Genomic DNA, 72,089 nt, shown 5'->3' on the forward strand with positions numbered 1-72,089 from the left:
TGGCTCTCCTGGGCAAAGCCATATATATATATATATATATATATATATATATATATATATATATATATATATATATATATATATACACAGGATTGCATCCAGGAGAGCCATTCTGCCACAGTATATCTGCGTGAGCTGGACGGGAACCGGATATTCATGCTGCTCATCTGAATAATTTCCACCTACAGTATAATCCAGAACTTTCCTAAATTGCTTGGATACAGGGAAGCTGCAGACAGCATGAGCAGCATCACAGCATTCTGAGCAGGCAGAACAAAACGATCATGGCTTCTGTTAAGTAGACAGCCCAAATAAATGTACCTAGCTGCTCCTCTGTTAAGAAGAGGAGGAAAAAACTATTCTAACCACTCTAGCACCTACCTAGGAGGGTGTTACATTAAGTTGGATTAAACAAGTAAAAAAAAGAAGTACAGAGTGCAGAGAACCACTAGAAGATAAGTATAGGACAGACCTGCCAGCAGTTCTCTAGCAGCAATAGAGGGATGTCTAGTTACTGTGTGGGGACAGATCGTTTTAGGGAACTCTTCAGGGATCGATTGGGCAGATTTACCGAAGAGCTGAGAATCTTAATACGATAAACTGTGTGGCTATTCACTTTAATTATTCAATCATATGCAAATGAAATATATAAACAATAATGTGTTTTTCACATGGTTGGATAATTAACATGAACATTCACACTATTTATTGTGTGAAGATTTTCAACTTCTTTAGTAAATCAGCCTAATTGTGTTAGAAAGAAACATTCATATTATTGAAGACATCTGTGATCAATATTGAGATTGATACTACATACTGTACTAATGTTCATCTGTGAAAATTCACTTTTATCAAGGAACTGAGTTATTATTACTGTATTGTACAGGATTAATAAAATGCCAACAGTTTGCACAGTGCTTTACAATATAAGGGAGACAGTACAGTTATAATACAATTCAATTTAAGAGAGTTAGGGTGACCCTGCTCATAAGAGCTTACAATCTAATAGGGTGGGGTAAGTGGTACAAAAGGTAATACCTGTGGGGGATGAGCTGAAAACATTCAAGGTTTAGTAATTCAGTAGCATATACTTTATGTACATATACTGATATTAGCTGACTACATACATGAACTGTGTAATATAATATGTATTATATCTCAGCTATGATCTATACAAAAAGTATAATCTGAAAATCCCAATTATTGAAAAATTTTGTGTAGCACTCTCTAATGTGCTAGATGTATATATGTTTGTTAGTGTAGGAAAATTTGGCTTGGCTATAAGCCAAGCCTGGGCTATATATGGGTCATGGCTGAGTGACTCAGGGAGGCTGAATGACTCAGCAAACAGTTTCTATGGTGCTTCCCCCTGTCTCTGGAACTTTGGTGAAGCATTCTAGATTTAGTGGGTGGAGACTAGGAGGATCTGCTTTGGATATGTATGAAGTCCTCGACCAATCCCCAGCAAAAGGGGTCTGGAAGGGGGTAGGAACCTCATAAATAGACATGATGCCAGCAGGGGTAGTCGGGTGGAAGATGGAGATGGAGTGCTGAAGAGGCTGTCAGTGGCCTTTGAGGGGGTCCCCTAGTCTGGGCAGGGGTGATCTCAGGCCTGAGACTCAGGTGTCAGAAGGATCCTCTACAACACACATATCAAGGAGAGGACATCAGGAGCAGGTCAGCACTACCGGGAGATCTCCTGGGAAGTCAGCCGGGTGGGCTGGTGAGTGTTCAATCTGGGAGGACTGTGGACAAAGTGTGTTAGTGTTTTGGACTGTGGAGATGTTAGCCAGGAGGGCTAGTGAAAAAGGCAGCTGCAGTCAGGTGGACCGGCAGTGCCTAAAGAGGTGGTGCTGGGCTCGGGGACCACAGGAGGAAGTGCTGGAAATGTGTTAGCTGTGTAACTCCAACATTCCATAAGTATAAGGGCCATGAGTGCTTTCCTGTAATGGACCATTGCTACAAATCCTTTTTCTTTAGCGTGACTCAGCTGGGAACCAAGAAAGTGTTTGCTGGAGGAAGCAATTGGAGCTGTGTATATACTGTATATAAGAGAAGTGTCCCTGAAGTTTGCTTGAAGTCATATTGGCCTCCCATAATTTCCCCAATCCCCATCCAAGCTATTCTCTCTCAATAGAACAAAAAACCCAAAGTACTGGACTGTTCTCTGAGGCCCCGTACACACGTCCGAGGAACTCGACGGGCAAAACTCATCGTTTTGCTCGTCGAGTTCTGTGTGAAGCCGCCGAGGATCTCGGCGAGCTAACTTTCCTCATTGAACAACGAGGAAATAGAGAACATGTTCTCTATTTGGCTCGACGAGGAACTGGTCGGCTTCCTCGGCCAAAAGTGTACACACGCCGGGTTTCTCGGCAGAATTCAGCTCCGATCGAGTTTCTGGCTGAATTCTGCCGAGAAACGGTCGTGTGTACGGGGCCTCTCTCTGAAGTGACTGTGGAGATTTGGTGTGCCTTGCTATGCAGGGTGAGGGATCCAGTTTGCTTGCGGTTGGGTGCGCTATAGTTATTTAATTTAGCAAGGATCAAGAAAATTGATGTTCTTTTATAGAAAAATATGTTTTTATAACATCTTTAGGACGCCATTTTCCTACGCTGATTTTAATCTATATATAGAATGCTGTTTTGCAAATATAGTGAAAAAAGCATACACGGGTATAAAAGTCAAGCTAATATATTTTTTTTTACGGACTGTAGATATTATATGATTATATTTAAATTCCTGTGATTTGACAGGTTCAGATGATGACTTATTCCGGGTCAGTGACTTACTAAGCTGTGAAAAATAGATAAACATGACAGTCCTGGAGCGTTCACTGTTAAAAAGAAGTCAACAGTGGCAGCTCCTATATTTTTTATTTTGTCAGGTACCTTTTTATTCCAACTGAGCAGCAGAAATTAGATTTTGGTCAGCTTTTTACTGTGACTCTCTGACAATAGACATTTATTTCTGTTTTATTACCAATGCTATTGCTGCACATTATTTCATAGATGGATCAGAATAAATGGACTGCTTTGTTTTTGCAACAAAGAGCTTTATTTAAGATTTTGATGTGCAGCCAACCAAAGCAATTTTTTGTCAGTTTAATAGCACTTACAAAACAGGTATATGTAAATATTAAAGTAGATGTGAATTCTAAATGGATGATATTCAGTTTGGCTAAACTCTGTGCATAATAAAACATTACCGTTACTTTTTTTGTTACATAAAATACAGTTGTTCACCACTTTTCATGTTTTTTTTAGTTTTGTTGATTCTCCAACCTCTTTTAGCCACTTCTGGTCGATATCCACTCACTGCCCCAACCAGCTGCACTGGACTTCCTTCCTGACAAGGACAATGGTGGACCATGCCAGAGGGATGCCACAAGGGTATGGGATGCCATACAAGAGCACAGGAAGTGTTTAAAGTGAAGGTTCTGCGGCAAATCAATTTATTTTTTCAGTTAAATTCAATGGCTTTCATTATTACAAATTAATACTCACAACTTTGGTGACTGCAAACAACCCCTGTCCGTTTTCGTTCAAAAGATTAAGTTATAAAAAAAGATATCAGCATTTTCCATTTTGCTTGTGGGCACTGTGAAGCCCACAAGCACTGACTTCCTGGAAGCGTTGACTGCTCATCTCCCGGCATTCACCGCTCTATCTTGCGCTAGGGTGACCACATTTCCAAACTACCCATCAGGGACACCCCCTTCCCAAAAATCAGCTTGTGTTGTAATGAATCACAGCACAGTGATTGGACACAAGAGGCGGGATTTATTATTTCTCCAATCACAAGCAGGGGGCAGGGATTGTGCTCCTCCAGGCATTCCCGGCCAGGACAAGTACTGTCAGTGAGTAAAGTGGTGATGTGGCAGCCTTTTTTGGGGGCATTAGTTTGGCTTGGGGGTGGCTGTGTCAGTTTTTTTCTGGGGACACTGTATTGTCCTGGAATGAAGGTACCCGGGACAGACCTGCAAAATGCGGTACTGTCCCGGGCAATCTGGGACACGTGGTCACACTATCTCGCGCATGAGCAGTGTTCCTGGTTGCCATCACAATGGCAGCGTCATTGAAAGTACACGCCCCGTTGTGATGGCATTCAACAATAATTGAAAAAATTCTCACAGCTCAGATCGGTGAAGATATTCACCTGCATGATCTTTTCTAAAATAGTGATATCAGCTACGCCCCCATCATGTGACCTGCGTCACGCGTCGCTTCTTAGTAGAAAATCTTGCATGATTACAAAGGACGGCGTTTGTGTTGTATCTTGGGAAGCACGACACTATGCTCCCAGTACACACTGCGGCGAGCTCCCATACATCACTGCAGCACCGGGGAGACTCCTACTCCCGCGGGAGGGAAACCCAGGAAGTCTTAATTATTAAGGTATTTACATATCAAAATAAAAAATCTTTGGGCAATTGTCTATCCTAGTCGTGCAATGATGTGGAGAAGATAGTCTTGTGGTTTAGGTGAATCTCTGCTTTAAACAAGGACCTTAGTGGCAGGATCACTAGGTACTCTTTTAATAAAAACTGCAGATTTTAAAGACTAACAACATATTTTAAAATGACATTACACATTAACCAGATTTTAGTGATTAGGTTTTGATTCTGTTTTAATCTTCAGTCTACAAAGACTGCTGAGTAAAAACATATTTCCTGGAATAGTCCTAATTGGTTGTTAGCAACCAAACATATTCTGCCTTTCATGAGTTGAGTGCTGTATAAGAGCATGAAATCTAGAATATGATTGGTTGCAGTCTTTCTGATTTTTTCTGTTTAAACATTATTCCATATACAATATTCCTTCATGTAATATCTTTAGTTAGTCTAGCAAAAAATGTATCCCAAAAGGAAATCATTTGTCATCATTGCCTACAACATTTTGCAGCAAAGGCTCATTAAAATGTTCTTTAAAAATTATTTACATGCCTTAAAATCAACAACTACGTTTGTCTTTATTCATTTGTTTTTGCAAAAATATGATACCTTTCACAAAGGGGATTCATTAATGATTCTCTGTGGCCATTAGTTTTATATGCATGTAAATAATTAAATGTATTGTTACATTTTTATTACAGGCAATAAATACTATTTAATTTGTTTAATCTTAATGGCAAAGACGGACTTTCTATTTCTATGTATGTATTTCACTTGCCGTGTTTTAATGTGCAATTGTTCTTGGAAATTGTTCTGTCACTGGTGTAGTTACTTTTTAATTAAGCAAATGCCTTCATTTAAAAGGAATTTTAAATAGGGATCAGCGAGCTTATCCTTTTTTAATTTAAGATTTATTAAAATCTAAAATTGAACCATCAGTAATAATAAAAAGAAATTAGAATTCATTTTAATATATTTGCCTTTCGGATCTTTCCTTTTAAGGTGGCTTTGGGCCTGATGTGACAGTGTAATATATGTAACAGGATGCTTCTAGCTCAAAATTTAAATACATTTTTTGAAAAATAACTTACAAATAAATCTTGATTTGTTCACAGATTTTTTTTTTATTATTATTTATAATAAGGTAGTGAATAGTGCTTTTTCTTCTAAATAGACCCTATCACCAACATAAAAATTGCAGGTAAAAAGACTAAAACAATCATGTAATTTAAATGCTTACCTGCAGCACTTTTTTTTACCTAAATCATTTTTTCCCTGCAACGTATCTCTCAATTTGCAAGCAAATTTGACTAGCCAATTCTCTTTCACAGCCCCTCCCTCCATACACATGTTAACTCTCTACTCTTCAATATTTTTTTATCTGAATTTTGTTATTTTTTTTACTTTGCAGAAAGAAGTCCTAACTGCATCCAGCTCCTACTGCGCATGTGTACCACTCAGGCCATTAACTCTTAATGTGTCTCCATACTCTTTTGAAAGTTGGGGACATCATAAATAAGGAGCAACCATAGGAATGAATGGACCAAGCAATGCCTGGTCAGTAAGAGCTAAATGTGGCCAGTAATGCAAAGATTATACTGGGTTGCTAAAGGTAAGCATTTAGATGGGCGGCCTTCAGAAAAATTGAAATTGTCCTTTAGCCCTGGTTCACACTGGGAACGATTTGGAATGATTTGAGATGCGATTTGACATGTCAAATCGCATCTCAAATCGGCGGCAATTGTCGGCAATGGCACTGTCCTAATCAGTGCGACGCTGCATCTGCGATTTCAAAAAGTAGTTCCTGTACTACTTTTTGCGATTTGCAAAATCGCGGCAAAATCGCAGCCGCGAAATTGCGGTAAAATCGCACATTTTACCGCGATTTTGAATTCGCAGCAGTGTGAACCTAGGCTTAAAGAAATTTGTAATGAGGGAAATACATAGTTTGCCATTGCTGATCCCGTATCTTTGTAATGATTTCTGAGTCATTGACCTGACACATGTATTTAGATCATGAGTTTTGACTTTACTTGTTGCATGATTATTCTGGGTTAATGACTCAGAAGGGAGATCAGCAGAGACAACTGCTGCATTAATCTCCCTACTGGTGTTTTTAAAATTGTAAATTCTTCTCTTTCCTAAGAAAGCTTGATAGGAGAATCCACTAATGATATCTTTAATTTTGACCCAGTAATGTCTTCTATTAGCCCTGAAACTAGCCTTGTCACCAGAGTTTTGTTCCATTTACTAAGTGATATATCTAATTCTTCCCCCAGTTAGTTAAAGGTCAATAAGAGTAATAATAACAAACAGTCATTTATACAGTTGGGAGCGACAGTTGTATGAACTGACATTCTTGCTAACAGAATGCCTTGTGGGGCAACATTTTGCTTATAGAAACAGCTGAGCGAAGGAACAAAAAAAGACGAAGGGGTCAATTCACTAGGAGTTAAAGTGGAGTTCCACCCATAAATATAACATTACATCAGTAGTTTTAAAAAAAATGTCATTAGTCCTTTAAGAAACATTTTTTTTTTAGATGCCTTCAAAGTGTTGTTGCTAGGCAGAATAGTTAATCTTCCCTCTTCCTGCACCTAGGTGCTTAAGCTTCCTAACCTACACTGCACAGACTCCTGGGAATGTAGTGGGTGTAACTTTCCAGGAGTCTGTGCACTCCCTAGTCTCGAAGAATCATGTGACTTGGACAGTACAGGTGCTGAAACCTGATCTGAAACCTATTACACTGCTAGTGCAGCACTGAGCATGTGCGAGATCCTCAAGGCTGAAATCCAGGAAGTCATACAGTCTGGCTTCATGATGCCCACACTTAAGATGGCCCCAGTCAATTTCTATTTTATAAAGTGTCTAAATGCTGTAACAACCTAACAAAAAGGACCTTAGTTTACATACTAACTTTACTAGAATACATTAGGCTTGTGTATTACAGGGGTATTTATATTTAAAAAGTGAAATTGTGGCCGGAACTCCGCTTTAAGTAACGGCAAATAAAATGCGGTATCATAGCTCTTAGGTTAAATCAGTTTTAATAGTGCAATACACTAAGAATTGGGTGGTAAATAACTACTGCGGTAAAGTTTCGATAATGCAGTAATTACCGTATATTTTAATGCAGGAATTTATCGTATTAAGCTGGTTGCTAGGAATTGGGCCGAGAAGCGGCCGATTTCTCAACAGATTACTCATTAGCTGCCAGCAGGGAACCTGCTGACAGCTGAATGTAAAGGAAATGGCAATTTAAAATATGAAAAAAAAAGCACATGGTCCTCCCCAATGCATACCAGGCCCTTCGGGTAGATTTTAAAAAGAATGGCAAAAAAAAAATGTGTAAATCCATACCAGACCCTTATATGCACATGCAACTCAACATGTCATGATAGGGAGGGGAAGAGCAAGAGCCCCCCCCCCACTCCTGAACCATATCAGCAGGGCCAGATTCCAGACAAGGCCAACAAGGCCAGGCCTCGGGGCGTCAGTGGGTGCAGGGGCGGCACTGCAGCTGAGAGGAGAGGACACTTTAATTTCCCCCTTGTCATGTCACGGATGGTGGGATGAGAGAAAACAGAGGGAAGAGGAGGTGAGATGGTTTTCAATGTAATTTTTGGCAGCAGCACCCCCCCAATGATCAATGTCATTTTTGGCAGCAACATCCCCCCCCCCCCCCCCCAGTTCTCAATGTAATTTCCGGCAGCAGCAGCATCCCCCCTGCTTCCCAGTGTCCTGCCGAAAAAGTCCCCCGGCAGATAATGTCCCCCCTGTACTGCGCAGGCGGGGCCGGCATTAAAGGACCCGGCCTTGGGGCGGCAAAGGGAGTAAATCCAGGCCTGCATATCAGTTAAGTTTTCCTCCTCTTTGTTTGTATTTTTATTTTTTTTGCCTAAATATAGAACTATGTTTGTCATTTTAGAATTCACCTGCTGTTTATTGTCTCACTATGTCTCCTGGAAGTCTGTTCCAAGCATCTCCTGCCATGAGAAATTTGTAAAAGGGGTGGGATGTGAGAGGATGGGGACTTGTCTATGCTCTGGTTTCAGCATATTGACAAGATTCCACTAAAAATGTTTTATGTTCTGAGATCTACAACAACATTTGGCTTGACAGGGAGTGAGGAAAATGTCTCCAAAACTGACTCTATTAATAACAAATGTGTTACTAGTGTAAATCCTGAAGTTGCTTGATATCAGATACCTGTAATCTGTAATCCAACTAAGAGAAGGGTAGACAGGTCCACTGCATATCCTTGTGTTTACATTGAATGTGTTGATAAGAGATCATAGAGAGCAAAACATTACCTCAACAGTGTGCTGCAGAGATGTATTATAGAAGACCAGGGCCCTAGACAAGGTGGTTTTGCCCCCCCCATCTCCTTATTATACACAAAAGATGCTCCATTTGCACAGTCTGTACTGATGTAGCCTGTTACATCAGACACCAGCCACTTTCTCACTTGTGAAGTGACAAGCAGGTGCACAGCTTTGGCAAATTGACCCCCCTCCCCGCACACATCTTCGGAGAAATAACCTTTGCCTAGTGTTTGCTGTATGCTGAGCGGCTTTCTGTTCATTCATAAATGGAAGCATAGTTAACACAGTTGACTATGCTTCATGATGAATGGACACAGTGAGTGAACGGTACTGATCACTCACTGTATTCATTCAGGAAAATAAGGGGCCGGTAAATCATATATTGATGCTCTTTGGGAGGGGAGAGAATTTGTGCTAGAAGGTGGGGTGGAGGAGTGGGCAGATTTGTGCTGGGAGATGGTTTGAAAGTAGAGTGAGCTTGTGCTAGAAGATGAAGTAGGGGGACAGCTATTTCCTGGGGCACTTTGAGACGAGAGAGGACTTGTGCCAGAAGGTGGATTGAGGGGAATTTCAAGTCCTCTGCCCTCCCAAAGTGCCCCCAGAACATATTATCTTACCCCTGTCCCCCCCTCCCCAAATCACTCCACCAAGTGTACACTCTTACCTGGGCTTCACCCCTCTTCCTGGTCACTATGTCTTCTTCTAATGCAAGTCCCCATGAATTATAAACTCACTGCACACCTCAGATCAGTGCGGCTTATGCAGAGCAGTGTCTCTCCTTCATGGCTCTGCAACATGTTCAACATACAGCCAGCGGGGAGAGATGCCGGCTGCCATAGATATGTACAGTTCCCAGACAACCCACAAGAGACGGGGGGCAGGTGTGCCAGATGCTCATGCTAATGCGCCCCTGTCAAACTAATTACTGGAGCTCAGTGCTAGAACTCGTTCCAACACTGGGTTTCAGGATTCAGCACAGATTCATGCCAGGATTTAAATCAAATCTCAGGACGGTCCCAGCGAAAACCCAGACAGGTGCTAACCCTAGTGGCAGCTCCCCTCTCAATGTGGCGCCTGGGGCACAGTCTCCCTCTGCCCCCCCCCACACTAGTTGTGGCCCTGTAGGAACCTTTTCTCCACTGCTACTGGGTTCTCCCTACAGTGCTGATCTGCTAGGGGGTGGTGGTAAATCTCAGCCACTGAAAGTGTGAAGTAGTTGTGCCACTCGCCTGTATCTCCTTCATTCAAAGTGAATTGTAGTATTCTTTTGCACAATGTAAAGTGTTCTGTGAATAGAGGATAGGAAGATTCTGAATGACAGGACCTGCCTCCTCCAATCACACAAACTTTTTGTCAGGATCAGCGTCTAAAGGTTACCAGAAACGTAGGCTACACAAGAGAACTGAGACCAAACAAAAGGTATATATATATATTAAAGTGATATTTATTTACAGTGAAACACAGCAAACAACGAACACAGCAAACACAGCACATAGTTAGGCTCCATGCACACTGGACGCTGAAAAAATTTATAAAAACACCAGTAGCTTTGCTGGGAGTCTTTTCAACTTGTTTTATACGTTTTTTGAAACGTTTTTTGAGTATTTTAGCCTTTTTTTTCATCTTTTTTAATGGATCAAGCTTTTGCGTTTTTTTAACGCATAAAAACAGCACTTCGAACGTGATTTTCGTGCTTTCAGAAAAAAGCCCATAAACTCCACTGCTCATTAAAGCTGAAAAATGTATGGACACATAGGCTAACATAGAGTGGAGTTTATGGGCTTTTAAAAAAAAACGCCCAAACTCCAATAAACTGCAGGTTATCAGCTCCAGTGTGCATGGAGCCTAAACGTGAACATAAACAAACCCCAAAAGACAAATAACAAAAGAACCTAACTACTAACTAAATAAAAAACTACCTAAAGGACAAGGGTACAGGGAATACAAGAAAGAGGGATCTCAACAGGGTACTCCAATAGAAGCAAAGCAGGGGGAGGCATGAACAAGGCAGGGAGGTACAAACTGGATCAGGAACAGGCAGCAAGGAAGGGACCAGAATCGTGACGCCCCGGGGGGAAGGGAGGAGCAGCCTTAAATATCCACCTGGCAGCTGGAGCCAGCTGTGGCTGATCAAAACCTGCTGGCTTCTGGGAGACACCTGCTGGTGGACACTGGAACTGCAGCCATCTGCAGTGCCACCAGCAGGTGAACTCAACCCTGAGGCCCCGTACACACGACCAGTTTCCTCGGCAGAATTCAGCTTCCGACCGAGTTTCTGGCTGAATTCTGCCGAGGAAACTGGTCGTGTGTACACTTTCGATCGAGGAAGCCGACGAGGAGCTCGACGAGGAAATAGAGAACATGTTCTCTATTTCCTCGTTGTTCTATGGGAGCTCTCGTCCCGCCGAGCTCCTCGGCGGCTTCAGTGCTGAACTGGCCGAGGAACTCGATGTGTTTGGCACGTCGAGTTCCTCGGCCGTGTGTACGAGGCCTGACACTTTGTTTTCTGGGAAAGAATTCTATGATTTCTATGACTGAAAGGGCAGGCAGAAGGAGTAGTTGAGTGAAGCAACTCTTTCCAACATGCAGTAGATGATGTTAACCCTAAGAGCACTAGAAGATCAGCACTGTGGGAAGGACCCAGTGGCAGTGGGGAGAATTTTGCAATGCGGAAGCCAACAGGAAATGGGACATACTTCATTAAAAGAAAGTTAAACCTTTGGTGGTGCATAGTACAAATAAATGAAATAAACTTCAGCTTTAAAGCTGAACTCTAGACAAATATAAAAAATAAAAAAGCAGCACTGTAATCATTATTACATCATTAAATGTCTTTTAACTGTATGTGGTTCTTGAAGTTTACCTGAAATACGCTTATTGTAATATTTGTATAGCAAAGCTAAAGTGTGGGAGTATGTTTCTTCTGCTTTAAAACTGAGGCCTCGTACACAGGACCGAGGAACTTGTCGTAATTGAAACATTGTTTTCCTCGACGAGTTCCTTGTCAGGCTTGTGGAGAAACTTGACAAGCTTTCTTTGCGTACACACTGTCAAGACCAAATCTCCTCGTTCTCAAACGCGGTGACGTACAACACATACAACAGCAGGGGAATTTCGATTCCACTGGCACAACCCTTGGAGCTGCTTTGGCTAATCTCATGTTACTGCGTGTTAAGTAAAAGTTTGGTAAGAGACAATTTGCACTTTTCAGACTGTTACAGCGTGACAAATGTGCTATCTCCATTACAAATGCTACTTTTACCGAAGGTGCGCTCCCGTCTCATACTTTATTCTGAGCATGCGCGGGTTTCTTAGCATACACACGAACGTGTTTCTCGTCGAAAACCAGCCCGACGAGAAAATTTAGACTCCCGTCGAGGAAAAAGAGAACTTTTTCTCGTCGAGTTCCTCGACAGTTTTCTCATAAGGAAAACATACACACGACCGTTTTCCTCTGCAAAAAAGCTCTGCCACCAAGTTTCTTGATGGATTCTGTTAGGAAAACGGTCGTGTGTATGAGGCCTGAGGATATCCAGCAACAGAGAAAAACTACTGCATGGGGAAGTTTGAGGATTAAAGGAGGATATTGTAGCAGAAGCTAATTTAGCTATTTAACATTTTGTTAGGCTGTTTATTTTTATTTTCTATTTTTGTCTGAAGTGCTGCTTTAATTCACTTGATTCCAAAACTGTTAATGATTCTGCTTTCTGGAAACAATTACAAGTTAAAATGTTTATCTTATGTGAAATACATAATTGATGCAAGTTAGGTTGGCACTTTAAATATGTAACACAAAGTTGAGTTTATAAAACCAGTAATTTCTTGTCAGATTATAGGAACATTGTGTTTTGTTTAAAGTTATGTATCATAAACTCATAATTTGCAATAATATAATCCATATAACATTAAATGGTCATTTTGAGTTATTCATTTTGCTGGCCATAAACACAGCATTTACTTGTAATGATTACAGATTGCTTTAGAGAACAGAGAATGTAGGAGGAAAACTTCATTTGCATTGTGAATTACATTGCTTTTGATTTCCAGCATTTCCAGTGAGAGGTATACTGTCTATGCTACAGTAAATGAAAACATTTTAGACAATTGTGCAGAATGTCTCCCCCTCTCCTCATCTCCACAACCTAAAGTGGAGGTATTCTGTAGTTGAACAGGACTGATAGACTGGGCAAGACTGATTTCAGTGCAACCCTGCAAGTTATATACCGTATTTATCGGCGTATAACACACACAGTTGTATAACACGCACCCTGGGGCAGATTCACAGAGCAAGTACGCCGGCGTATCTACTGATACGCCGGCGTACTTTCAAATTTCCCGCGTCGTATCTTTAGTTTGAATCCTCAAACCAAGATACGACGGCATCTGGGTAAGATCCGACAGGCGTACGGCTTTGTATGCCTTCGGATCGCAGATGCAATACTTCGGCTTCCGCTGGGTGGAGTTTGCGTCGTTTTCCGCGTCGGGTATGCAAATGAGCTTTTTCCGACGATCCACAAACGTACGCGCGGTCGTCGTATTCTCTTACGTCGTCTGTAGTCGGCTTTTTCCGGCTTATAGTTAAAGCTGCTATTTTGTGGCGTCGTATGGCCGTCGTTCCCGCGTCGAAATTTGAATTTTTTTTTTGCGTAAGTCGTCCGTGAATAGGGATGGACGTAAGTCATGTCTAAGTTAAAAAAATGACGTTGTTGCGACGTCATTTAGCGCAATGCGCATGCTCATTTCATTTGGCGCGGGGACGCGCTTCATTTAAATGAAACCAGCCCCCAACCCACCCAATTTCAAATACGCCGCCACAAATACACTACCCCGCCGTAACTTACCGCACAAATTCTTCCTGGATTCGAATTTAAGCCAGGTAAGATACGGCGGCGTAGCCAATCTCTGATACGCTGCGCCTGTCCAATTGTATGTGAATCTGCCCCCTTAACTTTAAGAGGGAAGTTTCAGGAAAAAACTTTCCACAGCCCCCTGCGTATAACACGCAGGCACAGTTTACCCTCTATTTAAAGGGTAAAAGTGAGTGTTACGCGCCAATAAATACAGTATATTTTTTCGTTATAAGGATACAGGTGATCTTTATACCTAAAAGACCTATGGTCTGGAAGGCTTCTCTGCATTTGTGTAAGTAAGGGTTGTTTGTTGGTTATTCTTTGTAGTGGATCCCAGAGATGCTTTTGGGTTGAACTCCGCTTTAATGCCCACATCCTGGAATTGCAAAATAAAAACTACACTTGCAGTGTCCCCTCTCCTCCTAACCACTGTAAGGGTTAGATACTGGTTAACTCTAGAGCAGGGGCCTCCAAACTGTAGCTCAAAGGCTGTTGCTAGTTTATCTGGTTCTTGGGGCACTTTTCCTCCCAATGATATGAGGCACTATTTGTTCCACTGATACCAATGATTTCTTCCACTAATATCAATAATGGGGCACTACTACTCCACCTGCTGACCACCAACCCTGCTGCCATGTTTATTCTCACTGATGCTGGGCGTGGGCAATTTGTACCCCCACTGGCCACGATCCAGCCCTCCATTAGGGCTCGCTCACACCATAGGTGCATGACAACTGATGGAAACTGATGGGAAAACCAACCTCAGTTTCCATCAGTTTTAATATGCATCAGTTATGTGGCCTATTCACACCAATGTTGATGTCATGTCAGTTTTTTTCTGTTCCCAAAAAAATTAGCACATGATACCAGTGTTGTGGTATGAACAGGACACATAGAGAACAAATTTTTTTGTGCCCTTGCAGAATGTGTGCAGAAAAACATAATGTCTCTGCAGTATGGCGTGAACGAGCCCTTAAAGTCTGAAGACAGCAAATTGGCCCTTTGTTTGAAAAATTTGGAGATCCCTCCAATAGAGGATGAGGAATAATGCCTATATTATTCTGTACTATGGCCTGGAGCACCTTAGAGAAAAAGCTTTGGGGGACCAGCCACTTGGGTGAAGGAAGCCTGCTAGAGCAAAGAGTAAAGGTAAATATAACATGTTAATCCTCATTAGCCTTTATAGTAGTGGGATAGGGGAGGGGCTACAAAGGTTTTTTTTTATTCCCCGAGTTGGACTTTCATTTAGTGTTTTTGCATTTGTATCTGTTTTTAATCTACATTTTTTTTCTACTTTTTTCTCTCTATAAAAAAAAATAGCCCATCAAGTATTAAGGCCAGAGGGTCTGCTTTTGAAATAAGGGGTCCAGGATAGTTAAAGGGGTTGTAAAGGATTTTTTTTTTTCCTAAATAGCTTCCTTTACCTCAGTGCAGTCCTCCTTCACTTACCTCATCCTTCAATTTTGCTTTTAAATGTCCTTATTTCTTCTGAGAAATCCTCACTTCCTGTTCTTCTGTCTGTAACTAAACACAGTAATGCAATGCTTTCTCCCTGGTGTGGAGAAAGCCTCTTGAGGGGGAGGGGGCGAGCAGGAGGGTCACCAGCAAAATCTCCAGGTTTTTGCTCAAATTTCTGGGAAATTAAAACTGAATTTTGCTTACTCCTTTATTAGGGATTGGTCTTATGCAAAACATAAAAGGCAGCAGTGCAATATAAACATTTTTTTTCCTTGTCAATTTCTATTTCAATTTCATGAGGTAGTGGTCACATATACGGCACTCGTTTTTTGTTTAATTGTTCTACATTTGCTTAACAGTAGTGCCGCGTACACACGATTGGAAATTACAACAAGAAAACCGTGTATTTTTTTGCGACAGAATTTTGGCTCAAACTTGTGTTGCATACACACAGTCACACAAAATTCCAACCGTCTAGAATACAGTGACGTACAACACTACAACGAGCCGAGAAAAATTAAGTTCAATGATTCTGAGCATGCGTCAAATTGATTCCGAGCATGCGTGTTTTTTTGGCATGTCGGAATTGCATTCAGACGATCAGAATTTCCCGTCTGAAAATTTGAGAACCAGCTCTCAAATTTTTGCTGTCGGAAATTCCGTCAGAAAAAGTCTGATGGGGTTTACACACAGTCGGAATTTCCGATCGTGTGTACGCGGCATTAGAGGTTTTGGGGCCCCGAAATTGTTTCAAATGATGCCTACTGTTTTAAAATACATTTTATGGCCAATTTTGTTGCAAATTATGCTTGACAACGTTCTTTTTTATGTTTTTATTTTTATTACTCTCGACTTTTCTTAGTCTGAGGTTCCCCTGAATACAAAGGAAGCCGAATAGCACACAGAAGCTGTTTGCACACTATGAATGCAAGCTTTCCAATATGTTATTTTCTATTTTCATGATGAAGAGTGGTTATTTTCAGCTGCTACAATTGCAGCGGCTAAGTTATTTTTCAGTTCCTGATTTCCATACATGGCCAATATTTTGCTGTTATGCCCAAACTTTCTTGTCAGTATTATGCAGTAAAATTAAGGTACTTGCTAGGCACTTTAGCACATTATCCTTTTTTAAACTACTTTACTGTACAGCTGAAAAATAAACCTTAAAAATAATCTTTCGCTACCCAGAGTTAAGGAAAAAGTCAACAATGAAGAATTAACCCTCTGTGAGCAGCCAATGGAGTTATTGAAGAGAGATGAACATTTCCGTATGAGTGATGAAGGGTAGGTAATTAAATAGGCAAACGTATCTATCTATCTTTGGTAATGACTCTCTGGAGCCCCTAAGAAGATCGTTACTGTGAAAGTGGCAGTCTGATTGGATGACTATCAAAATCTTCTCTTCCATGGCCCATGCATGTACTCTCCATTCAAACTTTTGGGGGAGTTTGCGCATGTGGACACAGAAAACTCTAGTACACTTAGGCCCGGATTCACAAAGCACTTACGCCGACGTATCTCGAGATATGCAGCGTAAGTGTAAATATACGCCGTCGTATCTGTGCACCATGCCCACGCCAGAAAATAGGCTTCATCCGACCAACGTAACTTTCCTACACCGGCGTATCGTGGGCGCATATTTACGCTGGCCGCAAGTGGCGCTCCTATTGATTTCCTATTCAAATATGGAAATGAGGGAGATACGTCGATTCACGAACGTACTTGCGCCCGGCGCGTTATATACGCGGTTTGCGTAAGTCGTACGTCCGGTGTAAAGTTATTCCCCATATATGAGGCGCAACGCATGCTAAGGTATGGACCAGGGAGAACAGCCGTCGCATTTTATGTTGTTTACATAGTACGTGAATAGGGCTGGGCGTAGGTTACGTTCACGTCGTTGGCAGTGATCCGACATATCTTAGGGAGACGCACTGGGATACGTCCACAGGACGGCGCATGCGCCGTTCATTTTAAGTACTTGTATGGCACTCGGCCTATCATTTGCATGGGGTCACGCCTCATTAGCATGGCTCACGCCCACTTCCACCTACGACGACTTACGTCGAGGGAACCCAGCGCAGTTTGGGAGGCAAGTGCTTTGTGAATTCGGTGCTTGTCTCTATGTGCGACGTTGGCGTAGCGTATATTAGATACGCTACGCCGGCATAAATATGCGCCAATGTATGTGAATCCGGGCCTATATTACCAAAAGTATTGGGACACCTGCGTTTACATGCACATAAACTTTAATGGCATCCCAGTCTTAGTTCTTAGGGTTCAATATTGAGTTGGCCCACCCATTGCAGCTATAACAGCTTCAACTCTTCTGGGAAGGCTGTCCACAAGGTTTAGGAGTGTGACTATGGGAATGTTTGACCGTTCTTCCAGAAGCGCATTTGTGAAGTCAGGCACTGATGTAGATAAGAAGGCCTGGCTCACAGCCTCCGCTCTAATTCATCCCAAAGGTGCTCTATCTGGTTGAGGCCAGGACTCCGTGCAGGCCAGTCAAGTTCCTCCACCCCAAACTCGCTCATTCATGTCTTTATGGACCTTGCATTGTACACTGGTCCAAATAATTTGGTGGAGATCGGACTATGGTGCGGGGTTGTTTTCCCTTGGTTGGGCTTGTTTCCTTAGTTCCAGTAAAGGGAACTCTTAAGACGTCAGCATACCAATACATTTTGGACAATTTCATGCTTCCAACTTTGTGGGAACAGTTTAGGGGTGGCCCCTTCCTGCTTCAACATGACTGCGCAGCAGTGCACAAACAAGGTCTATAAAGTCATGGATGAGCGAGTTTTAGGTGGAGGAACTTGACTGGCCTGCACAGAGTCCTGGTCTCAACCCAATAGAACACCTTTGGTATAAATTCGAGTGGAGACCGCGAGCCAGGCCCTGTCATCCACATCAGTGCTTGACCTCATTAATGGGCTTCTGGAAAAATGGTCAAACATACCCAAAGACACATTCCGAAACATTTTGGACAGCCTTCCCAGAAGAGTTGAAACTGTCATAGCTGCAAAGGGTTCAATACTTAACCTTACGGACAAAGACTGGGATGTCATTAAAGTTCATGTGCATGTAAAGGCAAGTACCAATACTTTTGGCAATATAATGTATTTTAAATGCTTACTTGCAACTTGTTTTCATTTCATACATTTTTTTTTTTAAATTTTCGTCTGAACTTCCTTACAAATTTGACCACATTAGAAAGAGTCAATTCCCTAGCATAACCACCTAGCCCCTACTGCTTCTCTGCTGGCCCAGCTCCTCCGTCCCTGTCCATCCAAGTCTGTTGACTTCACATTTAAGATGGCGTGGCTAAACAGTAGTCTCTGAGTTTTTGACTGTCTACAAATGAGAGTCTTTACAGGTAAATATCATGCATAAAACACTTTAAATGTACAACAAATCATATGTAAAGATTTATGTTAAAATTCATGATCTGGCAATAGACGAATTTAGTCCTTGAGCTGGTCAAATGGGATGACAGCCGACTTCCAGTTTCTAGCTGTGGTGATTTTAGTGGAGATTAAAAAAAAAGTGAGGAGTCGTCTCTGGTTTTTCAAGGCTTCATCCACCTTGCAACCCAAGAGGGCATATTTTGGAGATTTGGTTAGATTGATTTGAGTGAGGGTTAAAATTAAATTATATACTCTAATCCAAAATTGCCTCACTTTGCGGCATTGCCACCATATGTGGTATGCCATTCCCTCCGGACCACAGCCTCAAAAACACTCAGGAGAAGCTCCCGGGACATAAGTCGCCAATCTGGCCGGCACCATGTACCATCTCAAGAGTACCTTATATTTTGCTTCTATAATGGAGGTCTTGATGAGTGATTTTAAAGCTAAATGTGCAATCGAGTGCCACTCCTCAAGTTCAAGGCTTTCCTGGATGTCTTGCTCCCATTTCACAATGTCATCCTTATTGGCTGAGGTATATGTGAGATTAGTATACAGTTCAGATATATGACTCCTGACCTTATCAAATTTATGACATAGATATTCCATGAGTGACATAGTTACAAGGTCACATTTGTGAGATAGAGTATGTAAATAGTGCTTTAACTGAGTATATCGGAAGGATTCTGTATATGGTGGCTGGTACTTATCTATTAGGGTCTGCTTGCTCAACAAAGGCCTGCTATGCATATGAGACCTTTACTAGTCCACCATTCAAATGTGTGTGGGGGGGGGGTGAGGGATGGGTCTTTTTATGTTTTGACCCTATGTGTATATGGCTGGCACTGGACTGTTATCCCCTTTTCTTCTCCCTCCTAACCCCCTTTTTCCTAATTTTTTTTCTCCTTCCTGGTTCCCAGTTGGCGAGCTGAGCCCCCCCCCTCAAACCACACTTCCCTGGGAGACCCTATTTCTAACCCCCCCCCCCCATCCCCTTTCTCTATTACTCTGTGAAATTTTCCCCAGATCTGTTTTCCTTTTTCCAAATCGAAACATTTGGGTGACATGGCCTTGTCTGCCTCTTTGATAAAAAATCTTTTGCTATATATATACAAATTGCCTTACGATATCATTGGTTGGTATTTGTCATGCCTTTCAGACTTATTTATTAACATGAAAAAGAAGAAACAATTGGGATTTTAAGTGAGGTCATGGCCAATAAGGAGCATGTACCTCCGTCCCGGTCTGGTGAAAAAATAAAAATATAAGGGAACAGGGGAATAGAATACTATAAACAAGTTGGGACTTTATATGGAGTGCGCAGTTTAGGGAAAAACAGCCATCAATATAATTGTAAATATAAATATTTTAATTAGGTATAGGTAAACAGTAATTACATTAAATTAATAATGATTGGTAATATAATAGACCATAAATATATAAAAAGACAATATTTGATGATGTTTATAAAATTCCCATAGATTAAATTCATCAACACATACATATAGGGTATTGAAGTACAGATATCACATAGACACAACTACACATTTGGAAAACGCCTCCAACCTCCCTGAGCGGCAAGGTAGAGTTTGAAAGAGATCCTAGGGTGATAGCACCTCAGTCTAAGTGCCACAGGGTAAAATTAGATGTCACATATGGAAATATCAAGGACAATGGATGCTGCCGCGGCTTAAAATTAGCTCTACGCGTTTTGTGGTTTTGGTGTTACCACTCGTCAGGAGCAAGCGCGTGATGCATATCTAAAATAAAATACAAAAATGTAAGAAAAAAAAGGGTCCATAATAAATTAACATATGGCAGAGGAATTGCTATATATATCAATTAAGATGAAAACCGAAAACTCTGCACTTAGACTGAGGTGCTATCACTCTAGGATCTCTTTCAAACTCTACCTTGCTGCTCAGGGAGGTTGGAGGCGTTTTCCAAATGTGTAGTCGTGTCTATGTGATATCTGTACTTCAATACTCTATATGTATGTGTTGATGAATTTAATCTATGGGAATTTTATAAACATCATCAAATATTGTCTTTTTATATATTTATGGGCTATTATATTACCAATCATTATTAATTTTATGTAATTACTGTTTACCTATACCTAATTAAAATATTTATATTTACAATTATATTGATGGCTGTTTTTCCCAAAACTGCGCACTCCATATAAAGTCCCAACTTGTTTATAGTATTCCATTCCCCTGTTCCCTTATATTTTTATTTACTAACATGTTAATGCAGTTATTATTCTGTTCTTTCCTTTCTTAAAGCGGAGGTTCACCCAAATTGAAAGTCTATTTTCACCGCTTTCTTGTACACCTGTGATGGACAAATGACCCCTTTTTTATTAATATGACGTGTAATTACCTTAATAATTAGCACTTCCTGGGTTTCCCTCCCGCGGGAGTAGGCGGCCCCGCAGTGTGTTATGGGAGCTCACCACACTTTGTACTGGGAGCACACTGTGCCATAGCTGATGTTTCACTAGCTGTGAATGCCATCACAACGGGGCGTGTACTTTCAATGACACCTCCCGTTGTGATGGCAACCAGGATGTTTACGGCGCAGGTCGCCGTAAACAGTTTGCATGCCCGTGATAGAGCGGTGAATGCCGGGAGTAGAGCAGTCACCTCTTCCAGGAAGTAATTGCTTGTGGGCTTCACAATGCCCACAAGTAAAATAGCAAATGCCTAGATCGCAAGATATACGTTTCTCTTTACTAAGAAAACGTACAGGTGATGTTTGAAGACACCTAACAAGTAAGTAATCAATTCAGATATATAACACCACTGATTACAGACACAAAAAAAAATCGATTGTTTGCAGAACCTCCGCTTTAAATAAAGAATGATAAAAAACACATTTATGTGTGGAATTTATTGTCATTTTTACATAATGTTCTGTAGATCTCTGTAAATTTAAGAAGTGTTTAAATTGTTTGAGCAAGGAATATTGGAAAAATCAGTTCTTCCATTAGAATGAATAATACAAAAGCTAAAGGAAAGAAAGAGAAGAAGGAAGCCACAGGTGTTTAATTGAGCGCATCCATGGTATTGTCACAGCTGCACAACTGATGATTCTATTTTGTTCCCTGAGTTTATTTAGGGCACTTAATGGGATTAAGAAAAAGAGAATATCTGACAATACATCAGATCCTCACAATCTTTGCCATATTAACAGAGGCTCTCATTTCTAGATGTTATCTCTTCAATTAAGAATACTGGACTTTGGCCTGAAGTGTGTGAACTTCTCATTAGGGAGGGCAATCCTCTCACAGCTCTCCATTACTTTACTGTGAGTCTCTGGTGATTGGCGCCAGAGTATGACTTATTAATAATTATTAAGCTTTATAGTGTAGATAAGTGCTTTGTACAAGTTAGATGAAATCATGAGTTTTTAGCAAAATAATAAAAGATAATTGACTGAAAATAGATAAATGGGAAGCCGTTTTGCTTTCTATTTGCTATGCAAAATAAGACAATTCCGAAGAGAGTACGGTTTTGGCCTTTGACAGAAAACATTTATTTTATTAACGGAATAAAACTGGGTTTGCAGCTGCCTCAATGCTTTGGGCTTTTGGATTGTAAAACAGGCCTCATTTTTTACCTTGCATACACAGCTTAGGCTATTACACTGTATATGGGTGATTGATCTCTTTAATAAAACAAAGTTCTTTAGCAAGGAAGCGGTGATAAAGGGAAACAAATGGACTTGTTTGTCCGGCGCCTCTGTGCTTACGGTAACACAATGGTATCGAGGCTGCTGCTTTAACTGATAAGTCAGATAAAACCCATTAATCCAGAATCCCTTCTGGACAGGCTTAGGAAACATTTGCTTAAGGAATTTCTGGATATGCATTTCATTTATTATGTTGATAAGTTGAATATTGCATCCGTTATTTTTTTTTAGGAACTTGGATTTAAATGTGGCTTGATACATTCTGTGCTTTACTTTAACATTTGCCACCTCATATTTAATACAAGAATATACATCTGGCTCGGTATGCACTAGCTCCCAAAAGGAGTCACAAAATTCTAATAGCGTTTCTTATGGCTGACATACACTGCTAATGCTTCCTAGGAAAAGAACAGCAACTTTTTGTCAGCTCCGTGACACCTTGTTTTTTTTGCCACCTAGACTGAGTATTTTTCGTGATGGAATTATTAAAAGGGTATAGATAATACAATCTCATAACAGATTTTACATACTTGTATGCAAGCACTTCACCTATAATAACTTTGATATTATTAATATTTAAAGAGGGTCTGTGTAGCCGAATGTACATGGGCTAAACCATTAGCAATGTTTCTATCACTTTCTGGTAGACACTAAGGCCCCTTTCACATGGGTTGGATCAGTAATGATCTGCCTCCGTGTGTCGGTAAACTCAGCAGGGATCGCTCAGTTGATCCCCGCTGAGCCGGCGGATGAAAGGGCGGTCTCCGCACACTGTGCAGGGACCGCCCTGTCTTTTCTCTGCTCTCCCCTATGGGGGGAAAAAATAGGATCTTCTTCCATCTGCAAAATTGGATGTTTGCGGAGTTCATCCGCTGACACCCGCAATCACATAGGGACCAATGTATATCCCTTTTTCATCTGCAAACGGATGGATGAAAAAGCATGCGTGAAAGGGGCCTAAGGTGACTATCTGCTTACTCTCATCCAGATGAGGCTGCCATAATAATGACTCACCTTAGGACTCACCATGGGGTGCACACGCTAGGGGCGACACAGCGGCATGATCCGTCACCTTCTGTGTCCTCAAAGTGGAAGACAGATCGTTGTACCAGAATGGCCCTGGTGACCATGTGATTGCTGTGACCAATCACAGCGGTAACATGTCAATATTATACAGCCATTTTCATCTAGACATTCATTTTTATTCATTCATTTTCATCTAGCCATTCATCTAGCCATGTTGGATTCAAAACGAGAAAAGAGAGGGGATATTTTGCTGTGCACGGGGTAGGGCGGTAATGATGAGAAAGAACATGTTTTTTAAGAAAATACAAAATATTTTTATTAAATATAGATGAATAAAAACAGAATTCAATCAATTTTATAATTAGTGGTGGTCATTGAAACACATGATTCTGATTTACAACACATGGAGATTGCATATTCCCAACATGTTTCGTGATTTTCGCTTCTTCAGGGGAAAGCAAAATCCATGCAAAAATGTTTGTAACGATAGTTAGTTACAAAATTTTTGCACGGATTTTGCTTTCCCCTGAAGAAGAAAAAATCGCGAAACATGTTGGGAATATGCGATCTCCATGTGTTGTTAATCAGAATCGTGTGTTTCAATGACCACTACTAATTATAAAATTGATTGAATTCTGTTTTTATTCATCTATATTTAATAAAAATATTTTGTATTTTCTTAAAAATTATGTTCTTTCTCATCATTAACGCCCTACCCCGTGCACCACAAAATATCCCCTCTCTTTTCTCGTTTTGAATCCAACATTTCTTTATGGTATTAGGTGTCTTATTATATGAGTGATTCTATTAGTGCTTGGACAAATTATACATTAATTCATCTAGCAATATTTCATCTAGCCATTGTATACTATTGTGATCTTTGTAATTAGTCATAATGATTGGGGGCAATCACAACGGACCTGTACAAGCTGTGACCAATCACAGTTATCACAATAGTACACAATGGGCGTTATTTACAAAAGGAAAATCCCCTTTGCACTACAAGTGCAAACTACAAGTGCAAAGTGCACTTGAAATTGCACTGAAAGAGTGCACTTGGAAATGCAGTCGCTGTAGATCCAAGGGGGACATGCAAGGAAAATAAAAAACAGCATTTTAGCATGCACATGATTGGTTGATAGAATCAGGAGAGCTTCCCCTCATTTCAGATCTACCCCTCAGATTTACAGTGACTGCACTTCCAAGTGCACTTTCAGTGTAATTTCAAGTGCACCTTCAAGTGAATTTGTCTTTCGTAATTAACCCCCAATGGTACATGAATGAATGCCATTATTAACCACTTCCATACAGGGCATTTTCACCCCCTTCCTACCCAGACCAATTTTTAGATAGATTTATGGCATTTTTTTTTCACTAGTAATGGCGGCGCTCTGCGATTTTTAATGTGACCGTGACATTGCGGCGGACATATCGGACACTTTTGACATGGTTTTGGGACCATTCACATTTATACAGCGATTAGTGCTATAAAACTGCACTGATTACTGTGTAAATGTGACTGGCAGGGAAGGGGTTAACACTAGGGGGCGCTGAAAGGGTTAATATGTTCCCTAAAGTGTGTTCTAACTGTAGGGGGAGGGGGACTCACAAGGGGAGGAGACCGATCTGTGTTCCCCTGTACTGGGAACACACATCGGTCTCCTCACCTCTGACAGGAGGTGGATCTGTGTGTTTACACACATAGATCCACACTCCTGGCGTGATTGCCGGCAATTGCGGGTGCCCTGCGGACATCGTGGCCACCGGGCACGCGCACCGGGTTGCACGCGATGCCGCAGGCGCGCGAGTGGCGTCAGCAGTGCGCGCACCCCCTAGCGGCCGCGTTACAAAGGATGTCATATGACGTCCACTCTAAGGGAGAGACAGTTCCTGCCAACATCATATTACTATGGCTCGGTAGGGACTGGTTAAAAATTATTTCTTTCAACAAAAAATGTTTTATGCAATATCTTAATTTTACAAAACATTGTGAGAAAAAATTACAACTTTACAAAACTCACCAATATCTTGGACTATTACCAAAGGGGTAATTTGGGGGTAATTTGTAATGTCCTGGCATTTTAGTGCCTCATGAAATGAGACAGGCAGTCAGTAAATCAGGAGTGATCAATTTTCAAATATATATGCCATCGTTTGTAGACTCTATGACACACACAGGGTTGATTTATTAAAGCCTGAGAGTGCAAAATCTGCTGCAGCTCTGCATACAGTAGAAGCCAATGAGCTTCCAGGTTTTTCTGCCAAAGCTTAACTGAACAAGCTGAAGTTAGCAGCTAATTGGCCACCATGCACAGCTGCACCAGATTTTACACTCTTCAGTTTTAGACCCCTTTCACACTGGGGCATTTTTCGAGCATTATTTGAGCGTTATTCGATCGTTATTCGAGCGTTTTTCGAGCGTTATTCGAGCGTTTTTCAAATGTTATTCGAGCGTTATTCGAGCGAAGCCTCATCTGCAATTCCAATGTGCTGGTAAAGCACCGCTAAGACCATAACGTTTTTGGGGGCGTTTTTGCAGTGCCTCAGTGTGAAAGGGTAAGGCATTTTTACAGCGTTTTCAATTCATTTCAATGGAGAGGAGCATTTTTGGAGTGTTTTTTTCAGCGCTCAAAAGCTGCTCCAAAGATGCTGCTTGCAGGACTTTTCTCAACGCCCCGCCAGTGCAACGCCTCAGTGTGAAAGGGTAAGGTGTTTTTACAGCGCTTTTAATTCATTTCAATGGAGAGGGGTTTTTGGAGCATTTTTTTCAGTGCCCAAAAGCTGCTCCAAAGATGCTGCTTGCAGGACTCGATGTGAAAGGGTCCATTGAGATGCATGGAGAGCGTTTTATGAGCATTTTAATAGCGCTATTTTTAACGCTAAAACGCTGTAAAAACGCTTCAGTGTGAAAGAGGTCTTAGTAAAATCATTTTTTTACCATTGAAATGTAGCAGAATACATTTAAATTTATGAAGAAAGATTATTTATTTGCAAAATGTTGTAACAGAAATGAAAGAGACAAGTAAATAATGCGCATAATTACACAAAAAAACTTCTAGTGTCAGATACAGCATAAATATCAAATATTTAAAAGAGCGGGCAAAAGTCAGGGGATGACAGTTTAGCATAAACTGATCAAAAGTCTGTGTTTGAGATAAAATGGGTAAAACACTTCCAGGGCTGCCATCAGGGGGGAACAGAGACCATGTTCCGGTTTCTAGAAAAAAAGGCAAGGAGAGAGGCGCCTCTGGGTGTAGTAGCTTTAAGCAATTTAATAGTTAAAATCATACACATGTGGTTATTACACTCACATTTGAGCAGTATGGAGCAGGCATGTAATGGTTTCTTTAAATGGGGTGAGCTGTCATCCGAGGAGAGGAGTTCCTTTTCCAGTCAGGAGGAGCGCTGTGCGGGGAGGTCACTGCTTCATCAGAAGGAGGGCATCCATAGGGATGTAGAGGGTTCTCAACCCGAGGTCTGGAGCGCACGTGAAGGGCTGGCGAGGGCGGATGACGTCACTAGTATGCGACGCGTTTCAGAGTCTCAAAGCAGTTGATTGATTGACTGCTTACACTCCTTTCTCAAGCATAACAGAGGAGGGGGACGGGGCTAGTATTTATTGGTGTGGAGGGGGCGGAGCAATGCGCGGAGGGGGCGGGACGGAACACGGCGTATAGTGTAGAGATTACTGGTGGGCGTGAATTCAGGAGTGTCAGTATGGAAAAGAGAAATGATGTGATGGACACGGTGATGGGCGTGTGGGACGGGGGCGGGCAAGAGGAGAGTGGCTGGAAGTTAAACGAACGGAGGAAGAGGGGGTGGGGCCGTGAGTGAAACTCGATGGGATGTGATGGGAGGTGTCAGGCGGGGACGGGCAGGGACATGTAAGAGGATGGTATAAAGATGAAGTGCAGTGTATACGCAATGGGTGATAATAATACAATAATACATAAAGCAGTAGTGGATATATGAGTTACAAATATATGGGAATGGGCACTAATAAAAATATGTTAATGTCGCAAGAAGTGCGGCATACAAGGCAGGGGGATAAAGAAATGTGTATAGAATAAAAACAGAACAACATATGCTATTAAATATATATGTTAGTATAAATTAATACTAACTATAATTTAAGTTTAGTGAGTGTGTAATCGCTAGATAAATGAAGTGGGAGTAATGGTACTAATATGTGCCAATATACCCAGGGGTGGCTGAGGGTGGCTGAATTATGAAGGGGGGGGGGGGGAAAAGAAGAAGGGGGAAGAGGGGGGGGGAAGGAAAGAGTGGCAGGAGGAAAAAAAGAGAGAGAGAGGGGGGGGGGGGGGGGGGGGAGGAAAGGAGAGGAAGAAGGAGGAGGGGGGGGGGGGGGGGGGGGAGAGAAGGACAGGGGATTGGGATGTGATCCATGAGGTGTGTACAGTATACATACAGCATATGGATAAAAGGTCTTATTAGATTCATCCTTAAAATGAGATAAAAAATGGATATATACACACACTAAATGTTCAGAGGTTGAACAGCAGAAGACATATGTATACAGTAGTATGGACATACATGAATAAATAAATACATATACATTTATATACGAACTACATCATAATACGGAATGTATGGTGAAAAGGTATGAAATACAAGATTTAAAAGTCGAGAAAAATAGTTAATTAAAATTAAAAACTATATATGGAGGGAATTGGACGTATATGAATGCATACAATGGCTAAAAAGTATGTACCCATCCATATAAATCTGTATGTGCAAGGATGGATGTTCACCAATAGAGGTACCCTGTGAGCTCTTTTAGCATTATCAATAAAGGCAGATACGTCCATATGTGGAGACATATATGTATATGTATCAGATGATACAGGGGGAGCGTATATATGCCCGTAGGCCTATATTAAAGGGAACGGATGTATGGAAGTTTATTAATAGGAGACAGGTTATAGAATGGTGGCAATCTCTATGCTTTCGTTGATGCCACCCGGGGAGAGGGCATCTAGGGTGTATATCCAATACGTTTCCCTGGCGCATAGTTTTTTGAATCTTTCTGCTGGGGTAATGGTGTTGCTAATTTGTTCTATAACCCATACTTTGAGTCCTATGGTTGTTTTCTGGTGTGCAGTCAAGAAATGTTTTGGCACACTATGGGGATCGGTGCCGCCCTCTATATTTCTTCGATGTTCCCCGAACCGTTGTCTCAGGGGTCGAATAGTGCGGCCTACATACAGCAGGCCGCAAGGACAGGTGATATTGGCACATATTAGTACCATTACTCCCACTTCATTTATCTAGCGATTACACACTCACTAAACTTAAATTATAGTTAGTATTAATTTATACTAACATATATATTTAATAGCATATGTTGTTCTGTTTTTATTCTATACACATTTCTTTATCCCCCTGCCTTGTATGCCGCACTTCTTGCGACATTAACATATTTTTATTAGTGCCCATTCCCATATATTTGTAACTCATATATCCACTACTGCTTTATGTATTATTGTATTATTATCACCCATTGCGTATACACTGCACTTCATCTTTATACCATCCTCTTACATGTCCCTGCCCGTCCCCGCCTGACACCTCCCATCACATCCCATCGAGTTTCACTCACGGCCCCACCCCCTCTTCCTCCGTTCGTTTAACTTCCAGCCACTCTCCTCTTGCCCGCCCCCGTCCCACACGCCCATCACCGTGTCCATCACATCATTTCTCTTTTCCATACTGACACTCCTGAATTCACGCCCACCAGTAATCTCTACACTATACGCCGTGTTCCGTCCCGCCCCCTCCGCGCATTGCTCCGCCCCCTCCACACCAATAAATACTAGCCCCGTCCCCCTCCTCTGTTATGCTTGAGAAAGGAGTGTAAGCAGTCAATCAATCAACTGCTTTGAGACTCTGAAACGCGTCGCATACTAGTGACGTCATCCGCCCTCGCCAGCCCTTCACGTGCGCTCCAGACCTCGGGTTGAGAACCCTCTACATCCCTATGGATGCCCTCCTTCTGATGAAGCAGTGACCTCCCCGCACAGCGCTCCTCCTGACTGGAAAAGGAACTCCTCTCCTCGGATGACAGCTCACCCCATTTAAAGAAACCATTACATGCCTGCTCCATACTGCTCAAATGTGAGTGTAATAACCACATGTGTATGATTTTAACTATTAAATTGCTTAAAGCTACTACACCCAGAGGCGCCTCTCTCCTTGCCTTTTTTTAACAGAAATGAAAGCCTCTTACACACGATATGATTGTTGAAAGGGGATTGTCTGTTGACAGACCGTTGTCCTAAAATCTTACCGTTAGTACACTGCTTTTGACAATTGTTGTCCAACTTTTCGGCCAACATATGTTGGATGACAGGCTAGTAAATTTGCTATGATTAAGCACTAAATAATGGTTTCATGTCTGCTGTGACATGTATTTTGTGATCCTGTTTTATTAACCACTTCAGCCCCGGACCATTTTGCTGGTCAATGACTGGGACACTTTTTGCGATTCGGCACTGCGTCACTTTAACTGACAATTGCACGCGTCCTTTTTTCTCCCACAAATAGAGCTTTCTTTTGGTGGTATTTGATCACCTCTGCGGTTTTTATTTTTTGCGCTATAAACAAAAATAGAGCGACAATTTTGAAAAATAATGAATATTTTTTACCTTTTGCTGTAATAAATATCCCCCAAAGATATATAAAAAAAAAAAATTTCCTCAGTTTAGGCCGATACGTATTGTTCTACATATTTCTTGTAAAAAAAATGCAATAAGCGTTTATTGATTGGTTTGCGCAAAAGTTTTTAGTCTACAAAATAGGTGATAGATTTATGGCATTTTTATAGTTTTGTTTTTTTACTAGTAATGGCGGCGAGAAAGGGGTTAATTATGTTCCCTCATTGTGTTCTTACTGAGGGAGGGGGAGGTGGGACTGACTAGGGGAATTGACAGATCGCTGTTCATATGCGATCAGTCATTTCTCCCCTTATAAAGACCAGGAGCTGTGTGTTTACCGGGAGCTGCGTGCCCCGCCGGGCATCAGCACCAGGGGTGAGCAGGGCTCGCGCGCCCCTAGTGGCTGCAATGCAAAATCACGTTATATTACGTGATTTAGCGCAGCCGAGTCGACCTGCCGGCAAGCGGTTAATAAAGGCAACATTTTTGGACAGCGGCTGTCCAGATATTCCTTCTCATTTGCTAGAAATTTTTCTGTGGACAATGGCTGCATGTCTGATTTTTGGATGGTCAGTACACAAATCCGTCACACAAAAGTCAAAAGTACAAACACGCATGCTCGGCATCAATACTCACCAAACACGAAATTAGCAGAAGGGGCCCAAAGGGTAGCGCTCAAGAGCTGAAATTCACCGTGGTACGTCACTTCGTTCATGTTTGTGGCACAACAGTTGTGTACTGTTAGTATGCAAGACAAAATCCTGGCACTCGCCCTTTTGACAAAAATCAGACACTCGGTTGGCCAACTGTGTTTGAGGCTTAATAAAAAATTTTTTTTTTCAAAATGTTGGTATTTTTCCATTTCTACAGCAAAAAAAGAAATGAACAAAACCCAGTGATGTTTAAATACCACCAAGAGAAAGCTCTATCTGTTTAAAAAAAAGATAAAAATGTAATTTAGGTACAGTGTTGCATGGCTGAGTGTGACAGCGCTGAAAGCTGAAAATTGGCCTGAGCAGTGGTCAAGGTAGGTTCAGTCAGAAAAAGTGATATCATTAGTAAAAAAGCATATGTAATTCAAAATGTATTTATTTAATTTTTTTAATTTTTAATTATCCTTTGAGGTTTATTGAGGTTTATGTGCGTCTGTGAGACTGTCACTTGTGGCACAGTAATAAGGAGTCATTTATGACTACAATAACCATGGCATTGGTGAGGTGTATACAGAAACAATGACCAGGTTCTATTTTAATATTTTTCCTTAAGCCACTCCCACTGTTAGACTCAACCTGACCATGACCAACATTTAAAATGCTGTGCTAAGCACACCGTAGGACTTGTTTTTCAGCTCCATCCCAGGGTTACCCAGATCTTTTAACCTCCTTAGCGGTATTCCCGAGTCTGGCTCGGGGGGGAATTTTTCATACCAAAAGCGGTATCCCAGAGCCAGACTCGGGATCGCATTGCAGGATACAGGGAGAGTTACTTACCGGCGCCAAATTCAAAAAGTGAAACACACAATACACATACAGTATACTGTATTCTTACAGATAACTGTACTGTATCAAATAATTACACACCCCCTTTGTCCCTAGTGGTCTGTCCAGTGTCCTGCATGCAGTTTTATATTATAAAAAACATCAAAAGTGATTTTAGAGCAGCTAGAAAACAGCGATAATAAATTAGAATCACTTGCAGAATTGAGTGATAGTGATTTGTGGGGAAATTCATCATCAAACAATAAAAATAATGACAGCGACAATTCTGCAACTGAGCAAATTTCAGTGTTTTGATTTGATTACATTATTGAATAATTTTTATTATAATTACATTATTATTTGTTATAATTCTTTATAGTTATTTATTATATTATAATTTATGATTTATGATCATACCCGGGATGTCTACTAGACTCTTGTTTGGATAGATTTAAGTGATTTATTCCTAAGAATTGCAGGCCTACAATATAAAACACCAAATTTCCATGCAAAATAATTGTACCGTTTTCAGCACCTAAAACCAGAAGGAATCATACCACCAGGGAGGTTAAAATCATAGTCATGCTCACATTGGGGTTAATTTACTAATATAAAATAAACTGTGCTCCTTGAAAATGCAGTTGCTGCAGAGCTTAGTAAATGAGGGTAGCTTTGCTGAATTCCATAGTCCAATCATGTGCAAGCAAAAATTCAGTTTTTTTTCCTTGTATGTGATTGGGTATTATTTTTAAAGTAAAGTTTAACCTAATAGCCTCACAGTTTATTTGCTTTTAGTAAATCCCCCTCCCCCTATTATGTCACGCTGGTATGCTTTTTTCATTGTAAAAATGTTCAGCTAATTTGTTATGTTTATTGCTATTGTTACCATATTGTTGTCAATGCTCATATTTTCTAATTGGAGTTTCTGTCATATTTCAAGTCGTCAGTAAAAATGCACACTGTCAGTAAAATTTCTATGTTTTGTCAGTAAAAAAAATTTGTGGGGGTTTGGCAACCCTGGTATTTTCTATGTGGCCCCACTTAGAGCCGCACAAATTTTATTCCAACGAACATCCTGCCAAGTCCTCTTCTTAGTGCCCATGTGTGCCTAGCCCTATTCTCTCCAATGATGAGTCATCATCATGGCAGCCTCTGAATTCTGGAAGCTAAGAGCCCAAAGCTGAGTTCTGGAAAGAGCTTAGATAAAGCAGCTGCACATCAGCCCCCTTTACATGTAAGAACATGAGTATCTTAAAGGGGTTTAACCCAATTTTCTCCTTTAAAGCGGAGGTTCACCCTAAATTTCAACTTTGGCTGTATTAAACCACCAGCCATCAACAATAACTAATCCTTTTTTTGTTTGTTTTTTTATCGCAATCCTTACCGTGGTAATGAAGCTGTTCCTGTCCTGTCAATCAATTTTCCCCGTGGGAGTGGGCGTGTATCACTATTTCCCCTGACCAGCGCTATGTCTCCTGGGAGTGAGTGAGGAGAATCCCAGGAGACGCGCTGTGCTGTTATCCCGCGATATCTCGTGGGTCACGTTACTCGGCAAGCGGGTCATGTAAAGTGGGCGGCGATGAATTCTCCATTTTATTCACCGTATCACGGAAGGACAAGCTGCTGGGCTTCACAGTGCCCACAGAAAAGATGGAAACGTCCATCTTTAGATTTTAAAACATCTCCTTTTCGGGACAAGTGTAATGCTGCGGGCAGAAAAACTGGGAGACACGGGTGCTTATATGAAGCAGGTAAGAGCGGCAGAAGCATTGCAAAAAAAAAAACGAAAACCCGCGGAACCCCTGCTTTAACAAAAGTTGCCTTACCATAGAGACAAAAAAACTATTCTCCTATATATTAGAATAGTTCAACGACCAGGTGCCAAGCTGCACCTCCAAAACTTTAGTGTGATATAATATGACTATCTGGTGTTTAAAAGGCTTAAATTAAATGTAATCATCAGAAAAAAAAATGCAATCCCCTTTCTAAAGTAAGGCCTCGTACACACGACCGAGGAACTCGTTGTAAATGAAACATTGTTTTCCTCGACGAGTTCCTTGTTAGGCTTGTCGAGAAACTTGACAAGCTTTTTTTGCGTACACACTGTCAAGACCAAATCTCGTCGTTCTCAATCGCGGTGATGTACAACACATACGACGGCAGGGGAAGTTCAAATCCACTGGCACAACCCTTGGGGCTGCTTTTGCTAATCTCATGTTGCTGCGTGTTAAGTAAAAGTTTGGTAGGAGACGATTTTCACTTTTCAGTCTGTTACAGCGTGATAAATGTGCTATCTCCATTACAAACGCTACTTTTACCGAAGGTGCGCTCCCGTCTCATACTTTATTCTGAGCATGCGTGGGGTTTCTTAGCATACACACGATCGTGTTTCTCGTCGTAAACCAGCTCGACGAGAAACACGACGAGGAAATTGAGACTCCCGACGAGGAAAAAGAGAACTTCTCTTTTTTTCTCGTCGAGTTCCACAACAGTTTTCTCGATGAAAAACATACACAAGACCGTTTTCCTCAGCAAAAAAAAAAGCTCTGCCACCAAGTTTCTTGATGGATTTTGTCAAGGAAAACGGTCGTGTGTACGAGGCCTAATAGTCATTGTGATATTTGATTCCAGATCTGAGTGATACTACCCTTGTAATACAATTAAAACAATCACATTTGACCAATATTATCTGATACAGTTTCCTAAATGCATCTATGCCAGTTTCTAAAAACATTTTTTCTTGTATTATAGATCAAACATCATTAATGTTTAACAGAAAGAAAATCAATGAAATGAGTTATTTTTGTGCCTTAGTGCATTTGGCAGTGTACTCCTGTAGCAGAGTCCGGCAAACAGTGAGAATTCCATCATACTGAACCTGCCAAGCCTCATTCAATTCCACCCAGTAATAGCACTTTAATAACAACCAAATATGTTTTATGGCCAATGTTGATAACTAAATGTTTATCCCTTACATGGAAATTCAGATAATTGGAATTTCTCTTAGCCTCAATACAGTTGTGACCACAGGAGAATACCTTGATCCAGGAGATTAATTTGCTTATTTTTCAGAAGATGTCGGCTGTATGTTTAATACTCTGTATTTGTATTATGGACTGCAGTTTCTGAAAGTCTGAAGGTATTTCTTTCTTGAATGAATGAAGAGATAAGCAATTGAATTTGAAAGATACTTTATGCAACAGAAAAGCAATTTTGTTCCCGGTCTTTTGAGATCAAGCAGCATGTAGACATTGAATGCTAAATATATTCCTTTAACGCTAGCTTGCTCCGAGTCCCCTGCTCTTGGAAAGTTGTTTGTGGAGACTTACACTAGATATGCGCACAGGAGGAGCTGGTACTGAAGTACTGCAAATTCTTTTCTATTTGAGAACATTCAATGGCTTATAATTTCAAAAAACATGTTGAAAAAAAAACAGTTCTTATCAAGTTAATATGCAATGAAGCTTTTGAAAAATAGCTACTAGAAATATAATTCACTAAGCACACATCAATAATGGGTTAGATAAGGCAAACAGAATAATCAATTGTAAGAATTATTACAGTGACAAGACTTTTTTTGGTACTCACCCTGCCCCAGTCTCTTACCTCAGAACTAACAATCACCCCCCCCCCCCTTAACAACATGCTTGTACACTTCATGGTCAATAGTTTGTATATACCTGATCTTTACTCCTATAAGAGCTTGTGGGACATCTCATTCCTAAACTATGGGAACATGGAGATGTTGGCTTCTTCTTTGAGCACATTTTTCCGATTTAGCTAAAAGAGCATTTGTGAGGTTAGGTAATCATGTTGAGCAAGGAGATGTGGCCCACAACTGATGTTCAAATTTATCTAAAAGGTGTTCATTAGGATTAGGATTGGGACAGGTCATTTGAGTTACTCTACAAATTAGGGGTAGGGAACCTTTGAGAGGTGGAGACCTACCTGAACAACATGAAAGAGATCAAACATTACTGCGGTCCATCGCTTTTTTAACCACTTCCTGCCCGGTCAATAGCATATTGACGTTCAGGAAGTGGTTTTGTTATCCTGACTGGACGTCTATTGACGTCCTGCAGGATAACAGCCGCCGCGTGCCCGTGGGGGCGCGCATCACTGCGATCGGTGGTGTGGTATGTCAGTCTGACACACCGCAACACCGATCTCAATAAAGAGCCTCCGGCGGAGGCTCTTTACCACGTGATCAGCTGTGTCCAATCATGGCTGATCATGATGTAAACAGGAAGAGCCGTTGATCGGCTCTTCCTCACTCGTGTCTGACAGACGCGAGTAGAGGAGAGCCGATCGGCGGCTCTCCTGACAGGGGGGGGTTTGCGCTGATTGTTTATTAGCGCAGCCCCCCCTCGGATGCCCACACTGGACCACCAGGATGCCGCCCAGGACCACCAGGGAAGCACCCAACATGTGGATGGCCAGGTAAGTCCCCATGGCCATCCACATGTACAAATGTATAATTAACATATGCCAATCAGTGTCCACAAATGGGCAGTGACTGGCACCATCATGGCACAACAAAATTTGTGATGCCCAGCAATGCCACCCACCAGTGTCATCAGTGTCACCCACCAGTGTGCATCAGTACCACCTATGAGTGCTCATCCATGCCCATCTGTGCCCATCAGTGCCCACCTATCAGTGCCCGTCCATGCCACCTATCAGTGCCACCAATAGGTACCCATCAGTGCCAGCTATGAGTGCCCATCAGTGCCAGCTATGAGTGCCAATCAGTGCCGCCTATGAATGCCCATCAGTGCCGCCTATGAGTGCCCATCAGTGCTGCATTCCAGTGCCACCTATCAGTGCCAATCAGTGCCGCCTATCAGTGCCCATCATCAGTGCCCATCAGTGACGCCTTATCGGTGCCCGTCAGTGATGCCTTATCAGTGCCTGTCAGTGCCGCCTTATCAGTGCCCGTCAGTGCAGTCATATCAGTGCCCATCATTAAAGAAGAAAAGGTACTTATTTACAAAATAAATGAACAGAAACAAAGAAAAACTTTTTTTTTCAAAATTTTCGCTCTTTTTTTATTTGTTGCGCAAAAAAAAAACCCCGCAGAGGTGATCAAATACCACCAAAATAAAGCTCTATTTGTGGGAACAAAATGATAAAAAAATTGTTTGGGTACAGTGTAGAATGACAGCGCAAATGTCATTCAAATTGCGACAGCACTGAAAGCTGAAAATTGGCTTGGGCAGGAAGGTGTATAAGTCCCTGGTATGGAAGTGGTTAGGAAATCAACTATTAAGGCCTAACTAAACAACAAGGAAAACATAGAAAAATATAATAAAACAAAACATTGCTGTAAAAATATAAACTTAGCCTACCTAAAAGTGGACAATAGGACAGTGGACAATGTCAGTAGTTTTTATTTTTTATTATTTTGTACAATTTTTAGAGGCTTCACTGGGGGGCTTTTCTCGAAATATTAGGTGTATAAACATACCCCTGATGTCTCACATTTAAGACATAGAAAGGGACAGCGGGCAACAATTTCCCAGTTCCTTTATGGCAGCCTCAGCTGTATGCTATAGCATTAACAACATCCTATAATGGAAACACGTAAGCTCAAAAATTTAGAGGGGTGGCCATTTAGATTCAGCTGTATAGGTAAGCATGGTGGTTTCCACAATCATTTGTCCATATAGTGTATTGTTTCTCAAGTTCTATGGATTTGCAGAAGTAAGTCACTGATAAGTATATGTAGGTAGCTGCTAAACTTTTGTTATAGCGAGCAAAACTGTGCAATTTTTGCAATTGCATTGCAGTACAGCTGGTTGATTGGGGAGCTGTTTGGATCCCATATTCCTGCCCTAATGAGGGCCTGTTTGTACTTTGATGCCTAGAATTCAACATTTTTACTGAATACATACTGTCCTACTTTATGGTTCACAGAGATCCAATTGGTATATAAAGCATCTAACATTCTCTAATGCAGATCATAGCATTTTTAAAATTCATTTATTTTATTTATTTTTGATAGTGGAGAGGGATTAGAACACCTGTAAGGTTATTATTGTTACCTTTTTCCCTATTAGAGAGATTCACCCTCTTTATTTGCCCTTTTTTTTACAATTATCATTGACATTAAAAGTAAAAAAAACAAATTAACAAATTTGGGTTGCCCCCCCAAAATTAATAGAGGTGAAATCTTCCAATTGAGGCATTAATTCTAGTGACCTGGGGGACTCCAAGGGATTCCCTAAATGCCTCTTACTTCCTGTTTTGACTATGAGACAGGAAGTGAAGGTAAATCTCTCCAGTGGGACACATGGAAAAAAAATAACAGGGGTTATAACTCTCCCCTACTGCATCCAAAATAAAAATAAAAGTTTAGCCTATAGTTCTACTTTATTTATACCAAAAACTGTAATTATTCATTTGAATACAACAGACCTAGCATTTCACATTTTACGAAACTACAGTTTTATATACTTAACTTCAAATATACTTTCAAAAGGATGAAGGACTTATGCACTAAAGGGAAAGGTTCCTCCCACATTGGAAGGTCTGTGGGGAAGGCATAGAGTAGGGGGAGGTGCACCAATCTAAAAAACTATGCTGCAGGAGCCATCCCCTGAAAAAAAAAGAAAATAAGAAAATCACTAAAGCACTTCATTATGATGTCACGCATCACAGAACCCAGCCCAGCATATATGCCATGGGACATGGTCACTCACATCTGTGCAGTGGAGTCAGGGATGCAAACACTTCCCTTGCTAACACTGCCCCTGCTAACACTGCACTTGCTAAGAAAGATGGTTTTGATTTTGGAGCTCTGGCATGTCCCCTACACTTTTATTATATCATGAAATCCATATGTACCCCCTACTCATTCAGATGGGGGGGGGTTTGTTAAAGTGGCTTCCAGGCTCCGTTAAGTCATCCCCACAACCACTGGGCCAGGGTTGTCCTCATCAACATGGGGACATGGTGCTTTGTCCCTCCCCACCCATGTGGGGAGGGACAAATTTTTATTTAACAGTAACATTTTAAATATTTTTAATAACAGTAATACTGGGAGCCGGTTTCCCAGGAGGGTTAAAAAGGGACACATTTCTCAAACCAGTCCCTTTAAAAACCTTTGTATTATTAACATTAGTTACATTGTGGGGAACCAAATTCCTTATTATAGGATCCGAAAGGAAGTATCGCTTCATGCTCAGCTTCCTCATATATTGGTGGTCCCTCTTCACAACCACAGACCCACCCTAACGATCCAATTGCCTCATATCCCACTGTAGGTCAACCCATATCTGTTGTCATGATGAAGGATATGCTTTTACCCCTTCGATCATCATTACAAGCTGATATGTTTGCCTGTTTAGAAAAATATGCGGCAGAGGTTCGGGATCTGGGGGAAAAAGTAAGCTACTTGGAAGACACCATGGGAATTCCACTCAACACTTTACAACATTTCATCCCTGATTTACCTATTAGGGATTGGGACAAATACGGTAATCATTGAATAGAGGATATCTTAGAGTGTGGCTCACCTAGCTCGCCTGAAGCTATTATTGCCAAATTTATTCTTCCGCAATCTGCCTACGTTACAGCATGTCGCATCTACCGATTCCTGTCCAACTTTCCACCGCCTTCTCCTACTGTTCACCCCAAAATTTAGCAATACTACACAACACCTCTCAAATCCGCAAAGAGAACGTCCCTCATATGCAACTTGTTACAAAATAAGAAATCCTTTATAAAACAAAATCCATGATTAATTGGGAAAAAGATTTAAAATCCTCCTTCTCTAAAACTCAATGGATACAAGACATTCACCACTCTCATTCCATTAAACACTGTGTGAACCATTGGGAACTAGCACTAAAGATCTCACACAGATGGTACCTCACCCCTCACAGATTGGCCAAAATATTCCCCACAAGCTCTCCCTAGCTCTGGCTTGACTGCGGTGCCTCTGGTATGCTGAGGCACATCCTATCCAATTGTAACAACATTTGCAGCTTTTGAAAACGTTCCAGTTAATCTCCGAGGTTACTGGACTAATCACACCTTGGAATTGCAAACTTCTCTGTCTGCTATCAGGGCATTGTAGCTAATATTCTACTATTTGCAAAATTTATCATAACCAGACATTGGAAACAAAACCTGGCCCCTAATCCGTCAGAGGTTGTGTTTGTTACCCAACAACATTATTTATGTGAAAAATGGCTATACAATCTAAATCCTTCCATGCCTTTGAACTTACTTGATCTCCATGGAAAAATTGGTATACCCCTTTAGCCATAGGGAAACTTCTCCCCTTGCCTACAACTTGTGCCTTGTCTACACTACTGCTGGTGTCTTAATCTGCTTAATGCCTTGAATTATATCTCCGCATGTGTTATTTCATTTAACTATTACTCTACTGTTCTTACTAACTACGTTGTTCTGTTGCTATAATTAGATGTGGACTTATGTAATTTTCTATATTTGGAGGCTGCTTTCTCACTAACAACTTTCCTGTTTCTTCTTAAAAACCCAATAAACATATTGAAAAACAAAAATTGGGAGCAAGGCCCCCAAAATCATACCCGATTTGTACTGTTGGTCTTTTGTTTACGTTCTGCTGTCAGCGGGGTCATGGTTGTTAGGCCGTTGGCAGTTGCCAGCTCCTTATATATTAGCAGCCCTGAGTTTAACTGTCACATTTGGCAGTGGTAGGAATACCATGTTTAAAGTTTCAGTTCCTGCTGTAGTCGGTCTGTGATAAAATAATGTGCAAAAGCCTCACTTTAAACACTGCAAAATAAAAAAAAACTCATGCATATTTAATGTGTGTTTTTTTTGTGATATGCATGTTCCTAACCTAAATACTGCATGAGTTATTTTAACACAAACACTGTGGTATTTAACTCTTTGTGAATTGAGCCCAAAGAGAAAGTTAACTAGGTCCAGCTGATGTGCTCTGTCTTCAAATCCATCTTATCCAAGCTGAGACTTGATCCTTTCAGATCAATAGTTTTGCCAATACAAAATTACATTCTATTTGTTAACTCTGTTCAAACTTTTTAACTGTATGGTACTTAGGTCGGTCAAAGAGTAGCTGTGCATGTGTTCATACATAAAATATATACAGTATGTTAATCGTAAAAAAAACATACATTATATCTATCTATTTTTTTATTGTGATTTGACTGTGATATAAAAAAAAACTTCCAAAAATTTTACCAGCGTAATAATAACATTCTAGGTATGTGTAGTAAACAAGCAAACAACACACTTCCCAGTGCTACCAATTTAGAAACTCGTCTTTTTCGACAGACCTACACTAAGGGAATGGCAAGTAAAATATAAATGATTTCTACTTACAAAATAGAACTGGGAGCTCTCCTAAGTTTGTGCAAAGAAAAATAATGACAAAGAGCTGGGAGTAGTGAGCAGTGACTGAACCTATGGGAGGAAAAGAGAAATCTGATGGCTATTTCAAAAGGATTTCAAACTTGCAGACAGGGGAGCATCTGGCCTTGAGCAGACTTTTTCCTTTTCTCTGCGTCTTCATAACCCAAATTAGATGACAAGTAGTATAGGGGAAAAATTAATCACGCTAGTGTATTTATAAAGCTACACGTGTCTGTAAGCTAATTACCAATTCTGTCAATCAAACCTAAGCCTTAAGGGCCAATAGAGGGAGAGATGGAAAGAAGCAAAGGCTTGCCTGTGCACCTGCTACTTATCCCATTGATGGACACTGATGAGGAAAACAATCTCTTGCTTAATTTTCAGCATTATACAGTGTATCGTCTTGCCAGGAAGAACATACTGCCTTTTGGAGCCAAGAAGCCTCTGTTGACACTTTATAATGCCACAGGCCAAGAAGATAGTAAACAGAATAATGCCCAAGTTGACATGTAATACGTTAAACATCACTCCGTTATTCATGACAATAAAATACTCTGAGTTAAGGGAAATATTGTAATTATTATATATTATTTATATCAAATGTGTTCAATTTATCTTCATACGAGACACTGGAAGTAAATACATTGGAGCGTATTTTCTGGAAGTAAATTCATTTTCAAAGCTGTGAATTATAATATCTGGAGAGAAATGTGATATACTCAAGTTGGTGCTTTCAATATACACACATTATCACATGTACTAATTAGTTCATTTTAGTGGTAATAACATTTTTTTTCATTCATGAGCTGGCTTGCTGGTAGGTAGTGTCATACAATGTGTAGAAGCTTAATTTTCATTTACCTGTAGTAACTGCTGTTATTCCTGTATTGGCTGTCTGGTACCTAGAAAAAAAAGGAGCTTCGACACTTTCAACATATTTTTTAGAAGGCATAGTCTTATCATCATGCCATAACATTTATTTGCAATGGTTGGTTTAAACTAAACAGCACTTACCCCACCCCACTTCTATCAGATAAAAGCTTTTCCGATTAGACAATAAATACACTGTCAAAAATAACATACATAACCAAGTGACAAACTATAAATTAATAACTTGTATAATTACATAAATGGCTAATAATAGTGATATTGTGATGATATGTGCAAATGTATCTACGTATCTCATCTCAATCCCAAGAGAAAAATGGAAACCATCAGTCTCACAAGAGAGGTTTCTTCGCCTCTGGACCAAGAAGATTCTATGGATGGAAGGCATATTCCTATAGTCCTCCTCTTTGTAACCACAATTTAGAAGCACATTTCTGAAGGATCTCTTCTCTGCTTCATTTGACTCTTTTTCCTGTTCATACAGTTCATGTCACCCTCTTATTCCCAAGAACCGAATACTAAACTGTTAGAATGTTCTTTACCGCCAATGCACTAGGACGTGCGCTGTATCCAGTTTAAATGTTATAATATGCTAGTCCTTATTTGAATGTCTGAAATCTGGGACCAGGATAATCTCTTGTCCCCAGGTTTCAGATATATCTCTTTAACATGGGTTTTTATTTACATGTTGGATTGTTCATATTCAGGCACAGGTACCCAGCCAGTCTGTGTAATATCCAAGTTGTATTCCAAATGTTTTCTTATTAAGTTTATAGTAGTTGGACTGATCAATAAAGTCCTTGGTTTGTTATAGCTCCAAATGTTCACATTGCCCTTTCCAACTTCCATCCTCCTTTATTCCACCCTTAACTCCTGCCATAGCTTATCCCCCCATCCATATTCAATAGATTACACTTATAGTTGGCAATTACCATATTTATTTCCTATATTACCCCCCCCCCCCCTTTTTTGGAGCCACATTATTGTAACTAGCAGGCTTTAATTATGCATCTTCATGATGTTTTTTTTTTATTCCATAAGGCTTTTCTCCCTCACACGGATGTTTGTGTGCCCCACCTCGCCTTCCTCGGCTTCCCACTCATAATATGTGGATGGTCGATGTAGGCCCTCTATCCCCTGATGGGGAGTTGCACCTCTCATCACGGGTAATTTTTGAAATTTTCGTACAAGTCTATTTTAAAAGTATATTATATTATTTCATATGTTTCTTATTTTTCTCCACTCCAGTCTGTCCTGGATATCCTTTCTCCTTGCTTTTCTTTAAGTCCACACAGGCCGTCATGTACAATCAAAGAACCCTGAAAGTTGGTGAGTACCATTTCCTAACTCTTCAGTTCCTAAAGACCCTGAGGGGCGATATTTAATTCTTCTGGGGTACATAATGGACACAGCAGTCACTGTTGTCTCATATTATGCACCCAATAAACAGCCCATACCTTTTCTCTCCCATCTTCTACAAGCAGTGTCTATGCACACAATGGGAACACTTGTCATATGTGGGGATTCTAATCAGGTCCTCCTCCCATTTCTGGACAAATCCCCATGCATTCCCTCTCGAAGTCCAACCAAGATGTCTCTCCCTCAGCTCCTTTCCAAACACAAATTGGTTGACTCTTGGAGAGAATGTAATCCGACTAAAAGGAAATATACTTACAATTCATATCCACATCAAACATTCACTCGCATTGACCATATATTTCTGACCATAGGTATGATTCCAGAATTGTTTACATCAAATATTGTCTGCATCCCATGGTCCGATCATAATGCAGTCTTTACCACTATTGCTTTAACTATTTCAAAAACACAGGATCCTAACTGGTACCTCCCAAATATATTACTTAAACACCCGTCGCATAGTATAACAATTGAACAGGCTCCAAAAGAATACTTAACACAAAACATGAGTCCTGACATTTCACCACTAACACTGTGAGAAGCACATAAACACGTGTTGCGTGAAAACTTTCAACAGCAATTTGCATTATTCAAGAGGGAACGTAGGAATCTTGCACGAAAATTAGAAACTGAGTTTAACTCTTCCTTTATAGCCTTTCAAGACAGTCCTACCCCAGCTACGAAAACTTGCCTAGAAAAAGCTTGTCTGGAGTATGACTTATTCCTCACAGAATCCGCTGACAAATTCTTACACCGTTCGCAACATGACTTTTATATGAAATTCAATAAGTCCGGTACTTTTCTGGCACTTAAATCAATAGACAAATCTTTTAAACCGATTAGACTTAAATCGCCCAATGACACTTACACCAGTAACCCTATTAAAATCGTTCATAAATTCCTCTCTCATCTAGCCTCCCTATATTTGGCAACAAACACTTTTAATCCTGTCGATGCCTTCTTCTCAGGTATCACCCTACCTGAAATGTCTAATGCCGCGTACAGATGGTCGTTTTTTTGTGATGAAAAAAAAATGGCGTTTTTAAAAACGTCATTTAAAATGACCGTGTGTGGGGAAAACAATTTTTTATGTTGTTTTTCAAAATGTCGTTTTTTGTGTCATAAAAAATCACGTGTGTAGCTAAAACGACGTTTAAAACAACGTTTTTAAACCCGCGCATGCTCAGAAGCAAGTTATGAAGCGAGCTTCAATGGAAAAGAGTGCTGAACGTAACCGCGCTTTGCTAGAGTATTTTGAAAAAACGATGGTGTGTAGGCAACGTCGTTTTTTAAAATGAAGTTTCAAAAACGTTGTTTTATTTCATGATTTAAAACGCTGTTTTATTTCATCACAAAAAACGACCGTCTGTACGCAGCATTACACTCAAAAGACTTTACTTGAAGCACTCATCACTGTAAACGATGCAACAAAAGAAATTAAAGAATTAAAAATGAACAAAAGACTAGGCCCTGATGGTTATTCTGCTTTATATTATTGCACTTTCTCAGACATCCTCTCTCCTATTTTGGCTGAAGCCTTTAATGTCTTATTAGAGGGTAAATCATTCAGACAAGAATCATTGACAGCAACTATTTGTATGATTCCCTAAGCCTCATTCTGATGACACATCCTGTACAAACTACCGCCCCATTTGCTTGTTAAACGTAGATATCAAAATATTATCAAAAATATTTTTTAATTGAGGCCCGCCTCAATGGAGTCATAGGCAATCTTATAAATCGTGATCAGGTAGGCTTCATGCCTTCACGCCAAGCAGGCGATAATGTACCTCTTGCTTTATATCCCTTGATTTTACGAAAGCCTTTAATTCCATCTTCTGGCCCTATTTACAATACTCAAAAATTGGGTTTTGGCCCCAACTTTAAAACCTGGATCACTGCTCTATGTAATAAACCAAAAGTGTACATTAAGTATGCAGGTTATAAATCGGAATCCTTTAATATAGAAAGGGGCACAAAACAAGGATGTCCACTCTCTCCCCTTTTATTTACCCTTTTAATAGAACCGCTGTGCATAAATTTGTTGCTTCTACGTCTTTCATTCCCTTCCCAACCCTATGTGAAACTTACTGCAATCCGAATTATTCCGGTACCTTCAAATTAAAAACGTTTTCACTCCCCTTATAAGCTCTAATGCTTCCCTAACCCGCTTTACTGATTCTGAATCTATTTGTAGGAAGGACCCCCACACTAAAGGTCTAATTTCTTCTCTCTACTCTCAGTTGACAATTAAACCTGACCTAGACAAGCCTTCTTATGTCCAGAGATGGGAGGCAGACCTGGGATGCACACTTGACATCTCAGACTGGAATCAAATCTGGTCATCAACCAAAACAGCTTCCCTCAATGCTATTTAGGTCAAGGCTAATTATAAAGTATTAACAAGATGGTACCTTGTACCAACTTCCTCATCACAATGTTACAGTGGTTGTGTCAGGGACCTGCCAAAAGATTCCGGCGTGCGCGCATGTGCGTGCACACTGCTGCACAAGATCAACAGCAGCAGCTGTCTGTGCCTGTGCATCGGCGTGCGCTGAATGCATGCGCTCGAGTACGCGACGGGTGCTCGTGCAGTGGGAGCGTGCGCGTGCACGTTAACACACGATTGGAGCCATTTTTGCCTTTAAAAAGCCAGCCACTGCAGTGCCACTTTGCTGTCTGATCTGCAGCTTTGTACTAGTATTCTGTGACTCTGTTGAACCTGTTACCAGTACCGACCCGGCTCCGCCTGACCACCCGAACCTCTCCAATCCGACCCTTGACTTGTTCTGACCCTGCTCTGCTCTTCTGCCTACCGCTGCCAGACCCCTTGTCTGAACCTTGACCACGCTTTTAGCCTTCAAGGTCCTCTGTCTGATTACCTGCTTGACCAGGCCTGTCTGACCCCGCTACTGTCTGATTGCTCTGTACCTAACCCGGCTTGCCTTACCCAGCTCCTGCTGCTCCTGTTCCAGTACCTGTGCCAGCTCCAGAGTCGCTGACCCTCCACTTCTGCAACAGCTGTCTCCTGTGCCAGCCTTTCCTGAAGGATCACCATCCCGTACCTGACTGCTGTCATCACCCAGGCACTCCTACCTCACTGTGCTCCCGAGCTCGCTGTGCCCACTCCAGCGGCTCCTGAGCCAGGGCTGTAAGAGAGGCCTCCTGCAAACTAGGCTCTGACTACCAGGTACGTTTTCGTACATAACAGTTTGCTCAGATTTGGGCACACATTTGCACATTTGGTGGGCATGCCCAATAGCACAAACTTTTTGGAAAGACATTTTTAAAATGGTTTCCAAGATGTTTGGTTTGCAAGTACAGCCTGATCCTGCTACTGCCTTACTTAATCTGAAACCAGGTTGTTTAACCATGATTCAATTCAAACTATTTGTTCAACTTCTAACGGTAGCTAAACAAACTTTGGTGAAGGCATGGAGATCCCGACACTGGTAGTGGCTGAGACAAAAAACAGGATGACTAACACCACGATTCATGCCAAAATGGTGGCTATTGAAAAAGCTTTGGTTCCTAAATTTGAAAAATTTGAAAAATTATGGCACCCATGGATAGCACATTTTTTGTCTTCCAATTTTGATGAAACTGTTTTACTGCCATGGTAGCTGAGTTTGGAAGACAGATGACCTACACTGAATACACAAACTTTCATGATGGTTCTCGAACCAACCCTGTGGACCCCTTTTCTTTTTTGTTTTATTCTCTCTCTTTTTTTTCTCCCTTACTCCTTTCCAATCTTTGAAGCTCTTTTTCTCATTAGAAGATATTCCTCTTTGGACACCTTTGTCATAGCTTAGGCTGTGGACACAATTATACAACAAGAATCATCAGTACTCTCAAAAGTTTCTCCACAGCTCTTTAAATACATCCTCCGGGTTATATCCAATTATCTCTAGTTACATTTTGCATTATTATTAACCTGTAATTTGAGCTTCTTTCCCTTTACTATGATATGTTCACTCATCAAATACGTTGTATATTTTCTTGTATACTTAATAAAATATTTTGACATGGAACAAGAATAGAAGAGCTGTCTCTCTGCATGCTCTCATGGAATGCTTTCTGCAGCTATAATGTAAAAACAGTTGGCCTAAGAGGGCAGAACATACACTATTAGCTAGATTCACATAGAGTTATGCCGGTGTATCAGTAGATACGCTGACCTAACTCGGAATCTGCGCCGCCCTAAGTTTAAGTGTATTCTCAAACAGAGATACAGTTAAACCTATCTAAGATACGACGGCTTGCGCCGTCGTATCTTAGGGTGCAATGTTTAGGCTGGCCGCTAGGTGGCGCTTCCATTGCGCTCGGCATAGAATATGTAAATCACTAGATACGCCTATTCACGAACGTACGCGCGCCCGTCGCAGTAAAGATACGCCGTTTACGTAAGGCATTTTCAGGCGTAAAGTTATTCCATCAAATAGCTGGACTAGTAATGTTAAGTATGGCCGTCGTTGACAATTTTACGTCGTTTGCGTAAGTCGTCCGTGAATAGGGCTGAACGTAATTTACGTCCACGTCGAAACCAATACGTCCTTGCAGCGTACTTTGCCGCAATGCACACTAGGATATGTACACAGACGCGCATGCGCCGTTCGTAAAAACATCAATCACGTCAGGTCACCCCCCATTAACATAAAACATGCCCCCTCAGCATAATTTGAATTAGGCGCGCTTATGCATTTACGCTACGCCGCCGTAACTTAGCAGGCAAGTACTTTGTGAATACAGTACTTGCCTAGCTAACTTACGGCAGCGTAGTGTAAATACGATACGCTACGCCGCCGCAAAGATGCAGCGGTCTATTTGAATCCACCTATATGTTACCGATACAAAGACAGAGCTGTGCCACTCCAGGTAGGAATGATTGCTCCCTTCAACTTGTGGTACAGGTCCAGTCTGCAGCCTGAATAAGAGCCAATGGTTCAAAAAAAGCTGACTCCCAGGTTTGAAGCAGTGATGATTACTTTATTGAAGATAAAAATCCATCAAGATACATCGTAAGACATCATGAGACCTCTATGCGGGCATGGCAAGATTAACATTTTTCACAAATCAAGGTTCGCTTAGTCATAATCTGACACTATGTTACCCTTTGCTCTAATTCATCCCAAAGGTGTTCTACCGGGTTGGGTTGCAGGCCAGTCAAGTTCCTCCACCCCAAACTCGCTTATCCATGTCTTTATGGACCTTGCTTTGTGCACTGGTCCAAATAATTTGGTGGAGGGGGGATTATGGGGTGGGATTGTTTTTCAGGGGTTGTGCTTGACCCCTTTGTGCCAGTGAAGGGAATTCTTAAGACATCAGCATACCAAGACATTTTGGAGAATTTCATTGTCCCAACTTTGTGGTAACAGTTTGGGGATGGTCCCCTCCTGTTTTAACATGACTGCGCACCAGTGCACAAACAAGGTTTATAAAGACAGGAACTTGACTAGGAACTTGACTAGCCTGCACAGAGTCCAACTCAATATTGAACCCTACTGGGATGCCATTAAAGTTCATGTGCATGTAAAGACAGGAATTCCAATACTATTGGTAATATAGTGTATACATATGGCCCTGAAACTAGTTTCTCTCTATCCCTTTTTTCTCCTCTGTTAAGAAAATACAGTTGCAGCTGTTGGTTTTTCAAACAACCCGATGACAGTCCGATCTTGCCAAAATCAAAGCTTGGACCAGAAACATTAAAGACTCGTTTACACTTTAGTCACCCACTGAAGAACAATCTGTGGTGGATCACTTTTCAGTGTTATGTCGCCTCCTCACTGCCTGTTTTAACCTCCAAAAGTCTGCATCATCACACCATGACTATGTGCCTTGTGGGTGGTTGCAGACTAGCATCCCCATTCTCTTGAAAAGGGTCATGTTTGGCAGACGATACTGTCTGCCAAATGTGACAGGGAGAACAGTTTAAACCATGATGCAAAGCATCACACCTTGCTTATCTTGCCTTATGTATTTAAGCTCAGTACAGCTCTCAGCTTGCTGCCAGAGCAACACTTTTGCAAGTTAGCTGTTAAGACCTCTACCTGTCTACTCTCCAGCCTGCTTTGCCCCATTGATACCATTGTATAGACCTTTGTATTTGTTTCCTGGTTATCTGAGTCCATTATCTGCAATGACCTTTGATTTTGTTCCAGGCCACACGAGTCTGCTGCCTGTACTGATCCCTGGAATTGTTTCTGATTATCTGAGTCAGCTGCCGGACCTAACCTCTGCCTTATATCTTATGCCGCGTACACACCATTGTTTTTCCTGACGTTCAAAAAGCCATCGTTTTTCATGACATGATTCCTCTCCAGCCTGACCTGCATACACACGTTCATACAAAAAAACGTCCGACAAAGCGCGGTGACGTACAACACGTACGACGGGACTATAAAGGGGAAGTTCCTTTCAAATGGCGCCACCCTTTGGGCTGCTTTTGGGCTGCATACTTGATTCTGAGCATGCACGTTTTTTTCCCCTCGGAAAAGCATACACACGACCGAAAAGCAAACACGACGAGAAAAAAGAGAGTTGGTTTCAATTTTTCCGCGGGCAGTTTTTTCGTCGAGAGAACTGCTAGGGAGCATACACATGACCGGTTTTCTCGACCAATATAAAAAATGGCAGTTTTCTCATTATGAAAAACTGTTGTGTGTACAAGGCATTAGACTGTCACTGCAGTGTACCTTAATTCTCCAGATCTACTTCCTGGTACCTTTTTGTATCTGAGTCCCTGAACCTGTAGATCGCAACCTGGTTTAAGCACGCAGCCAAGCTCATCTCCCCATCAGGATCTCTAGTGAATACTGGCTGGTCTTTAGACTTTGCACTCTGGGGAAACCCATGTGACCTGTTTTCATGAGGGACCATTGTTTCCCAGAGTCCTTTAGCATTGCTCTAACTCTGCAGGTCAAATTCCCAGGTATGATCTTCCCTGTGGTGTCCTGCTCTACTGTGACCCAGCTGTCAGAATGCACTTATTGGGTACACCTACCATCTCTTTTTGGTATCCTTTTTAGTGTAACTAGAGGGTCTACATCTGTAGATCATATCTTTGACAGTTCTTCTATCAACACTTCATCGTAATGCATAACAGAGTGATGATATAGTATGTTCATTGTTGCCAAGAATTCAAGATCAACTCATTCAACGGGGAGTTGATGAAATCCTCTAATTTACACTGGAAAAATATTCAGCTGTAACCTAACCATTTTTATTATGGTCATTTTTGATATGGCAAAGGCTGAATATGTATAATATTTCAGATGAATTGACAGCATAAAATTAATCAATTGTGCATAAGCCACTCCATACTTTTCAGCTTGAAAGCTTAGCTAAAGTATCTAAATCTCATTTTAGCATACGCACTTTGCAGTGACGTGTTTGAAAAGATAATGGAGGATAAAGAGGGATTTGTGATCATCATGATAAAATGCTTATCTGCGGCATATATCCAGGGGAAATGGCCAATCTATTCCTAGAAGCTTTCAGCATTTAAATCTCTCCTCCAAAATGACTTAGGGGGGTTAAAGCAGAACTCCGAGGGTGGTTGCATTTGCTTAACATTCAGAACTTTCTCAGATGAATTATTGCAGTCAATTCTCTTAGGTATTTCAGAAACCATTTCTGTAATAGTTTTGGCTATTAAGTGTAATTGAAGTTTTGTTTGTATGTTCCATTTGCACATGGTAAGCAAAGTACATTCATTTAGTTTTTTGCATCCATCTGAAAATAGTAAAGAGTAGGGAAGGCAGAGATGCTGTTAATTAACTTTGAATTGCATCGGGTAAATTGGAAGTGAAACTTGATTGATAATTAGTCGCACAATTAGAAGGTTACTGTAAACCAAGTGTTTAATTCAGGGAGAGTTTCCGCCTAGGGCAAATAATACAGACTATGCAATAGTTCATATCCTCAAGAGATCATTTTAGTAAAGCATAAGTTAGACATGGAGGCATGATCCGGACACCCTCAGAAACCACAGTAGGTCAATGCTTCCATAAACATAAATGCTTGGCTGAGCATTTCGTTTTACACCTTTGGATAATAAGGTGGAGTAGCAGTCAAAGACAGTTATCTCATTAGAACAATCCTGATTGAAATAGTTTTACTCTATTGTCCATTGAGGGACCCAGCTTTATTGATAATAAGCAGCCATGATAAATGGACACTAGACACATAGAAACCAAAGGCCACTCCCCATAGGGGCTTTAACTTTCCCCCACCTCATTTCCTTTCTATCTATATTTTTTCTGTGAATTACATTTTTTTTTTAACAGGCCTAATATTAGAAATCCTAGAGTGGTCTCCAGCTAGCTAATAAATGCAGATTTTCCCAGTTCAATGGTATATTGATGTATAGGTTCCTCTCCTTTAGTCTCCTTCCTATCCTCCCCTCTCCTTCGCTTCTTTTTTTCCATTGCTTCTTTTCATACCCTTCCCTTTCTTTTTTCCATTCCTTTTTGTCTTATCCTTCCATCTTTCCCTTCCATTTTCCATTGCTTCTTTTCTTATCCTTCCATCTTTTTCTAGTATCCTTCCTTTCTTCCTTCTTTCTTCCTTCCACCTTTTCCACCTTCTTTGCTTTTTCTTTTCTTTTCTTTTCTTCTACTCTATAACATTCCTTTTTCCATTTAGGGAATCTTGAACATTAACTGTTACCATGGTTGCATGAAAGATAAATGTTAGCATCATATCTATAGAATATCATTGCTATCTGCTGTTTTAAAAATTAAAGTAGCTTGTATATCAATATAAAGTATCTCACAAAAGTGCGTACACTCCTCACATTTTTGTAAATAAAAAATGTGCAGGCAAGTTCCTCCACCCCAAACTCACTCACCCATGTTTTTATGGACCCTGCTTTGTGCACTGGTCAAAATCATTTGGTGGTGGTGGTGGGGGGCTTTATTTTTTTTAGGGGTTGAGCTTGGCCCCTTAGTTCTAGTGGAGAGAACTCCTAAGGCGTCATCATACCAAGATATTTTGGACAATTTTATGCTCCAAACATTGTCGGAACAGTTTGGGGATGACCCTTTCCTGTTCCAACATGACTGTGCACCAGTGCACAAACAAGGTCCATAAAGACATGGATGAGCGAGTTTGGGGTGGAGGAACATGACTGGCCTGCACAGGACAGTTGTCATCAACCCTGTCCTCAGGGCCCACTAACAGGCCAGGTTTTAGGTATTACCTTGGGGAGATGCAGGCTAGAATACTGCAATCACTGAGCAGCAAATGATATCACCTGTGATGTATTTCAGTTATCTTGCAAACCTGGCCTGTTAGTGGGACCTGAGGACAGTGTTGATGACCACTGCTATAGAACACCTTTGAGATGAATTAGAACAGAGACTGCGACCCAGGCCTTCTTGTCCACGCCAGTGCCTGACCTCACAAATGCGCTTTTGAAAGAACGACCAAACATTCCCATAAACACACTCCTAAACCTTGTGGACAACCTTCCCAGAAGAGTTGAAGCTGTTATAGCTTCAAAGGGTGGGCCAATGCAATTTTAAACCCTACGGACTAAGACTGAGATGCCAATAAAGTACATGTGTGTGTCCCAATACTTTTGGTTATATAGTATATATATACACACATCCAGAATATATCACTATCTGTATACAGTATCTATCTATATCAGTTTATAATCTGTAAGTTAGGGATACTTTCTTATGTTAAGGTTTTATTTAAAGTGATAAAAATGTACTCTGACATCTTGTATTACTTCCTTAGTCCATCTCCTTGCTCCAACATATTTTATGTCAGCGTATTAGAGTGCTAATAATAACATTACAAGACACTTGGAAGAGATCTAATTTAGCGTGTGTAAGTGATGACTTGGCTGTCATGGTCTATTTTCCATGCAAGTAAGCAATGGATTCTTGGGGTAGAAATTTTATATCAGGTCATATTCTCAAACTTTATATCAGTTTAAGTATAATAGACAGTTCTTTTTAACAGTGCCAATTAAACTGTTTGCCTGCCAGCTGCTATTTTCAAGTACCACTTACAGGCTAGGTTTTAATTATAGAACAAGGCCACAACACTGACAGGTAAGATACATTTGGCTAAATCTGGGACATAAACTTGGAGAAAAACTTATTTAATTTCTCAATCTATGTATATATAGTAGGTGCTCAAAGCTCAACATGGAAGAGAGAGTAATAACTTTTACACTAAGGTAAGGCTGACCTGAGAAAGATGTGCTGTCACTTACTGAAATGTTGGTACATATTATCTTCTATTTTCACCTGATTGCCACTCTCTGTCTCTCTCCCCCTCTCCCTCTCTATTTATATGCAGTGTATACAGTATATTATTCAGTCAAAAATCGTGAGCACTCCTAGCTTCACTGCTACATATGAAAAGCCCAGATAATACAAACATGAAATTATAGTACAGACATAGAAACAGCTTAATGTGCCTACAGTCAGGCCAAGATTTTGGACAAATATTTGTCCTTTTAACAAAAGACCAGATGACTACGCTCTCTCCCATCCTCATTCAGCATATCATGTGCTGTGGGTAAGAAACAAGGCAACACCAGTGGCAAAACTAATAGTATAGTTTATGAGCTCCTTTTTCACTGTACCACACTACAATGTCTAAAAAATGTAATAGAAATTCACAGCATGCAGAAAAACACTTCAAACCCACAACTAGACATCCATCACATGTCACCTATCCTCATATCTCCACTTATTCTTAAAATATTCAAAATATAAATTTGTATGCATTAAGATAAAAAGTCTTCTGTGTGTAGCAGCCTCCCCAGCACCCCTGTACTTACCTGAGCCTCATCTCTGACCAGCATTGTGCACAAGTCCCTCAGTTGTCCGGGACGCTCCCTTCTGACTGGCTGAGACACAGTAGCAGTGCCATTGGCTCCCGCGGCTGTCAATAAAAGTCAGTTAGCCAATCAGGAGAGGGGGCGGGGCCAAGCAGTCTGAATGGACACACAGAGCTGAAGTTCGGGTGCCCCCATAGCAAGCTGCTTGCTGTGGGGGCACTCAACAGGAGGGAGAAGCCAGGAGTAGAGAAGAGGGACCTGAGAAGAGGAGGATCCAGGCTGACCTGTGCAAAACCATTTGACAGAAAAGGTAAGTATAACATGTTTGACTTTACAATCACTTTAACAGAGCAGCAAAAATAAAAATACTATGTAGGTTTTATCTTGCAATAAAATTTAAAGTGTATTATCTGAAAACCAAAAGCCACAAATATTTTTCAGTGGCTCGAGAGTATGTTAGCAGTTTGCTTGGGCCACAATATAAGAGTTGGGTGAAACAAGTTTTATCTTGAAATAAACTTTAGAGTGTATTATTTGAGAGATAATAGCCACCAATATTTTACAGTAAGACACCAGATGACACCTAGAATAGCAAACAAAGCTACACTATACCCATCTCTGGAGGTCTGAGCCCCAGTTTGTCCAAGATCTTTGAACTTTAAAGGGGTTGTAAAGGTACAACTTTTTTCCTAAATAGCTTCCTTTACCTTAGTGCAGTCCTCCTTCACTTACCTCATCCTTCAATTTTGCTTTTAAATGTCCTAATTTCTTCTGAGAAATCCTCACTTCCTGTTCTTCTGTCTGTAACTCCACACAATAATGCAAGGCTTTCTCCCTGGTGTGAAGTGTCTTGCTCGCCCCCTCCCTTGGACTAAAGGAGAGTCAGGACACTCTCTACGTTGCAAATAGAGAAAGAAGCTGTGTGTTAGTGGGTGTCCCGACTCTCCTGCTGTCCAAGGGAGGGGGCGAGCACCAGGGAGAAAGCCTTGCATTACTGTGTGGAGTTACAGACAGAAGAACAGAAAGTGAGGATTTCTCAGAAGAAATAAGGACATTTAACCACTTCAGACCCGTAGGACGTCCTGGGACGTCCTGGACTTTGAGTGGTGATATCTGAATGATGCCTGCAGCTGCAGGCATCATTCAGATATCTCTGTCTTCAGCCGGCGATTCTGTGCACCAGAAGAACGATCAAAGCGGCGGTTCCGCCGCTCGATCGTTCTTCTAGGCAGCGGGAGGGGACGTCCCCCCCCTCCCGCCGCCATCCGGTGCTTCTCCGGGCTCTCCCGTGCCATCGGGGGCCCGGAGAGCGAATCGGCCGGCGCGCATTGCTGAACCATAGAGATGACTGGTGACCAGACGGTCACAGTCATCTCTATGACCGTCGGAGGGCCGGGCGCGACGTTATGACGTCACGCCCGGTACCCGGAAGTAAACAAAGCTGCAATGTTTTTCACCGATTTCATGCTTGTAAGCCTGTAGGAGAGATGTGGGGTCTTATTGACCCCACATCTCTCCATAAAGAGGACCTGTCACAGTGATTCCTATTACAAGGGATGTGTACATTCCTTGTAATAGGAATAAAAGTGATCAAAAAAAAAAAATGTCAAAAAAAGTGTAAAAATAAAAAAATGAAGTAAAAAAATAAAATAAAATAATAAAAAAAAAAATTTAAAACGCCCCTGTCCCGGTCGCTCACGTGCAGAAGTGAACGCGCATGCAAGTCCCGCCCACATATGTAAACACCGTTCAAACCCCACATGTGAGGTATCATCGCGTGCGTTAGAGCGTGTGCAACAATTCTATCACTAGAGCTACTCTGTAACTCAAAAATAGTAACCTGTAAAAAAATTTAAAGCGTCGCCTATGGAGATTTTTAAGTACCGAAGTCTGGCGCCATTCCATGAGTGTGCGCAATTTTAAAGCGTGACATGTTAGGTATCTATTTACTTGGCGTAACATCGTCTTTCACATTATACAAAAAAATTGGGCTAACTTTACTGTTTTGTTATTTTTGAATTCATGAAACTGTTTTTTTCCCTAAAAAAAGGTGTTTGAAAAATTATTGCGCAAATACCGTGCGAGAAAAAAAGTTGCAATGACCGCCATTTTATTCCCTAGGGTGTCTGCTAAAAAAAAATATATAATGTTTGGGGGTTCTGATTAATTTTCTAGCAAAAAAATTGTGATTTTTACATAAAGGAGAACAGTGCCAAAATAGGCCCGGTAACGAAGTGGTTAAAAGCAAAATCGAAGGATGACGTAAGTGAAGGAGGACTGCACTAAGTTAAAGGAAGCTATTTAGGAAAAAAAAGTTGTATCTTTTACAACCCCTTTAATGATCGCTTATAATCTAGTGTAAATTTCTTGGAATGGGCTGCCTCATAATGGCAGATTCCTAACTGCATTTCTCTACTTTTCCAGCGTAATCCTTCTGCACCTCAGCACTCAGCGGTCAGTTGTAATATATACAAATATACAGAATATACTGTGTATATATATATATATATATATATATATATATATATATATATATACAGTATATATAGCGCTATCCCTGGAGGAGCCACTTAAGTATAATTGGTTCCGTACTCTGTCTCTCAACCGCAAGACCAGTATCAGCCCCTTTGGCACACCTGGTAATAGTGTAAGTGCAAGCACCAATGAAAACTCACATGTAATGAAAAAACACAGAAATTGTCTTTACTGTAAGGTTTCTGTGGAATAGTAACAGACAGTAACACGTAAATCAACTAAAATGTAATGACTGAAATCAAGAGCAATATAACCCAATATTATAGTCAGGTTGCTTTCAAGGGATTCCACAATGGTGAATGAAGAGCAGAAGCAAACACTTCAATAGCAATAATTCACAATAAGGCTACTTTATACTGGACTGGTTACCTCTCTACTTAAATTGGCTCTATGAGTCCAGACAGAAGGAGAGCAGAGTAATGACCCTATCTTATGTCAGACCTCTCTCTTATATCCCCTGAGACCACAGGCCCAACTATAAACACTGCACTTAATTCAGTGTTTAGTGGCGTAACTCCCAAGTCAGACTACCCCGCTTATACACTACATATTGTCATAGAAATATTAATATCTCACTTAAATTATTAAAATAAGAGATTAAAACCTTTTTGTCTATATACAAATTAAAACAAAGAATAGCGGTGCGAGAAGAGAAAAGGGTTACATTTATTGATACAGAGAAGAAACTTGTATTAATCCAGTATTTACAACCATAACATAAATGATATCACTTGTTAAAACAGAGAGGATACTGCTGAATATTTTTTACAATATACATGAGAGAGAGAGAGAAAGAAAGAGAGAGAGAGAGAAAGGAGGGGGAGAGGGGGAGAGGGGATACATTACGTCTAGCTCAGGTCAGCCATCATAATTCAGTCTGACATTCCTCCAATAACTGTACACTGAAGTTTTTTGTTTATATTCATGCACGACTGTCCAGGGGCCCACCCAACCACCACCTGAAGAAGAAACGATAACAAGGTCATTTCTTGAGACAAATGTGCCACAAATAAGACTCTCCTGAACTTTCTTTCACCATGCTGAAAAGTGCTGTCTCGCAGTCCGATCCAATCGTTACAATTATTACATCATATTCCCAAGTTACAGGACTAGATATGACTGGATCCCGCCATCAATGTTGGAATTATTCTCTTCCAAAGCAAAGGGGCGATGAAACATTGCAATACAGACTCTCGTGGGTCGAACGTGAAGTCATAAAGGCACCAGAACTATCTCAAATCTACCATGATGGGTTCCGGCATGTTCAAGAAAGGAAGAGGAGGCCGCTGTGGTGGTGGGGAAGGGTTGGGGCTTCTGGGCTGTTGTGGGTGGGTACAAAATCATTGAAGGAGGACATAAGTTCAAGAATGAACTTAAGGGGGTACTGTTATAGAAATGTTAAATTTCATATTTATACCATATTTTCAAATATATTTTATTGAAAAAATGGTGGTATATGTTGTACTGGACTGGTTATGACAGGGCCACGCTCAGACTGTATAAGCATCTCCTGTCTTGGGAACCAATTAAAGGTGTCAGGTGTTAATTAAATTAGCTAAATCATCCTTTTGTCTTGAAGGGAAGTTCGGACAGAGTGAAGGCTCCATCACAGCAGGGGCCATTAGCATGCTTATATGGCAAATGGTCAAACCACGCATCAAAGGATTGTTTGACATACCATAGGCTGAGTCTTTTTCTTTAGATTTAGCCATGCTAGAAAGGAGCTTGAAATTTGACCAATCCGATTCTCATTGGTACTCGTAACCAATGAATATCTAGACTTGAGGTTAAACCAATCCTGCTGTAAGGCAATTTTACAACCAATAGCATCCTAAAGATTTTGAATCCTCAAGGGGGGGGGGGGTAGAGGAGGGCAGGGGAGCATAAAGGTCAGAGAGAAAGCTCCCTTTCCCCTGGAGATGTTGACCTGACAGCATGGTGACTTAATATCTCTCTCTCTCTCTCTCTCCCTCTCTTCCCCCCTCTTTACTTTGCTTCTATTTTAAGATTGGGCCTAAGATTAATCTCACTTCTCTGTTGCTTTCCTCATAGATTCATTTAACTATAACTTGTCATTACTTACTGCTGTGTCCACTGTAACCATATCTGAGTTAGGCCTTAGTTATCCTTGTAATCTGGCAACACTATACCTGTAACATCACCTAGGGATATTTGGTAATTTCTAATCATGAATTTTCTTCATCTCTGTAATTTTTCCTTTTCTATGACTTGTCTTGAGATACTGATGTATCCATTTTAGCCATCTTTTATCATCTGGGTTTTAAAGGTGGTATCGGTTATGTTATAGTCACAAATATTGGAGTAATACAAGTTTCTTCTCTGCATCAATAAATTTAATCTTTTTCTCTTTTTCGCACTGCTATTCTTTGTTTTAATTTTTATATAGACAAAAAGGTTTTAATCGGATCGTCAAGAATGCGGTCACGTACAACATGTACGATGGCACTATAAAAGGGAAGTTCAATACTAAGTGCGCCACCCTTTGGGCTCCTTCTGATAATCTAGTGTTAGTAGAAGTTTGGTGAGAGACGATTCACGCTTTTCAATCTGTTACTGCTCTTAAGTTTGTGCTTGTGGGTTTGTATCTGTTTTTCAGTGCGTGTAGTCAGTTCGTATCTGTTTTTCAGTGCGTTCTTGTCCGCTCGTTTCTGATTTTCAACTCGCTCTTCTCAGGCCTTTCTGTTTTTCAGTGCTTTCTGTTAGTTCGTTCTGACCAGCCGACCATTTTCTAGCCATGTTGCGGGTACGTACTCATTATAGAGTTTGCACTGTGCAGGGGCTTGGTGTTGGGGTTCTTACTTTGACCCAAGCCCAGTCCATGAACAGGGTGAGCAGGAGTTCAAGGACGAAGAATTGGTTGCTCCAGCGTGACCAATTCTCTCATATGCCTTTGTTGCGGGAGATCCAGGAGAATAATCCTGATGATTTCAGGAATTATCTCCTGATGACGGACCCCGTTTTCACAGTTTGTTGGCTTTGCTGTCCCCCTATATTCCGAAGCAGGGCACCTGCATGCAGCAAGCCATCACTCCAAAACAAAGGCTAGTCGCCACGTTGCGGTACTTGGCGAGGGGGAGAAGTCTGCTGGACATCAAGTTCTCGACAGGCTTCTCCCCCAGGCTCTGGGGATCATTATTCCAGAGACCTGTTCTGCCATAATTCATGTCCTGCAGAAGGACTATATTAAGGTAAGTTTTCTCCTTTAACATCACATTCTATGTATTTAAAGGAGTTGTAAAGGAAAAAAAAATTCGCTGAAATGACTGTTTACAGGGTATAGAGACATAATAGTTAACTGATTCCTTTTAAAACAATTAAAAATAGATAAAAATCAATCATATAATGTACCTGCAGTTTTTTAGTTTCGTTTTTGCATCTAGGTTAGTTTTTGCATGTTATGCTGTATCTGTGCTGGACAGAGCCATAGAGCAGCATTGGTTTGAAAAACGAAACTAAAAGCTCCCAGTACTGTGGTGATCAGGAAACAGACAACCAGGAAGTGTCCAAAACAGAGGAGAATTACAGCAACATCAGAGCAAAAACGAACAATGAGGACATGAAACCAGGACTGCAGTAAGGTAAAGGAAGCTATTTAGCTTCATGAATTTTTGCCTTCACTAACCTCTCCAGCATGCTATCCTGGGCCCTTACACTAGTCACTTAAAGGGGTTGTAAAGGTTTGTTTTTTATTTTCTAAATAGGTTCCTTTAAGCTAGTGCATTGTTGGTATACTTACCTTTTCTTTTGATTTCCCTCCTAAATGTTCTATTTCTTTGTCTGAATTTTTTTACTTCCTGTTTCTCCTCAGTAAGCTTTCCACCATCATCCGAGCGGTGGATAGTCAGCCAGCCCCCCAATCAACATTGCTTCCCTGCGTTTTTTTCTGCGACCATGGGTTACAAAAAATACTCTGCAGAAACCATCCGGGAACTAAAACCATTTGCCTCTATACTCCCAGTTGTCATCAAAAAAGCTCTAAGGAATGAGCAACTGTTGAGAATCAATCGACGATCAACAGTCAAAAACTACGTGCAGGTACCCCAGCCCAAGCGCATAATATGTGCTTTGGTCAACACAAGATCGACAGTAAAACCCCCGACAAGAAATCTATGATTTCATCCTTCAACACAATCTAGACTGCCTCTTCATCACAGAAAGCTGGCTCACAGCCGACTGCAACACCATTCTAACAGAATTGGTGCCAGCAAATTATCGCATTCAAATGCAAAACAGAGTGGGGCAAAGAGGGGGGGCCTGGCGGTGATCCACAAGACTCACCTTTCGATCACCAAACCAGTTCTTCAAAACTCGCTTCCATTCATGGAAACCCTCACTCTGCAGCTGCAAACAAATCCCCAAGATACGGTCCATATGCTACTTTGCTATAGACCACCAGGCCAAAAAACGCACATTCTCACGTCATTGACGGAATTCATCTCCACATATACCCTAAACATCAAAAACCTTTTGGTGCTTGGGGATTTCAACCTCTGGGCCAACTCCTCGCTGGACCCCGTAGCTGACGCCTGCATCGACCATCTGGAAGGATTGGGTCTGCAGCAACTAATACAATGCCCCACTCATGCCTCAGGCCATACCCTCGATCTCATTTTCAAACAAGATTTCGAAATTGACGTCCTGGAAAATGAGCCGCAACCATGGACCGATCACCATGCCATCAAATTCACAATCACCAAAAACGCCAGCCCAAAAAAAACGACAAAACCGGTGACAACTCACTGGACTAGATCTCAGAAGAAGCTCCACTCGGAACTCTTCAAAACAACACTAGGGAACAAAATAAAAACAACCCAACAAAAACAAACAGCCACAGAAACACTTGATGCCATCAACAAGGCGCTACTACAGTCAGCTGACTTAGTAGCACCAAAACACAAAACTTGCATCCGGAAAAACAACTCCAGCTGGATTAATGACCAGCTGACGTTGCTAAAGCAAGAGCGTAGAAGAGCAGAGGCTGCGTGGAAAAGGTGCTCTTCAGATAAAAACCACACCATTTACAAGATAATAACAAAGAAATATCACAAAGAAATCTTCACGGCCCAAAAAAATCATTTCTCCAACATCGTCGCAAATGCCCTTAACCGCCCCTGAGAACTCTTCAAGCTGGTCACTCAGACTATGAATCCTGCTTGTTTAGAGGCCTCCAATTCTGATTCACAAGAATTTTGCAACAAATTATCGGATTATTTCATTAATAAAATTGAAAAAATCTGTGAAAGTATTCAGCAAGATGGAACCGTCACCAACTCCCCCCCAAATCACAAACCTAATCAATTTTAATAAATCAGAAGCGATGGGGGTAAACGTCCCACATATAGCGATAAACTATCTAAAACAAAAATTTACGTTTAAATGGACTGATAATGCTCTGACATACCTCGGTATACAACTAGCAGGGAAGGTGGAGAAGATCTTTGAGCTGCACTTCCCACCCCTCTTACAGAAAGTAAAGATCTTTTTGGATAAGTGGAACCAGGGTTTTCATAGCTGGCTAGGACGCTGCAATATTATTAAGATGAACATACTCCCGAAAATCTTGTATTTATTACAAACATTACCAATACATATTCCATCAAAGTATTTTAAACAGTGTCAGAGAGTGATCTTTAAGTTCATATGGGCACATAAGAACCCCCGGATACATAGGAAACAACTAATGAGCACTAAGCAACAGGGAGGACTGGGAGTCCCAGATATAAGGAAATATTATTACGCAACACATCTGAACAGGCTAATAGACTGGAATAGGCATTCAGATACAAAGCTATGGGTACAAATCGAACAGGCGCAATTCAAAACACCTCTAGAAAGAGCACCGTGGTGGTTTGCCTCACTCCCTAAAGAAATGAATAAAAATCCAATAGTGGGTAACACGGTGAGGATCTGTGCAGCAGCACTACCTATGATGGGCATCGAGCCCAGGACCTCCTCACTATACCCAGTGATAGGTAACCCCCTCTTCCCATCGGGATACGAAGAGGGAGCATTCCGGCAGTTGAGAAAAAGAGAGTGTACACAAGTAGCAAGGTATATCCATATGGGAAGATGGGTAACCATAGCGGAACTGATGGAAATAGGAAATGTATTCCATTTGAAATTCTGGAATGCACTTCAGATAGTTCACTTCCTGAACACTTTGCCAAATCCAGAGAGCTTTGAAAGACCACTCATGAAATTCGAGAAAATATGTAACGAACAAGGAACATTACTACATAGTCTTTCAATAAGCTATGAGTTATTAGTGCGATCAGGAGGTTGCCCTCTGAGGTGCGTTCAGGAATGGGAAAGGGAATTGGAGAAGTCCTTCAGTTCGGAACAGCGACAATGCATATACAGGCGAACACACGAAACATCAATATGTGTGAGAATACAAGAGACAAACTATAAGATTTTCACGAGATGGTATAGGACACCAGAAAAGTTAAGCAAAATTTTTGCAGAGGTATCAGATAAATGCTGAAGGTGCCAGGGAAGCAAAGGAACGATGCTACATATATTCTGGGAGTGCCCAATGCTAAGGAGTTTTTGGGCAGAGATTAAAAGTGCTTTACAGTTTTGCTCAGATTATGAGATTCCGGAAGATCCGGAATTCTATCTTCTGCATTTAAACCAAATACCAGAAAAAGCCTATAGGGAAATGATTATATGCCATCTATTAGATGCCGCTAAGGCCTGTATAATGAAGAGGTGGAAGTCACCAGTTCCACCAACAGCGGAGATGTGGATATGTAAAGTTAGGGAAATAAGCAAATTAGAAGAGTTAGTCCTGACAACACAATATAAAAGGGAAAAATATTTAAGAACTTGGACTCCCTGGAAGTCCTATATGGACCACAGGGGGGAAGGTTAAGGGGGATAAGGCTGAATGGTATAGAAGGAGCCCGGGAACCTGGATTGGGTATATGTGGGATTTAATGAGAAACCACAGGAATATGGAGAAGGGTCGGAGGAGAGGGAAGTAGGGTGGGTTGTTGTTTTTTTTTTTTTTTTCTCCCTTTCTTCTTCTTTCTCTCAGGGATGTTTGGGAAGGGGAGAGATACGTAAGAAGGAGATATATGTTTGATTTTGACAACAAGGTTAAAGGGGATGTATAATAATAAGATGGACTGTGATTGTTGTTTTGTAATAATGTTCTGTTATGTATTTTTTATATATATATATGTGTGTTGTACTGATTTGTTTTAAAATAAAAAAAGAATTATAATTTTAAAAAAAAACGCCAGCCCAAAAAAAACGACAAAACCGGTGACAACTCACTGGACTAGATCTCAGAAGAAGCTCCACTCGGAACTCTTCAAAACAAAACTAGGGAACAAAATAAAAACAACCCAACAAAAACAAACAGCCACAGAAACACTTGACGCCATCAACAAGGCGCTACTACAGTCAGCTGACTTAGTAGCACCAAAACACAAAACTTGCATCCGGAAAAACAACTCCAGCTGGATTAATGACCAGCTGACGTTGCTAAAGCAAGAGCGTAGAAGAGCAGAGGCTGCGTGGAAAAGGTGCTCTTCAGATAAAAACCACACCATTTACAAGATAATAACAAAGAAATATCACAAAGAAATCTTCACGGCCCAAAAAAATCATTTCTCCAACATCGTCGCAAATGCCCTTAACCGCCCCTGAGAACTCTTCAAGCTGGTCACTCAGACTATGAATCCTGCTTGTTTAGAGGCCTCCAATTCTGATTCACAAGAATTTTGCAACAAATTATCGGATTATTTCATTAATAAAATTGAAAAAATCTGTGAAAGTATTTAGCAAGATGGAACCGTCACCAACTCCCCCCCAAATCACAAACCTAATACCCACATAAATCAGCCGCAATCACCAAAATTCACTCTAAAACCCATTTCCATCGATGCCACTAAAAATATCATCGGGCGTAATAGCACAGCACCCAATGATATCATCCCCACTAAACTGCTGAAAGAAAGTGCCGATATACCGGCACCAGCTATCACACAGCTCATAAACCAATCATTCAAGGAGGGCATGGTGCCCACCTTGCTGAAATAAGTTACAATAAAACCAATTCTAAAAAAAACTACCCTCAACCCCAAAGACCCAAACAACCGGAGGCCCATAACAGGTCTAAATGTTTTCTCCAAGGTAATGGAGAAAGAAGTTGTACAACAGCTGCAACTGCATTTAGACACCCATAAATTACTCGACCCGTTTCAATCAGGCTCCCGTCCGGGTCGCGGAACAGAAACGGCGCTGCTCAAAATATGGGATGACGCTCTAGAGGCCGCAGACGAAGGAGAATCTTGTCTCCTGATACTGCTGGACCTAAGCGCGGCTTTTGACACTGTTGACCACGGACTACTACTGGCTAGGCTAGCTGAAGTAGCCAGAGTCGCTTAAGGTGTTTTACCCTGGTTCTCCTCCTTCTTGGAAAACCGATCACAAATAGTGAAACTGGGGTCTTTCACTTCTGAAAAACGTACGGTATCATGTGGAGTCCCTCAGGGATCTCCCTTATCGCCCGTATTGTTTAATATCTATCTTCGCCCTCTCTTTGAAATCATCAGTAACCAGAAGTTACTTTACCACTCCTATGCAGACGACACACAACTGTATTTCCGCATCTGCAACAAAAAGGATCATTCTCTTGGACTAGAGAAATGCCTTACTCTAATAGATAACTGGATGACAAACAGGATAGAGGTAAGTCGCCAACCCCCCCCTGCTTCTCAACTTAAAAACTGAAATGTCGATTTTATATTTTTTGCCTAGGGCCCCCAAATGTCAAATAATTACAAGGGGTTTAATAGTATAGTGATTTTGGCGGTGGTGTCGGCAACATACAAGTTTTTGTATGTGATCGTGGGGAAGAATGGCCGGATGTCGGATGGTGGAGTCATCGCCCAGACCGAGTTCTACAGACAGCTCCAGAATGGTGGCTTGGGATTGCCACCTGCTGAAGACTATAAAAATAAATAATATCAAACAATCCCATATGCCCAATCCTATACCTACAGTTTATGATACATAACACATAACATAACACTAAACACCTGGAAAACGAAATCCCATTCAAATATGGTTTACATCTACAGTATCTCACAAAAGTGAGTACACCCCTCACATTTTTGTAAATATTGTATTTTATCTTTTCATGTGACAACACTGAAGAAATGACACTTTGCTACAATGTAAAGTAGTGAGTGTACAGCTTGTATAACAGTGTAAATTTGATGTCCCCTCAAAATAATTAAACACACAGCCATTAATTTCTAAGTCGCTGACAACAAAAGTGAGTACACCCCTAAGTGAAAATGTCCAAATTGGGTCCAAAGTGTCAATATTTTGTGTGGTCACAATTATTTTCCAGCACTGCCTTAACCCTCTTGGGCATGGAGTTCACCAGAGCTACACAGGTTGCCACTGGAGTCCTCTTCTACTCCTCCATGATGACATCACGGAGCTGGTTAGAGAAATTGCACTCATCCACCTTCTGTTTGAGGATGCCCCACAGATGCTCAATAAAGTTTAGGTCTGGAGACATGCTTGGCCAGTCCATCACCTTTACCCTCAGCTTCTTTAGCATGGCAGTGGTCATCTTGGAGGTGTCTTTGGGGTCGTTATCGTGTTGGAATACTGCCCTGCAGTCCAATCTCCGAAGGGACGGGATCATGCTCTGCTTCAGTATGTCACAGTACATAAAGGTTGAATGAAGGATGGATGGCCGCACTCCAAAAACCGTACAGGTTGTCTTTTATTAAATGAACAGCAAAAGCATTACCAGATCACAGCAACAGAAACAGGGGACAGCCGACGTTTCGCACAAAATCAGTGCTTATTCATCAGCCATGAATAAGCACTGATTTTGTGCGAAACGTCGGCTGTCCCCTGTTTCTGTTGCTGTGATCTGGTAATGCTTTTGCTGTTCATTTAATAAAAGACAACCTGTATGGTTTTTGGAGTGCGGCCATCCATCCTTCATTCAACCTTTATGCTTGCCTAGTGCACCGCCAGCACCCTTGGAATCCTGTACCAGTGCATGACCATATAGTAGACCCACCTGGAGCGGTGATTTTTTTTCTTCTATTCGCTTTGGATGTCACAGTACATGTTGGCATTCATGGTTTCCTAAATGAACTGTAGCTTACCAGACATTACCACCAACATGCTTGACTGTAGGCAAGACACACTTGTCTTTGTACTCCTCACCTGGTTGCCATCACGCACGCTTGACACCATCTGAATCAAATATGTTTATCTTGGTCTCATCAGACCACAGGACATGGTTCCAGTAATCCATGTCCTTAGTCTGCTTGTCTTCAAAAAACTGTTTGCAGGCTTTCTTGTGCATCATCTTTAGAAGAGGCTTTCTTCTGGGACAGCCATGCAGACCAATTTTAATGCAGTGTGTGGCATATGGTCTGAGCACTGACAGGCTGACCCCCCACCCCTTCAACCCCTGCAGCAATGCTGGCAAAACTCATATGTCTATTTCCCAAAGACAACCTCTGCATATGATGCTGAGCATGTGCACTCAACTTATTTGGTCGACTGTGGCGAGGTCTGTTCTGAGTGGAACCTGTCCTGTTAAACAGTTGTATGGTCTTGGCGACTGTGCTGCAGCTCAGTTTCAGGGTCTTGGCAATCTTATTATAGCCTAGGCCATCTTTATGTAGTGCAACAATCCTTTTTTTTCAGATCCTCAGAGAGTTCTTTGCCATGAGGTGCCATGTTGAACTTCCAGTGACCAGTATGAGAGAGTTCAAAGTGATAACACCAAATTTAACACACCTGCTCCCCATTCACACCTGAGATCTTGTAACACTAACGAGTCACATGACACCGGGGAGGGAAAATGGCTAATTGGGACCAATTTGGACATTTTCTCTTAGGGGTGTACTCACTTTTGTTGCCAGCGGATTAGACATTAATGGCTGTGTGTTGAGTTATTATGAGGGGACAGCAAATTTACACTGTTATACAAGCTGTACACTCACTACTTTACATTGTAGCAAAGTGTAATTTCTTCAGTGTTGTCACATGAAAACATATAATAAAATATTTACAAAAATGCGGGGGGTGTACTCACTTTTGTGAGATACTGTACATTAAGCTATTAAAACTGTATTATATATTGTTAATAAAGACCACTCCCTCTATTCATAGATAGATTTTCATTCATAGAAGCTGTAGTACTGCTTCTATAAATTGTGGCGCTGCATGGAAGGGGTGGGCATAGTTGGGCTTTTTTGACGAAGACCTGTCACAGCTCCTGAGTTCTAATAACCCCTGCTGCACCAGATGATTATGGCGGCAGGGGTGGGAGGGGGGCTTTCATGGATGAAGACTACAAGGAATCTAGGAGCCAGACACACAAGGAACACATCAGACTAATAGTAAGGCAGCCCATAGACTAGTCAGTTTTTTCATTCAACCATCGGATTAAACAAAAAAAAAAATGACTAAATTCCCTCATCCACAAACTTAATGTGAATGAGGCAATCCTCTCTGCTGAGCTATTACATTCTGACAGTGTGGAGACTTGCCCACTGTCAGAATTCACTGATCAGAGTTGAAGGCTATAGTCTACAGTGCTGATTGAGTGGGGAAAATCCGACAGGGAAGTTGTACAGAAGTCAATTGGTAGATTAACTTCTGTACAACCTCCCTGCCCATACATGGATCTAAATTCATCTGGTTCCTGCTTAACCAGCTGAATTTTTAATCCATGTATGGCCGACTTTAGTCAAGCCTCTTGTGCTATTTTTTTTTTTATTATAATTTTAGACTTTTATAATAAACTTAGACTTTAATAATCAATATATTGTTATATTTTAAATGACAGCTCTGAACATTACAGGTTAGGACAAGTATCAGCCCTGAAAGGGAGACTGGGAGAAGGTACAGTAGCCACATTCGGCATTTGAAAGCCTGCTATCCACACTATCTTTCAGGAAATTTAATTGCATTACAAGATATTTTATTACAAGCCAAATCTGCCTTGTCAGTTAATTCTTTCCAGCTTTTCCTTTCTTATCAGTTCTTTCCTATTTACAATTTCAGTGTAATTATCAAAGCTTAAACTCCTATCTTAGAGAAGGGGCTACATAATAGTGTTACCTTATCTCCTGCATCCCTTTAAGATGCAGAGAGCTTACTTCTGTGACTTAGGAAAACTAATAAAGTCTTTAGTTTTATACATGGGTTTTGCAATACTTGCCTAGCTGAATAGAGGCTGCTGCTTTAGAGTCTTATCAGTGTTGGATTTAGCAGCAGTTTGAACTCAGGTGTTGAAAGATATGAGTCCTACAGACACGGAAATTAACTTATATCCCATTACATGCTAGGCAGTGTTTTGAAATTTCTTGGCCAGGGAAAATACATTCGTAATAAAACTGAACAATATGATAACACATACCAGGCAATCTAAGAAATGGCAACTGTAAAAGGAGGTATGCACTTTGCTATTGTTGCAGTTTGTCTTAGGTGTTTCAGGAGAAAAACAAGCTTAATATTATCTGGTATATTAAAATGTGATCTATAGCTTTTTATGCAGGTACCCTCCTTCAGTTTTCCTGTTTAATCACTTGTGTGACATTGCATTTGCTCAGTAAATTTGGAACCAACAAATCATATTTACTCTTAGAGAGATGCAGAATGATAACAGCATTGTGTTAGATATGCATAGTAAAATTATACTGTGAAGACTACAGCAGCAATCTCTTTCACTTGTAGACTGATGCTGAGTTGCAATAAATTTATCCTAAAGGATACCTGAAACTGTGCTAAAAAAAAAGGCAAGCACAAGACACAGTCACTTGTATTGCCTTTGTGCTTTGTCTGTCTGCTTGATCTTTCCCCATTACTGACTTACTATGCTTTGTTTTTCACCTGTGTCAGTGTGTGTGTGTGTGTGTGTGGGGGTATCTTTTTAGAGGCAGCCACATCTCAGAGACCACAACATGGAGAACAGTTAGAAGCACAGTAGTGATTTTCAGGAGAAATTCCAGAAAAAATTATAATAAATCTGGGTGCTGGTTAGGCATATTTAACATTTCTCGATGTTCTCTTTAGCAGATTTTCACTTTACAGCAGCCAAGAGAAATTATTGAAGATGTACAGTTGGTGAGGTAGGAGAACCATGATGGATTTTTCTGAAAACATGTCTGTGAGGTCTGTCCCAGATAGCAAGGATAACTTTGTGGTGTTGTTGAATCGTAATGCACCGTACACAGGTTCCGAAAATTTACTTTTTTTGTTTACTAGTTGCAAGTAGAAATTGAATAGGTTACTAAAGACATGAAAATTCTCGTACGACAGAAAAAAAATCTGAAGTGATGTCATGTGTTGTAATGTATTTGTATTGTATTACAGGAAAATACAGTTGTAGCTTTGTGCAATAGTAAGGGATGGTAGCAACCCTCACCAATTAGTGAATAGGCAAATGATTTGGCCACCCCTCTGTTATGGAGAAGAAAAGAGAGACAGAGTCTTGTAGTACCATCCTATTTCTGCTGTCCTGATACAGGAGGGTATGCAGAAAAAGTTGCCCTTGGGACTTTAAATGAGGTGGTCACAGTTTGCCACTGAGTAACAAAAATAGTAAAAGTATACATTTTTTATTAAAATAGATGTACATACATGAATAATACAGCACGATAGCTCAGCCAATGGATTTGAACATAATAAAAGGTAATTAAAATTGATACAAACGTTATACAATGCAGTATATACAAATGCACGCATCAGAGAACCCGACGCACGTTTCGCGAGATCATTGCTCGCTCATCAGGGGTGGATGCAGATGGAATGCATCTAAAATAGATAAAGAAATGTGTCACAGTAGTAAATGCAAGATCAATGGCAGAATGGGCCAGAAAAAACTGGCCCAATACTTACCAATGAACGAAGCCAGTGTCTCCATTGCTGAACCCCCAAATGGACGGCAAAGTGTGGCACGGGAGCTGAGGGGGAGAAAGAAGACACAGATACCCCCAGGGAGGACGTCAAGCAGCAGACATGGCATGGGTAAAGGTGAATGGTCCTAATTGTCTCAGTATGCGACTTGATAGATATCAGCTGTAAACATAATTGTATGTGTCTCAATGATTTGCCAAAATTAGTAGGATAAATGTCAAGGTATATAGTATAAAAGTATTTTTATGAGAGCATGTATGCTCTGACATGAATATGTATATCAAACCTTACTAACTAAGCAAAATAGACAAAAGTTATTTGTATAGAAACATGTATAGACTAACCTGATCCAATAATGGAGCAGACATAGAGACCATGGGTAAAAAAGTAAATCCTCAAGCAGTGTGTTTGTCTAGGAAATCAATCCCTATAGTGTGAAAAAAAGGGAAAAAATAACTTGGTTTAAAAAAAGTGCAAAGAATGCAGATGAAGCACCAGGTGAGTGCTAGGGTGGGGAAAATAAGTTTTTCCTTAATGTGTGAAATCACTGAGCAGCAGTAGAAGTCCCTGTGATGTGCATGGTGTTGGTGAGTAAAGGAAATGATCTTAGCCATGTCTCACCACTGACTTATATCCCTGAAGGGGTGGGGTCTGCCCCTCCCCCAACGCCATGCGAGGATGGATAGGTATGCTGATGCCGGGGCGTCAGCTTGCAATGGGAGTACGCATGCACAGTAGACTCCCGTCCATCCAAGAAAACAAACTGCACTGCCACTAGATGGCAGAGCTAGGGTAAGCGAGCACTGTCATCCTAGGACTAGATGTGTGTTACTGGAAGAATTACCAGGTGAAAATAAAGGAAAAGAAGCCTGAAGAAGGAAAACAAATGTAACCACCACATCTAAGGGCTGGTAAGCTTCAGCATATATTAACCACTTGCCGTCGCCGCACCGTCATTTTACGTCCACAAGGTGGCTCTCCTAGGCGAGACCACGTAAATGGACGTCCTACCTTTTAGCCGCCACTAGGGGCGCACGCGCGCCGCCGGAGGCGCGCGCGCGCGCCCCCCGCTCGCCCCCGACTCCCGTGCGTGTGCCCGGCGGGCGCGATCGCCGCCGGGCACACGCGATCGCTCGGTACAGAGCGGGGAACGGGAGCTGTGTGTGTAAACACACAGCTCTCGTTCCTGTCAGCAGGGGAAATGCTGATTTTCTGTTCATACAATGTATGAACAGAAAATCAGTGTTTCCCCTAGTGAGGCCACCCCCCCCCCCCCCACAGTAAGAACACACCCAGGCATACTTAACCCCTTCCCCGCCCCCTAGTGTTAACCCCTTCACTGCCAGTGGCATTTTTATAGTAATCTAATGCATTTTTATAGCACTGATCGCTATAAAAATGCCAATGGTCCCAAAAATGTGTCAAAAATGTCCGAAGTGTCCGCCATAATGTCGCAATACCGAAAAAAAAATCGCTGATCGCCGCCATTACTAGTAAAAAAAATATTAATAAAAATGCCATAAAAATACCCCCTATTTTGTAAACGCTATAACTTTTGCGCAAACCAATCAATAAACGCTTATTGCGATTTTTTTTTACGAAAAATATGTAGAAGAATACGTATCGGCCTAAACTGAGGAAAAAAAATGTTTTTTTATATATTTTTGGGGGATATTTATTACAGCAAAAAGTAAAAAATATTCATTTTTTTCAAAATTGTCGCTCTATTTTTGTTTATAGCGCAAAAAATAAAAAACGCAGAGGTGATCAAATACCACCAAAAGAAAGCTCTATTTGTGGGAAAAAAAGGACGCCAATTTTGTTTGGGAGCCACGTCG

Source organism: Rana temporaria, chromosome 7 (genome assembly GCF_905171775.1).
Source record: "Rana temporaria chromosome 7, aRanTem1.1, whole genome shotgun sequence".
NCBI lineage: Eukaryota > Metazoa > Chordata > Amphibia > Anura > Ranidae > Rana > Rana temporaria.